Source organism: Salvelinus alpinus, chromosome 5, assembly GCF_045679555.1.
Source record: "Salvelinus alpinus chromosome 5, SLU_Salpinus.1, whole genome shotgun sequence".
Lineage (NCBI taxonomy): Eukaryota > Metazoa > Chordata > Actinopteri > Salmoniformes > Salmonidae > Salvelinus > Salvelinus alpinus.
Genome location: NC_092090.1, coordinates 36281027 through 36353115, shown reverse-complemented (window position 1 = coordinate 36353115; position 72089 = coordinate 36281027). Strand labels below are relative to the sequence as shown.

The following is a 72089-nucleotide window of genomic DNA, read 5'->3' as shown; positions in this document are numbered from 1 at the left end:
TTGTCATGTCACCAGAGCATGGGGAACTACACGCACTGCACAAAGGTCCTCCTGCTAAACAAACTAACTGCATGTGGAAAACCAGGGTCAGAGTCTGTAAAAGTCATCCCACACATGTAAAACCAGTTTACATATGTCACAATATATCACACATGGTAAAAGAAGAAACTGACCCACACCCTTATAACTGATAACGTAACAGCCTGACATTTTTTTTTCTACTTCAAAGTATTGAGGCATTTTATTGCAGAAGCCTTCAAAATATGTTATTTTCTGTTTTATGGAATGACACAATGGAATGATGTTGGTGTTCAGAATGGAATTCTGAATTCCAAAATTCATATTAAGCTGTCATCATGGCTGCTCCTTGGAGAAGTTGCCTTTACTTCAACTCTCTTCTCAGTGCAGTGAAATGGCACTTCTGTTCATTTTCCTCCATGTTGGACCTTTATTCTGACTAGTCTCTTAAGCCATTAAAATGAGCCCTTTCCTGAAGAGGTTCTCCCCATAGATGTATTCCCACGCTTAAAAAAAATACAATGCATCTGCAACCGAGTAACAAAGGGGATAAATCAAGACCTTCTGCCTACCACAGATGGACAGGCCCCTGTTGACAATGGCATGCCAAATAGTATTTACAGACGACAAATCGGACCCCGCTGCTACCTCCTAAAGGGCTCTATTTGAAAGTAGGCTGAAAGCTCTTTAGCAGCCATGAGAAAACATCTGAGCTGAAGTGTGTGTCGCTTGTTAGGGAACCCAGGAGAGCCAGGAGCCCGGGGCCTCTCAGTGGCAGGGGGACACGCTGAGCCCCACACACCGTCTCCATCTCTTGCTCTCCGTCTCTCTCTCTATGGCTGTATTGTTGGAGTCTTTCACAATGCCTGCCTGGTGGATTTAAGACCCAGCTGTTCCTGGGTTTGGATGTGGGGCAGACAGTGCTGTTGGCGTCATAGAGAGGATATGACATGCATGTCATGCTCAGACCACAAATATCTGGTATGGCTGGTTGGCAGTGACTCCATCTTCCTATACATTGAGACTGACCACAGAATATAGTCAAGTTTAATAGGTAGGTGTTAGATTCTCAGGCATCCTAAGACTTCTGGTGCGACGCTACTACAGTAAATACACAGCATAGTTTCCAATAGGCTGAGACAAAGGTAGGCTGCTAGCTAGAGAGTCACATGTAGCTAACCCAAGCCCCCAATCCTTCAGTGGCTCTCATAACAGTCTGAAGTTTCATCTGAACGAGGCTGTTGGGAACAAATAAGGGCTTTGTTCTCCGTAACGGGAACCATGTTGGTGCATTCAAGCACACACACATTCCCAGATACTCACGTTTTCTTACAAACATACGAGTGTCTCATATTTTCCCCAAACTATTTCAGATAGTTTACCTTACAATTATGTTTTGATCACACATCAACTGTCCATGAAAAGTCTCGCTCTGAGATAGAACACAAGTATGTGGAATTGGACATGCTTCAAATAGAAAGTGACTGATAGGAAACTGTTGGATATCTGATGGGCATGCTCTGAAAGAGGGACATCTAGAACTTGTTTCCTGCGGGCTCGAGAAACAGAGAAACCATTGGACTGCACCAAGCCGTCTATGTTGCTGTATCAAAATACATTCTCCCATGACAAAAGCTCATTTGACTTGGTTAAACTGAGGTTTGGACATCCATATAAACACATGATAATAAAGCCCAGTTGCTCACAGCTTTACATAACAGATTTGATAAGACAACACTTTATGAATGTGTAAGAGTCTGGTTGTACTGTTTTGATGGATGGTTCAATGAGGGAATCTGCTCCGTCTGTGAGAGAGGAAGGTCCTGCTGGGTTAATGCCCCAGATATGCCTTCACTACGGCAACCCATTCATCCATCTAGTCTACATTGACACACGATTGGGCGACTGTGGATAACACCCCAGACACATCACAGCAGCCCTTCTGGAAAAGAAGGAACTGGAGAAGAAAGCTTGGCTGGAGCCAGGATGTCAACCACAGTTCGCATTGGTGCCTAATCTATGCCTATTGTCAGTTTAGCTAAATTAATGGTGTGTTCACTCAACTTGTTCAATCTGTAAATTCTTGACGTTAGCCATGTAGATTTTAACACTCTTGTTATGTCAACGGTCACAACGGGTCAACGAACTGGGTCAAAAGGCACCTGTGGAAGGATTTAGTAGCTCTTAATAAATGTGACTGTGGGCTGCCTGAACACAGAACCATAAGCCAGGGCCTAATCGTCCTCCTCTGCTGTCTGTTTACTTTGCGAGGGAGGATAAAGAAAGACATTGATGAAGTTCTAACCTAGAGAGTGTCCACATCTTCCAGACACATACTGGTGTTTTTTGTGTATGATTATACTCTATTCTGAAGTGAATAATGAAACAATACATATACACTTGTGAACTACCTTAAAGGCAAAGTGCAGTTAAAATCGTGATTTTCTTGTGTTTTATATATGTTTCCCCACTATGAGGCTGGAATATGCACACTCACAGGGACCTACACACTCACACAAACTGTCACTCCAACGCATACACAAACACTCGCTCCATCATTTGCTCACACACACATAATATGCAAATACATTTATACTGACTGAGGGACACTCACACACTCACATACAATCTGCTGCTACTCTGTTTATCTTATATCCTGTTGCCTAGTCACCTTACCCCTATACATATCTACCTCTATCACTCTAGTATCCCTGCACATTGTAAATATGGTACTGGAACTGACCCTGTATATAGTATTCTTTCTTACTTACTTTATTGTGTTCTTATTCTTATTTATTGTGGGGTTTTGTTCTACATTATGTGTTTTTTTCTAGTATTACATTGTTATTGATCACTGCATTGTTGGGTTTTGAATTTGCTAGAAAGGCATTTCACTGTACACTGCATGTGACATTAAAACTTGAAACTTGAATAATACAGTGAAATTGTGAAAATTATGATAATGATCTTTTAGTGTAAGAGCTGTTTGAAAAGACCGCCTGAAATGTCTGCCTGTTGAATAGACCAGTAAGAAAGAGAGTTCCAAACCTCTCTGCCAATAACAGCTAGTTTTCAGTTTTCCCCTCCCCACTCAGACCACTTCCAGACAGTCCTAGCAAAATTCTTGCTTGATAAATTGCTCTTTGCTAAGAAGCTATTTCTTTCTTTTTGACCATTTTAATTGAAAAACAATCACAGGAAGGTTCTTAATTGTTACCCAGAAAGGATTTGATTGGGAGATAAAAAGCAAACAGCTGCATTTGACCTTTAAGATATTAACCTGAATGAAGCCAAAATCTGTGAGAAATATTGGGGTCCAATCTTTGGCTAGTTTTGGTATGCAGTGATCTCCTTTACACAAGAAGCATATATTATCTCAAGCTATCCCAGTCACAAAGAGGGTGACTACCGCACCCAGTCATAAGCAAACACATCTGACAAGACAAAGGATATCTTTCGAAAGCACAGGCATGACACCTCCGAATATGAATACACAATATTATTTCATATCTATCTTCCCTTTACCATCTACTTAAAATGGGTTAGAATAGGGGCTGTGTTGGGCTGTTTTATAGATAGCAAACTTGTATACACAGATGTCAATGGCAGTAACTGGCTGTTCAGGAGGCTATTTGTTAACGTATTGTTCATAGACAATAGCTTAATGTCTGTTTGGCATGAGATATTTTAAGCTTAATGTCAAATATGTCTTATGTGGTAAAATGTACAGATGTACAATCTTATTTTGAGCCATTTTGCTACAGCAGGAAAATAATCCTGTTGCAACAGGAAATGTGAATTATTATGTGGATTATAATAATGGACATTTTTGTAGGGATTCAAACATTTTTCGTGAAATCAAGTCTGATATTTTTAAGTGGAAATTACAAACTTCAGAAGTCTTTTTAGACCTCAAATATAACAAATGTAAACCTCAAATACACTACAAGTTAAAAGTGTTCATGCTACAGGGTGATCAAATGATGATCCTACATCTATATGTGGAAATCTTAATAGTAAATTACACCATTAAGCTTTGCTGGTATAACTAATTATGTAAAGGCAACAGATTTATGAAGACTTAAGACGTGTATGACAGATTAAACCTCTGTAAATTCAATATTTGGTTTGTGGCTTATCTATGATATATTTTCATCGAAAGGGAAAACTCAGATGTCCCTTTCCTTGCCTATGATCTCCTTTAACATAACTGACCTAGCATCCTTGCTGAGATGTTTGCCAACGTCAATAGCCCTCTAAGTACAGTATAATACATTGTGGGCTATTATGTTGACATGCAGGGGGACTGTTTGATCAAGAAAGATTTATAAATGCATCACAGTAATACTTCACCCATATATTAAAGGCTGGTATGGTTAACTGACATCCTGTCGAGACATAACAACCAATGACAAGGCCATTAAAACACATTGGGCCATACTTGCGAACATTATAATAAGTTTAAGTTTAAACTTTTTCTCTGTCTCAAAATGCGCATCATCCAATTAAAATCATTGATGTAGTAGCACATGATCAAATGACAGTGTTGGGGAGTAGTGAACTACATGAAGTTCAATTAGTAATTGTAGTTCAGTTTAATTAATAAAATCATTGTAATTTGCAGTAGCTTGGTGGTAGTTGAACTAATTTCAAATCTTGGTAGTGTTTTCAGTAATTAATTGCCATGTAGCAGCAGTGTAGCTAACTACTGAAGCTACACACTACTCTTTTTGCTAAAATAAAATAAAATATGGGTGAAGTAGGAAAGAATTTCAATAATTTTTCGGCATCAATCAAACCTTCCTAATTCTCACTTGAAACATATTTTGGGGGTTTAATCCTTAACAGTCTAAGCTGACATATTGAATTGTTTTAAGATGGTCATAACAAGGATTATTTAGCCTTTAGATTTTTTTTAGGTATAAAAATATAAATAAATAAAATATTTGATAAAACATTGAATTTGGCTTACTGCTATTAGTTCATAGAAACACATTGCATAACAGATTCATAAATGGAAAAACAGATTTTCTAAAAATAAATCAAAAGGAAGTTTGTTTTAAAGTGTCTGTCCTATACCTTTAAACCATTTTTTTTTACCCCTATTTAACCCCCCCAAATTGTCACTAAACTAATTCCATATATACTTTTATTAATGTTTTTGAACTGGTACTGGGCTACCTTCAGACAAGTCTTGTGAGATTTGTGGGCGTCCTACAGCAAAGCATGTACTGACATGTACGTGTTCGTGAGAGTCTTACCTTTCCATAGCGGGATCATATTAGCGTGTAGGCTGTTCGGACGCTACAGACGTTTTCCTGAGAAAAACGATTTTCGGGATGTCTCAGGGTCTGACAACCACCGCTGTAGCTCAGCCACCTTCCACCGCAGATGCGGAAGACTGCCATTGGCGGATGCGGTGGATTGAGACGCAGCCCATGCAAAAATAAAACAGATATCTGTAGCTTAAACAGACAGATTTTTTGTATTTTTGTATTATGCTAATTCAATATCAGCGTGGGCACAGACATCGACTCTAGGGGGTTGTAATAGGCTAAAGTACAAATTATGTTCATATCTGACTCCAGAGTGATCTATTTTTGCAATTTGTAGTCTATGACATTTCAGATTTAAATATGATAATTTTTCATGAAGTAGCTTGGATGTTGTGAACTATTTTTTCAAAGTAGATTTAGTTAAATAAACTATATTTTTTATTAAGTGTAGTTTTAGTGTAGCCTAACTACTTCCAGTGTGAAGTAATTGGCAGTTTGGTAAACTATGATTTCCGAGTAGCTTCCCCAACACTGTCAAATGCTACATGTTAGCTTTTCCCCCATAAGATAACCGGCCAATTAAAAAAACAAAATGTTTGTAATTTAGCAGATGCTCTTATCCAGAGTGACTTACAGGAGCAATTAGGGTTACATGCCTTACTCAAGGGCACAGACAGATTTTTCACCTAGTCAGCTCAGGGATTCAAACCAGCAACCTTTCGGTTACTGGCCCAATGCTCCTAACTGCTAGGTTACCTGCCACATAGCCCTAAACTAACACATTTTGTATCAACCTATCAAAGATCTTAAACTTCATATCCACCAACCAATGGCATTTCTTAAAATAGGACAACTTGGCCACCAGAGGGATATTTGAAACTTTCCTGGTGGCACACACTGCTAAAGTGATTGACTCATAAATGACAGTGCACATTAACCATGGGTTCGAGCCCCCCTTGCATCATGCACTTTTGTTAAGGAAAACACGGTTCACTGCTGGTCCTCGATGCTCGAATCAAATAAAGCATATGTGACAAAGTGGATGATTATAATAATGCATATTAAACGTTCTGCATGTAAGTGTAGCCTACACGTCTATGTAATGTAGCCTATTGTAGCAAAAATGATTTATCTAGCAGTGCCAGTAGCCTGTGTGTCGGTCTGTAAAAGGGACTCCAACAATTTGTAATCTTATGTAAATTACAAGGTTTTGGCTACACTTCTCTTCTCAACACACTAATGCAATAAATGTAATTCTACATTTCAAAGGGGGGGGGGGGGGTCATGTGAGATTCAAACCCTTGCCACAATCTGTGACAATTACATGGAGCTAGGCACTCTCCACAGAGAGTTATTTGACTTTTTTGACCAGTCAGTCAAACACACGTGATCTAGTTGCTTTCATTTTCAGAACCTGCGGTTGGACAAGACGCTTTCATGAACAAGTGTTGGATCACGTCCAACTACGTAGACAATTTTAATTGGCTGGTACGGAATTTGAACCAGATATAATCACGGCTGTGTAGGTTAGCATAGGGCTAAATCTGCCAGGTTATCTGATGGGAACAGCTAACATAGCGTTTGATCACATGCAACTACGTCAACGATTTTAATTAATTGGCTGATGCGCATTTTGAGACAGACAAAAAGTTTAAACTTCAACTTTTTCTAATGCTCACAAGTATGGCCCCCCTATGTTTACATACAGAACATTCCAACCAGTTCTGGAAACTCTGACAACATACTTATCATTCTAATGAAAGCAATAGAAAAACATACAATAACTTGGTCATGCAATCATAAGAATGATTATAGTAGGCCAGTGAAGATAAAAAGCCATCACTCCATTCATTATTACTCATCTGAAGAAGGCAGTGATGGCACTGGATTGATGATACATATTCCATATAGGAGATGGCTCTGGCTGACACTGATGAATGACCCCTGATCCCCAACCAGGGTATCTTCCACCCCCAGCAGCCTCTCCACACTGCATGGCTCTGGGAGACAGACAGCAGCAGCCATAGCCACAACACTGCACAATAGTGGGCTAAAAAGCGAAAGCTCTGGGCTTCTGGAATAATTTAACCGTAATGTGTGGGGCTCTGTCTGTCCTAATCCGTAGTGGCTGGATATGAGGAGCGCTGAGGCTGTTATGTCTGTGTGTGGGAACACTGTGATCTGCTCTGTGTATGCTATGGGTAATTTTCACCATCCTAAATGTCATCTGGGATCTGGGCTGGGGGTGGGACGGAGGGGACTTGGCACATCGACAAAGCTGGATTAATGCCTGGTGGTTTGGCCTAAACCCTGTATTTTCAGAGGAAGAGGGAGTGAGAGGGGGAGAGAGGCAGACAGAAGCAATTTAAAAGATTGAGGGGGAGAGAGAGAAAGAGTGATAGAAATAAATAAATAGGGAGAGAGAGAGAAGAGAGAGAGAGAGAGAGAGAGGTCAAAGTAAGGCTCTTTGGCACTTCTCTATATGACTGTAATTTCACACCTGCTCTTTGATGTGTTTAACACAATCCACCTCTGGCTCAATCTGATGTAGGTCTCTATGTTGAGAAGAAATTAGGTTGTTAAGGTGACAAGTAGCGTTGTGGTTAGAGTGTTTGGCCAGTAACCAAAAGGTCACTGGTTCAAATACTTGAGCCAACAAGGTTAAACATTGGTTGATGTTCCCTTGAGAATGGCATTTAACCCTTATTTGCTCCAGGTGTGCTGTACTACTATGGCTGACCCTGTAAAACAACACATTTCACTGCACCTATCTGGTATACTGTATGTCACAAGGAAAAGTCTTCCCAAAAATGATGTTTTGGTATTTGTTTAATTAGTCCATTGTTGACGTAGTCCCAAAATGTTTAGCTTGTCAGCACTCAAGTTTTCAAGATAAGTTTTCAAGAACTTTCAAAATACAGAAATCGTCCCCATATGATGCATTTTGCATCATTTGATGCTGGGGCGTTACATATCTTGAAAACTTGAGTGCTGACAAACAAAACACTTTGGGACTATGTCAACAATAGACTAATGAAACAAATACCAAAATATAGTTGTTTAATATTTCCCATTAATGTCAAGCTCAATGACTGGAGAAAGGGTGACATTTTGTGATGCATTAATCCTTAGAAACAGGGAATTTTGTATATCTCAGCTGACTGCTGTACTGTACATACATTGAGGTCCCTACCAACAGTATATAAAAAGGAATCTATCACCTGTCATCAGGTTCCACCCACAGTGCAAATACAGCAAACTGCAGCTAGAGTCTCACCCATTCCAGCACAACAGTTTTATTAGGGTCTATTTTCTAGTGTTGCGGTAGAAACAGCGACCAAACAAAGCACAGGTATAGGAATAAATCACAGAACTCTTTCAACAGAGACAACTCCGCATCCATGTTCATCACTCATACGGACGGAATGACTGTTGGTTCTTCTGACGTCAGACCAATCTATCACTTGCTCAGCCTTAATCCTGGTCACACAGAAATGTCCTCAGCCCACGGCAGAAGAGTGTTTGTTTAGGCATGCAGACACGTGCATAGAAGCACTCAGTGGTTCAAGTTGGGATGGGTTTCATTTTGTCAGCTTGATACTGCAGCCCCACCTTTCTTCACATCAAACTATGGACTTAAGTTAGTCTTCAAGGACACTGATAAATACGTCATATCAGATCATCATTGGCAATTCATCTATACCAGTGTAGGCTGCTAGAGGGGAGGACGGCTCATGATAATGGCCGAAATAGAGTAAATGGAGTGGTATCAAATACATTCATGTGTTCCATTCCATTCCATTCAATCCATTCCAGCCATTATACTCCATTCCAGCCATTATACTCCATTCCAGCCATTATTATGAGCCATCCTCCCCTCCGTGCATTGCACGGAGAAGGCCAATGATGATCTGATATGATGAATTTATCAGTCTCCTTGAAGACTATCAAAAGTTGTCCTACTATCTACAGCACATTTGCATCATTGGAACTGATCTTGCAAAACACATCTTCTCCCCTAATTTCTTTGGTCTCAATAGTGCAGGAAAGTGAAAATGATATGGTTAAAGATCTAAAGTACACATGTGGGCTTGACTAAAGAAAAAACAAAACCCTGTTGTGGATAATATTTCAAAGCCTGCATATTCACTTCAAAGTGACTTCAGATTTCAAGAGGTTTGTAGTACCTCCATCCACACTCCCCTCAAAGAGTGGGTGGTGCAGCCCACATCCATATGCTGGACCACTAGTCCCATAAGAAAACTGTATGCAGGACACTATTCAACAATACTCCCTTCATGTTCCAAAAAAAACCTCAGTCTAGATAAGGGTGTCTCCTAAATGCAAAATACTTTCCGATGTTATGGTATTGCATTGTTTTGTTCAAATTTAGTGATGTGCACTCCATAGGTGAACACTAATTAGGGTCCTGAACTCATCCAGTTCAGAGAAGCCTTCTGACAGATAAACACAAGCCCCTCCTTGAAGAGTGCCTGAATGCCCTTGAGGGCATATCTCCAGTTCTCTTTGAAACTCTTTTTTACATTTTTACTAATGACATGCCACTGACTTTGAGTAAAGCCAGAGTTTCTATGTATGCGGATGACTCTACACGAGACACGTCAGCTACTACAGCGACTGAAATGACTGCAACTCTCAACAAAGAGCTGCAGTTAGTTTCAGAGTGGGTGCCATAAGGAATAAGTTAACCCTAAATATTTCTAAAACTTAAAGCATTGTATTTGGAACAAAACACTCACTAAACCCTAAACCTCAACTAAATCTTGTAATAAATAATGTGGACATTTAAACAAATCGAGATGACTAAACTGCTTGGAGTAACACTAGATTGTAAACTATCATGGTCAAAACATATTGATGCAGTAGCAGCTAAAATGGGGAGAAGTCTGTCTATAATAAAGCGATGCTCTGCCTTCTTAACAAGGCAGTTAACCCACTGTTCCTAGGCTGTCATTGTAAATAAGAATTTGTTCTGACTTGCCTAGATAAATAAAGGTTAAATTAAAAAATGTAATTAAAAATAGCAACACTATCAACAAGGCAGGTCCTACAGGCCCTAGTTTTGTCGAGGTTTTGTCGCACCTTGACTACTGTTCAGTCTTGTGGTCAGGTGCCACAAAAAAGGACTTGGCTCAGAACAGGGCAGCACGGCTGGCCCTTGGATGTACACAGAGAGCTAATATTAATAATATGCATGTCAATCTCTCCTGGCTGAAAGTGGAGGAGAGATTGACTTCATCACTACTTAAATTTTATTTATCACTACATGTTGAATGAACCGTGCTGTCTGTCTAAACTACTGGCACACAGCTCAGACACCCATGCATACCCCACAAGACATGCCACAAGAGGTCTCTTCACAGTCCCCGTGTCCAGAACAGACTATGGGAGTCACACAGTACTACATAGAGACATGACTACATGGAACTCTATTCCACACACAAGTAACTGACGCAAGCAGTAAAATTAGATTTAAAAAAACAGATAAAAAACACCTTATGGAACAGTGGGGACTGTGAAGCAACACAAACATTGGCACAGACACATGCATATACACACACTATGACACGCTCACAAACACACTGACCTACCAGGATCAAGTCAACAGAGACGTTCATAGAACACATGGCAGTGGAATTATTCACCCCCAGCAAGAGGGCCTGCTTGACATTTCGCAGAGCGAACCGATCTTGCATTGTGTAAATTAAAATACCAATATGATTTCTGACCTTGACTTGGCAGTCTTACCTGCACACATGGGTATACACACAGTGGTAACCTAGCGCTTGGAGGACAAAATGTTCCCGTGTGCACCCTCTGGGCCAATGGCTACAGGCCATGCCCTGTCAAACACAGTAAATTCTAAGCAAATTCTACAGATGTAGAATCTTAATTTCAGCCAGTTTGCTACAGTAGGATAATAATCCTGCAGCTACAGGAAATGTGAATTATTATGTGGATTATAATTAATGGACATTTTGGAGAGATTGATACATTTTTCGTAAGGTAAAATCAAATTTCAAAGTGGAAATTACAAACTTCAGAAGCCTTTTTAACCATCAAATACACTACAAGTTTTAAGTTATCCTGCAACAGGGTGATCAAATTAAGATCCTACATCTGTACCTTTATTAAACCTGATCCAAAGCCTTCAGACATTCTGCCATCTAACAGAAAAGTGTGCCAAGATATTGATCTAATCTGTGCTCCCTCTCAATCTCCTTCTCTTTCTCCTTCTCTCTCTCCATTTATAAGAGCCGTCAAGAAGACCTGGGAGTTTCAATATCATTCTCACAGTCTTGGTACCACACAGTATTTTATCTCCATTCCTGAGTGCATGTTAATCAGTGGAAGGCAACTGCAAGGTAAGGGGTATCCGGAGCTGGTTTCTCTGATGATGTGAATTAATCATGAAATGAGAGGATACTTCAGCAACAGCTCTGCCCCATCCTGCTCTACTGTTCAACAAAATGCTCAATACTCATCTGATTTATCTCAGTACTTATCAAAAGTCTGACTTATCTGTCTCACAGACACCAATATACTTGATGAAATACACCTCTGTAAAAACAGTGTACTACATTTATGATCGGGCTCCAGTATACTATAGCTGAGAAATACTTTGAAACTTTGACTCACATATGTAGCATTTCTACTAACAATGCAAGTATAGAGTGGGAACTGGGACCTTTTGTCAGATCAATGTGCTTGAGTGCATAGCTCCCTGTTGCCATTAAAAGCCGAGGCCTCCTTTGAGGTAAAAAGGTCAATCGAGTTGTCCTGGCAACCTGTTGTCTGGACATCTGTGAGAACGTATAGAAGAGATTAAATAAAATTGTTACTCAATGTGTGTCCGAAGAAGGCCTACATTTGAAAAAAAGGAAAAGCCTGCACTTACTGAGAAGAAGGTCACCACCCACTTAAATCAGCATTACTATTGCGACCGGAGAAATATCCAGGGTATGCCTTAGTGAGCCTTGGCTTTTCAAATGTCACTTTCTGTATTTCAGGCCTCCCCCAGTATTTATAGAGCATTTTAATACCTGCATTTATATGTTTCGACTGGTAGACAACAGGCCACCCCACGGAGAAGGATTATTAACACCATGGGGGAATAAACAAAAATATAATGGGGTTTGCATGGTATATGAGCAGTAGCAAAGAGTTTCTAAACTAAGAGGCCCAAAATCGTGATACTTCCAAGAACGCTTGGGAAGCAGACTCGGCAGGCCAGAATGGGTTTGAGAAGTCAATTAAGCCACAACCTAGATTGGAGCCAAGTAGCTGAACATGTTATTACTCCAACCTCGTGAAAGTGACAAACTGACACGTTTTCATTTTCGTCAAAACTCCTTTATATCGAAGGAGCACCTTTGATTTAAAGGCTTGCACATGCCCAGTTCGGCGAAAAACAATCGTTAGACCTGATGACGTGTTTCTACGCATGAACCTATCGCTACTATTGTGATCAGGGGTTTGTATTGGAGAATCAGTTTCTACATATCTTCATACTAAACCATCTTTGGTATGAGGTCGAACAGCACCACATAGCTGGGATATTTTCACAATATCTGTATATCAATGTCTCTGACCCGTTATCACTTAATTAATTATACCAAATTCACAAACACTGGTGTGAGAACGAAACTATAAAATTCTCATCTGAAGTAATGACCCAGTGGATACATTTGAAGAGTGAACATCCTAGCCCTGCACTGCTATGGGAGAAAGACTATTTTAAACAGTAGTATTATATCAATAGAGTGCATTCTCTCAGTGTTTTAACATCTGATTATGTCCAAGGGATCAGCACGTCTCCGTCATTCTCATTTGGGAACAATAACATTCACTTAAATCCTTTACTTAAACCCAACAAAAACAATAGCCTTTGCAGGGTCATTGCTAATACTCTCTATCATATCAGTGTTGCGAAACAAATACACACAGATTGCAGTTTGCAGAATGCAGATTTTAAGCCCTTGTTCTGACCTAAGCAATAGTTCAAGCACCCATATGCTGAAGAGAATGGACATGTGTTATAAACAGTGGCAAGGACTGGTTGCGTGTGTACCATGTGTGTCTGTGTGTACCATGTGTGTCTGTGTGTACCATGTGTGTCTGTGTGTAGCTGTGTGTTAAAAAGGAAAACAAAAATATGCAAATAATGGGGCTGACTTAAAATGAATGTCATTTAAATCCTCAGATCATAGTAAAATATACAATCTGGGTTCAATTTTCATTAACTTGTCAAAGACAACATCTCTAGCTGGAGTCAACACTCCCCTTTCAGAGAGCGAGTGAGCTCAGGGATGCAGGCTCAGGGTGAGCCGACATCAAAAGAGACTATGGACCTGTTGCACAGCAGGTGAGGCCTGGCTGTAATCAGCCTGATAAAAGCTGGCTTGTTGGAGAGGGTCTGCTGAGTGATCTCATCAGGAATTCCCATTAGCAGAGAAGGAAAGGGACCTAGGCTGTCCTGTCTCTCTGGCAGCTGGGTTATGTGACGTCTCTCTCAGAGCACTGAGATCAACGACACTACATCTCTTGCCTCATAAGCAACTGCTGAAAACTTCATCACCATACTCCTCGTTGTTCCTTCTGGTTTTAACATACCGATAGTCAAACATATGACGATCAAGTCTACTAAATCTTCCGAAGCCAAGATGCTTAGCTAAATTGGATGAAATTCTTGTTTGCAATCATGTAAGGAAAAACACAAATTGATCATCTGTGAAAAAAATCTATTTGCATCAGAATTGTTTTATGCAAGATGGAAGAAATCAAATTGTTCCAATCCATATGATACGGAAGAAATCAAAGACAAAGCAAATCGCATGGCATGTGTCTGCAAATGCACTTTCATTTAGGAGAGGTTTGTGTTATGACTGAGTCTGACTGACTGACTGACTTATCAGATTGTCTACCACACAATTTATTCTTTCTCATTTATCACAATGAGTTCTCCCAAAGCCAGACAATGCTAGACAATAGCAAAGCTTACTCATCGGGCACAATTTGGGCCCAGGTACCAGAGCTGGCATTTCTCTAGCTCTGTGCGAACAGGATTCCTCTAGCACCACAACCCTTTCAGCTTCTCAATCCCAACATGTGTCACGTTCCTGACCTATTTTCTGTTGTTTTGTATGTGTTAGTCGGTCAGGGCGTGAGTGTGGGTGGGCATTTCTATGTTTTGTGTTTCTATGTTTAGGTCTTGTAATCAGCCTTATATGGTTCTCAATCAGAGACAGGTGTTTGACGTTTTCCTCTGATTGAGAACCATATATAGGTTGGCTGTTCACACTGTTTGTTTGTGGGTAATTGTCTTCCGTGTCAGTGTATGTTCGCACCACACGGGACTGTTTCGTTGTCGTTAGTATATGTAGTCAGTTCCTGTTCGTGCGTTCTTCATGTTTTATGTAAGTTCTCTCGTTCAGGTCTGTCTACGTCGTTTTGTTGTTTTGTAGTTTATGCAAGTGTTTTTCGTGTTCGTCTTCATTAAATAAATCATTTATGTCTACATACCTCGCTGCGTGTTGGTCCGACCCATGCTCCTCCTCGTCTGAGGAGGAGAACGAATATGACGGTCGTTACAACATGCCCTTGGATTCCAAGAGGAGCCTCTGGGACTTTTCTTTTTTGTCTAGACAGTGTGTGAACTGCTGTCCCTGCTAAAGATGAAGACACAATGATATCAGGGGGAATTCAGCGCAGGCTTTTTAATAAATGGAATGAGGGGGATTCATTGAGATAATATGTTGTCTGGGCGGGATGATACATGAGCACTCCTGCATAGAATAGTTTTCTCCGGGATGCTATAGTATGTTTGCCAAAGCTAGAGAATATAAAAGACCATTAAAGGTATCATATATAATCAGAACTGTGTTCAATAATTTCTATATGAGCTAAGCTACTATGGTTAGGTTACAATTAGCCTAGATAATTCTTTAGGCCTATTGTAACACTGTCTTATACAAAATGTACTGGCCTTTCCTTTCTATAAAGATATTTGATGGCCTTTGATGCTTCTATGGAAGGAGATGGAAGTCATACACAGCTTTGTTCAATTTACATGTCTGAAATGTGTTTTTGTGATCATGCACAGACATTTATCCATCTGTAGAGTTGTCATAGTAGCTTTGAATGCCCTTTAGATCTATAAGGAGGATAACTAGTAGTATACAAACTACAGTCAAGCTACATGAGGAGAGAAGAAAAGCAGTATTGTGTCCCTCTACTTCCCCTCAGCAGCTGATGTGCAGACTCAGAGAAACCTGAGCAGTCACCTGAAAACTCCTGGGGACCATCTCTATTGACAGCTTGTCTAAATCCCTCCCAACAAAATGTGTCCTAATTTACAGGGTTAGGGGGCGAGAGGAGGCAAGGTCTCAGTACTGCAGGAGGCTTAGAAAGGATGGACATCAGGGGGGTCTAAAAGGGTTGAGGGCCTCATTGTATTCAAACCTACCTGTCCAGACAGGTCTTCTGTGCTACACAGCTATGACTGGGGAAAACGTCAAATGCAAGGATAAAAAACACCAAAATACTATATCAGAGTTAACATTTCCACATACAACATATGTCATTTCTCATGAATGCACAACATAATTGTTGGCTCTGTAGAAAACCTTATTGAGAGAACAGTTTTTCATCTAATGTTCTATTGAGGCAAAGATTTGCCATTGTGCTGCTGGGTGTTACCAAACAAATGTGCACACAGAGACAGCTTTGTGCCTGCCTCCCTAGAGGTCATGTAAAAAAGGCTTCAACATTTCCCAGGGAGAAAAGAGCCACATAAAGAAAAGATAGAGCCTGCTGAACGCATTGCTTAACTTTGTCAACTCTACCTAAGGCATAGTCACCAAAGACAAAAGTGTGGACAGGAGACCACTTCATGAGAACACTTCTGTCTACCAGCCTTGTATTTGGTTATGCATTGTGAGGTACTGCTCTAAGCCTCATTACCTAGAATACTTTCTATAGTGTACAAACTATATGGTAAGGTAGGGGTGAGTTACCAATGACAAACTTGACGTCTTAAGATGGTCTTGGCTAATAGGACTTTTGGTGGAAGAATGAGAGCATTATCTACATGAGGCCATTCAGATGTGCCATTTCTTTCAGGGCACTCTTACAAGAGATGAGCCTAAGTAAGAATGGAGAGAAAAGAAACTGAAGATGGGAGAAGTGCACTGGATCTCATTTTCTCCTGTGGTCCCCAATGGCAGTACCTGCAGCTAACAATCCCTTTTTTGTGTTCACTGACTGGCTTGTTTTGTAAACCTGTCTCCCAATGCAATGGGTAGGCCTTGTGTATCTATGGCAATACAATGGACTGCAACAAGTTGCATCAAGCAATTCTGAATATTGCTTCTGGTGGGTATGATTGGTGTGTTACAAAATATCTATAAATGAATATAAGCCACTTAGCTCACTGTTACCCTGATGGGTAATATGACACTTTCACTCCGAAAAGAGCAGATGGGTGGAGTAGCTCATAATCAAATAACTGTATAATGTTGCTTGCTCTCATCATGCTGTCTGAAGAAATATTGAATTAGAGGATACAAGAGCCTGTTATTGCCCAGCTGTTGAGAGAGAAAGAGATATAGAGATAGAGATATATAGAGAGATAGAGCGAGAGATCACACAACATGGATGATGTAGGCTTATTCACGGTTTTAGTCAGAAACTCAAAATAAATATTTCAATGGGAATTAAGTTTTGAGATTTTTCATTGTATGATCAAAATTAAGTGGCTATGAACTTAAAATGAAGTGGGGATGGAATGCTCGCTCGCACGCTTTTTAATACATTCCCTTATAAATGGTTTCTCCCAAGTCACGAGTATTTACATGTGTTGAGAAAATGTTTGGTTATTGGCATTTAATTTAATTTCAGTTTCATTATTAAATGCAGTAATTTACCTGTTTGCATCCTCAAAGTGGATGCGATATTTAGGTGCACATGAACACCTTCTGAGTTTACAAAAAATACAGTTTGTTTGTTTCCTTTGTTTGTAATTTGAGTATCTCGGAGCTCCATGTCTGTCAGTGTCTGTCACATGCGTACTAGGAGCGCTCGTGAGTGAGCGACTGCCGAGATCCACTGATCCGTGTTGAACACGATAGGGAGATGAAGCCATTCATTTTCAATGGAGGGAAGTGAAGTGGGCGAGGGGACCATTGGGTGATGCGAGCTTGGGCGAAGGAGCATGAACAGGGGAGGGGATTTCCACATAACACGGTAATTCGGTAACACGGTAGCCACTCTAGCTTCACCCTCATGCTATTGCTAGCAAGCTAGCAAGCAGGCTAGGTACACTCTTAGAAAAAAGGGTTCCATAAGGGTTCTTCGGCTGTTCCCATAGGAGAAGCCTTTTTGGTTCCAGGTAAAACTATTTTGGGTTCCAAGTAGAACCCTCTGGGGAAAGGTGTCACGTTCCTGACCTGTTTTCTGTTAGTTTTGTATGTGTTAGTTGGTCAGGACGTGAGTTTGGGTGGGCAGTCTATGTTTTCTGTTTCTATGTTGGTGAATGGGTGACCTGATATGGTTCTCAATTAGAGGCAGGTGGTTTTCATCTCCTCTGATTGAGAATCATATTAAGGTAGGTAGTTTCACAGTGTTTGTTTGTGGGTGGTTGTCTCCTGTGTCTGTGTCTATGTTGCACCACACGGGACTGTTTTCGGTTTGTTTGTTCGTTCGGTTTTTGTGTAGTCTGTTTTTCCTGTTCGTGCGTTCTTCGTGTTTCATGTAAGTTCTTACGTTCAGGTCAGTCTACGTCGTTTGTTGTTTTGTATCTATTCAAGTGTTCTTCCTGTTTTTTCGGTTTTGTTTAATAAATATAATGTCAAGTTACAACGCTGCGTCTTGGTCGAATCACCACTCCTCCTTTTCGTATGAAGAGGAGGAGGAATTCCGTTACAAAAGGGTTCTACATGGAATCTAATAGGGTTCTACCTGGAAGCAGAAATTGTTCTTCAAAGGGTTCTTCTATGGGGACAGCTGAAGAAATCTTTTAGGTTCTAGATAGCAAAGGGTTCTCCTACAGTATGATATGATAGCACCTTTTTTCCCTAAGAGTGTAGCACTCTCTAGCATGACTGCTAGTATGGACTGGTCAAGAATTTGGATTTTCGGCAGAAGCAAGGAGGGCAAATGACAACAGGCCATCAAGTCCTCAAAAAGAAAATCACTAGATTCTATGAATGTGATGACAACAGTAGAGCAACAACAGGGAAAAAGGACACTAACGAGGAACAAGAAAAAAACAGAAGCGCTTCTTAAATGGCACAATTCAGAACCTGTATCAGAAGTTTAAGAGGGAATATTCAGAGATTCAAATTTCCTACTATGAATTCTGCAAAATATGTCATTTTTGGTTGCCAAGTCAGCAGTCCAAGATTGAAAACCTTATTGAGTCTTTGTGTTGTGAGAACCTGAAGAGGGAGTGCATGTATAGAGAGTGCTCCCTTCGCCAAGCAAAAGAGCTTAAAACATATGACTTTGATGCTGGTGAGCAGACATGGTGGTTTGAGTGGAAAACAAAGCTGAAGAGAGAGAGAAGAAAAACAAAGACGGAAACATGGAGAAGTTCACTGTACATTTGACAGTAAAAGAAAAGGTGTGGAAGACTACTACAAAGGATTGAAAGAGAAGTTGGGGAAAAGACGTGTACAACATTCAACACCAATATTCCAAACTGAGAGAATTAAGATCAGTGTCCCTAAACCGGGACAGTTGTTGCTTAATATGCAATAATGTGACTAGAATAACTTTGTAAACAACAGCCAACTTTCCGGGGAACATAGACATGTCTTATATGGACAGAAAGCTTACATTCTTGTTAATCTAACTGCAGTGTCCAATTTACAGTAGCTATTACAGCAAAAAATATCATGCTATTGTTTGAGGACAGTGCACAACAACAAAACACTTTTATCACGGCAACTGGTTTGATACATTCACCTCTGAAGGTAAATAATGTACTTACATTCAGTAATATGGCTCTGATTTGCCATCCTGAGGGTCCCAGAGAAAAAATGTAGTGTAGTTTTGTTTGAATTTTTTTATTTTTTATATTCAAATGTTGGAACTGGATTGCAAAGTTTGACCCCACTGCTGTCTCTGGCTCCACACCCACCCCGCCCGGCCATCTAGATGTGTGAAGGTTAGTGTCTTTTCTGTACGGAAGCTAATGATCCATCATGTATGACATTCCTGGGAGTGTGTAAACGTACATTTCTTCTTACCATAGCATTTTTGTATATTCTCTATAGTTATGTTCTTGAAAATGTATACATTGACAAATTCGGCCCATTTGAGCAAACTCCTGGCAGACTTGATACAAAATATTGTGTGGTGATGTAATTCTTCACTGGATCGGTCTGAAACTTTGCACACACACTGCTTCAATATTGTGTACAACATCTAAATTATACCTAGAACCCTATCTCAATGTATGTAATCTTTTACCAGATCTAATGTGTTGTATTGGGGTGGCAAGTAGCCTAGTGGTTAGAGTGTTGGACTAGTAACCGAAAGGTTGCAAAATCGAATCCCAGAGCTGACAAGGTAAAAATCTGTCGTTCCGCCTCTGAACAGGGCAGTTAACCCACTGTTCCTAGGCCGTCATTGAAAATAAGAATTTGTTCTTAACTGACTTGCCTAGTAAAATAAAAATAAAAATATTCTCCTACATTCATTTCCACAAACTTCAAAGTGTTTCCTTTCAAATGGTATCAAGAATGCGCATATCCTTGCTACAGGCAGTTAGATTTGGGTATGTCATTTTAGGAAAAAAAGGGTCCGATCCTTAAGTTAAAAGATAATCTGGGGAAAGAGGAGATCATCATGCATATAGACTTTGCAGAAGTAAATACACCAGTGAAATCCAGATAGTTGTGTTTCTCACAAGCAGATTCTCCACACCTGTGTTGGATATACCACAGATGATACAGTTTCACTTTGCTCACTGAGCTCTTCGTTGCGGCATGACACTTCTGCTATCTGGGCCCATCTCTCAAAAACAGTGACCTACCTCCTTGAGCTCTGCCCATCGGCTACTGCTGTACACTTTGTGAGTGATGGGCCTTCAACCCAGTACAGCTCTAAAAAATGTTTATACCATCTCTCCACCCTTCCCTTTGAAATGGGCTTCCAGAGAGTAGGCCGTCATTGTAAATAAGAATTTGTTCTTAACTGACTTGCCTAGTTAAATAAAGGTTAAATGTAAAAAATAAAAAATAAAAAGTGAAAGAGTCACATGGAATTTCCTAGAAGCCGGACATGGAAAAAGCCAAGCTGATGAGGTAGGAGCAGCTGTGAAACGAAGAGCAGATGGAATTGTGGCACAAGGCAAGGACCTCCCAAATGGAAGATCAGTCAGCTATCAAGCAGTTATATATCTCAGAGGAGAAGACAGCGAGCATGGAGGCCCTCCTACCAGATCACCTGGAGACAATCCGTGGGACAATGAAGATATACCAGGTAATAGTTGTGGGTCATTTTATGTCAAATCTCACATTTGCTATACAAACATAGACGATGATAGACGATGCTATCATTACATATTTTTGAATTTCCTGTGTTTCCAGATCATCACCGACAGTCCAGGAGAGATAATTTGGAGGATACTTCTGTTTCTTTCCACATCACTGCAGCTGTTTCAGCCCACAGACTGATTCTGGTTGAAAAAAACAGAGGCAGACCAAGATGGAAAGTCCAACACATCTCACAGCGCCGTCCAGCCCATTGAAGATCTAAGTGAAGCATTGCTCGGAAAGTAATGTGGTGGAGTATGATCAGGACGTTTACCCTGGCATCGTGCAAGACGATCACATAGAGAGTGGTGCTCTTGGCCCCAACCGTTTTTTTTGTTGGCAGATGAGAGACGACATCATATGGTACAGACCCCAGCATAAGCTTGGAATTGTCCCTGAGCCCCATCCAGTGACCAAAAGGCACATGGAGCTGGATGCATTGGTCTGGGAGCAACTTAGCTCTCTTTCTAAGCCGTAGATACCCTTGGAAACTCACTATACAGTACATACAAAGCAGGACATAAAATCATACATTAAATAGAACACGTGTAGCTCTCAATTAACCCGTCCTTCAATATATTTGTGCTAGAATTTCTAGTTGTTGCGTCTGTGTAGCCAAAACATTGTTCTCATGTCGAAAAGGTGCTAGTTCCAGTGTTTTGGAATCTTACTTTGTCTTATATTAATTAAATGTTTAACAATGGTTGTTGTTCAACATGTTTGCAATAAAATATTGTTTTCATAAGTTTTTTTTTTTTTTACATACATGTCATTTCCATCACAACCCATATTTTTGAGGGAAATTAGTATATTATGTATAATTTACATTGAATTATTTGTTTTAGATAGGGAAATCATATGGTTGTATTCATAATGGATGGGTGGAAATGTCTTATTTTTCATGGTAAATACATTTTCAGCTGTCACTAAGGCAAGTTTATACATTCAGGCGTTGTGTTGAATTATTAATATTAGGAAAACCTTAAAAATCACTTAAAAGAATATTCAATACAATTTATGTACAAATGTATAAAAAATGTGTTATAAATAAATTGTATGATATTTCATTTTCAACTAAAATGGATGTTTAATGACATGATGGAACTTACATTTGCCTATGGCTGTCTGGGAAAAATAACAAAAATATATAAATTCCTGAATAGTACGATCGCAGCCATTATCAGATATTGTTTCTAGACAAATTAAAGACAAATATAATACTGGTAAAATGTATCACCCACCAATGCGGCTCGAACACCATCCGCCGGGACGCGCACCTCGCCAAAATTCCCAACAAACGCAGCTCCACATACTGTACACGTCCTCTTTTCATTTGAATGTGTTCACAGTTGGAATAATTGTTTGAGCCGTGCTGAGAATTCGAAAAGTATAAAAGCCAACGGGCCAATATTATAGAACACCGCTGTGCATACGCGTACACGTCATGCCCTCATTGCAATGGCAGCCTGAATAAAGCCCTTCACAATCTCTTCTTTTTGCCCATGTTTTGCTGAATATGTCGCTGGTGCAACTAGTAATAGTCCTACCTTGCTGCCTATTGTCCTGCAGTACTATGACATGTATGTTAATTTATTAAAGTGTTCCCGCTTTGAGTTTACTCCTAGAATGTTACAATATTTCTATTTAAATGTGGATACATTGAAGATCCCTGTTGCGTAATGTAATGAATGTTTTTGGTTAAGAGTATACATGGTTAATGGTTTGGTCCATATGATAGAGGCCATTTGTATAAAGATACCTGTTTTTCAGGCGTACTTTAGTTCTGTTTTAGCTCAGGTATGTGAGTTGTGGGGAAGAAGAGGGGCAATAGGCTGGTATACTCCAATCTGCTATAGTTGGCTTGGGGTAAGCCTGATTCATTCAGTGTTTTGACAGTATTTGAAATCTGTTTATTTTGTAAATATCTTTCTAGACCTACGTAAATATCAATTGGATTTCGTCTTTCAGCTGTACAACATTTTCACTGTGAATAAACTGTATACTATTTTGCACCTGATCCTGCTGCCTCCTGTTACTCACTACCCTTAATATGGCTGCTTCAACATCTTGGCCCTACAACAGACTCCCTCATCACCCCCAGAAACGTGGTGAGTCCATGGCCCATTTACTCAAAATTATTTCTTTATGTAAAATAAAACCCAATCCTCCCTCACCCTACTGTCCAAAGTGGAACAACAAGCACACAGTATATATTTGATAACATTTGTGTTTCTCACATTACAGTCATAGTTCAGGAGTGTGAGTTCAGTGGCACAGAAAGCAGCGCTCAATGTGAGCCGGTTTTCCAACAGACCAGTCATGCATGATGAGCACAAATCACCTGCACGAGCTGTGAAACTCGGACTTAATAACAAACAGCAAACAAAATCTGCAATTTGAATGTTACGTTCACTATAACACCAACATTTAGTTAGTCGATGGTAAACATGACAAGCTCCTAAGTCGTTATACAAATCTTGTATAACAGAGAATCCCAAGATTTGCTAAATACCCTCCCACACTCTTCCTTATGGAGGTCTGGAGGAGAAATGCACAGGCATGCAACTGGAGAGGGAATTCACCACACGAGACCCCTCTATCACAAGAAGGTCAAAGGTTGATTGATAGAAAATGGAAACAGCCTATCAGAAGGTTGCGCTCACTGGCACGTGACAGGTCTGGCAATGGGACCTTTTGTTTTCTTGCAGCAGCCAGAACATTTTGTCAAGCACTTTCCTTTCACAATCACTTCCTATATAAGCTGCTTGTGAGAAACTAAAATAAAAAAGTGCAATCGGGGTGGCCGTTACTAGGGGCAGGTCTTCGCAGTTCAGGTCATGGCCTATGCCATACAACCCCACACAGCTTCACCATTCACATGACCGGAGTGGTCATTGCGGTGGACTACTCATATCTAGCATTATGTTTTCATCTGGGTTTGTTCACATAGAAAAAGCTTTGTGCGTGATACGATATTACTATGGTCTGTGTCTGTCAAGGAACAATAACACACTGAGATGTGAGTCAGGTAAGGGGTGTAGAAATCTGACTACCTCCCCTGAACCTTCTCTGTCTGCATGACCTGGCTGGACGCAGTTGTCTCTCTATGCCCGTCCTGCCGCTCTGCTGCTTCACATCGCCAAGCTAAACTGGGACACACCACACGTAGTTCACACTCTTCCACCTCCCCTTCAACTGCCTTGAGCAGAGAGGGGAAGGGAGACGGGAAAGAGCACCGAAAAGCTGGTTTAAACACAGGATGCATTATGATACCACCACAGCTCTTAATTCTTGAAAAGGTACATTAGTTCATCCACTGCAGTCTGCTTAAGCCTCTTGGGACGAAGAGCGTCTGGACTCAAAGACATGAGAGACATGCTGAAACGTCACGGATGGGACACAAATCCCCTGAGACTGTCAGGCAGCACAAATGACAGGAACAGCAACTGAGGGATCAGCAAGTCCCCTTTACCGCGGGGCAGGGGAACAGGGGCTTTCATGCCCTCATTGCAATGGCAGCCTGAATAAAGCCCTTCACAATCTCCTCTTTTTGCCCATGTTGTGCTGAATATATGGCTGGGTGGCAGCTGCAGGTTGGGCGATAACAGCAAGGCTCTGCTTGCGAAGAGCTTTTGTAGCTGCTCCGCTTATGGGCAGGGGATGACAAGATGCCTGCCCCTTTGTGTGGCAGGGAGAGAGCCGAGGGGTATGCAGGGACAGGGTTCACATGGGGCGAATGAAAATAAATGCTTCAGTGATGCAGCAGGCGTCAAGTCAAGCTGGGACACAAGCACCTTTCCCAAGCAGCTGATACACTTTGAACTGATCTCCAGGTGCAGCTTAACTATGTCATCATATTCCACAGTGCAGAGATCAAAAGGAGAATCTGTGGATGTCAGTGGATATGCCAAACCAAATCTGCCATTTATTAACAATTTCACAAGTACCACTGACCTGCCCATCTCCAATAGTCATGCTAATTCTGGTCCAGTCCGTCTGAAATGGAGACATATTTGGGGATTACCATACAAGAAGTCTACTGTATTACCTGAGATCTGCCTAACACAATCCCCTATTATGTAAATTAAAATAGAGTATGAATGCTTTTCTTTAACAGAAATCTCAGCAAGCCTCAGAAAACGTCATATTGCAATGCATCTGAAACCATCCCAAGGGAACATGACACATCTCTATTGCATTTGAATAGCCTATATATGCAAATAGCATAGTTGTTTAAGGAGACATACTGTAGCCAGCCGTATATGTATGCAAATGTGAAATGACAACTGGCCACCCTCTTCACATCTATACCTTATACTCTGCTGCCCATCTGTGGTGGAAGCACGAAATAGCCCTAAAGTTAAGAACCCCCACTCATCAACATGTTATAAAACCATGCCAGATCTGTGAATATCCATCATTTCTCTGTTTTTGGTAACATTGACTTTCCATATTTCATCAGAAGATATTTGTCTCGTATGTACTTGTATTAGAATGAGATGGGGTAAGAATGTACTGTTTGTGGCTCATATTTCAATTAGGCTGTTGGTATGGCAACATATTTTACTTAGACACAGGCAGTGATGGTTCTTTATTAGATTAGACAGTTTGTTATTTTTGGTTGATATTTGCTTTGTAACTACACATTTTTGTAACTATACATTGTAACAATATTGATTAACAATGCTTTGGTGCATTGTAATTATGTTTTCCAAGAATACACAAACATATATCTGAATAATTACATACTCACAAGATTGTTACAGAGTAGTATATCAAGTTATTCATAAAGTAATAGAACAGTAATGATTAGGTAAATACTGTGACTATTTCTAATAAAATGTCAAAGACATACTGTTTGTGTTAATTGTTTGCTATGCGGTTATCCTACATGCCACACTGAATGATTTATCTTCCTGAGATAAATAGGCTACACGTCTATGCATTGCAACACACATTATTGACTTGGTCCATTACAAGAGTTCCACAGAGGAGTCCAGCACAAATATTGGAGTTTACTGCCCACATGTGTTGTGATACAATATATATTCCTGCTGACCGTATTCTATTTTGCCATTGGCTGAATCGTTGCGTTATTCTGTAGCTTCCTTTGATGCTTCATGTAATTTCATTGGATATAGCCTATATTGTCTTCCCCATGTTCATTGGTCCATAAATACACCGAGTTATTCTATTTGCTAGAAGCTCAATGCCTTGATCTCGAAAGCACCCAATTGGTTCATAAACTGGGTTAGTGGTGCAACGATCATCACAGGAGGAAGAAAGTAGGTCAGTGTATTCCTCCTGCCTATTGTCGTTCCAATCCGCCTCAGTACACATGGGCTGCCTTTCCACACGTAAGTCACATACTTTGTTATATCTTATGCAAAAGGACTATATCATGTTTCCTTTATTCAACATTGTGAATTTGGTATACTGTGTGCATTTCTTTACTCGTATTGTGGTTTCAATTGGCTTTCTAAAGCCATTCCCGAGGAGGTGCAGTCATCGGTTTACAGTGTAACTTTTAAAGGCACACAGTGTCATGTAATGCCGGGAAAAAATGCGATTTGTAAGTGTCTAACCTAATTTAAACATCTGGAATGACCGTATGTAATTTTATTTGATTGGGAGGCTATTTTTGTCTGTTTGTACATTGCGTGATTTGCCTGAACTTCCCTACCACGGCTCGGATTAAACGAGGTCATAGCTGTGTTGCATAAAACAACTAGTGACGGGCGGTTGATTACCTGTTAACAATCATTTGCCTTTTATAGGCCTATATAGTCATCCTTTAATTAACAGCACTCAATGTTTCTCCTCTATATGAGCAATGCAAGGCGGCTGATATTGATACACTGTAATGAAAACATACTGCACTGGATTCTGTTCTGTTTCAGAATATATCAAATCAATGTGACAGTCACTGACAGATTTCTTGCCGTTTGTAACCGATTATGTTTCATTATTTACCGTCGTCATTATTTACCCGCCTTCCATTGCTCGACACATCCTAGTACAGAATAGTCTAATAACAGCCATGTATTTCTTCCAAGCTCCAATGTTAGTGAAAACAGATACTATTTTGTTATAATTTGAGCAAATCCCTCTGCTCATAAAAGTACACCATTAATTGCAGACTGCTGTAAAAAAACGGTCAAAAATCTATATATGTGAAAGTTATACGTTGGGCAAGCTATTTATAAAAAGAGTCTCAATATACTGTCTATTCCTGACTAATAAATGGCTACAGTACACCATGTCCAGGGAATGCACATTCCAATGCTCACTTTTAGAAGGACATTACTCTTCATGCTATTCTTAAAATATGAAACAGCTATTCCTGAAAAAGTGCATCAGTAATGTGACAGTAATAACATAGATGATGCTACATGGTTTTAATTTGACATAATATGCCATGAAGGTAAATAGAGGTCATTGGGGTCAGAGAAAATTAAATTGTGATTGCGTTGTCTTTACTAACTCCTTGATGGACAGTAGTAGGCTATAAGACAGGTCTTGTTTTTGTTTTATGAAATATTTACCTGTCAGTACTGCATATTAACACAGGAAAGTGGATTCTATTGGCTACTTCATCAAATGTTGGTAATCATCCTTTACTTTAGCAAGTTGCAACATGTTGCATTATGTGTGGCACTTGGTTGTTTCCACTGGAGCTGTGCAACTCGCAGTAGCTTTTATGTTGGGTACCCAAAATGACACACTCCTTGATTTTTCACTTCTATTCTGAAGTCTCTCAGTCTTTCTTTCTTCATGTTGCCCTCATCCCAATAGCCAATTTTAGGTTTCAAGGGAGGGATTGAACAGCAAACAAGGCATCATATTTGAACACACTCCTACAGTGTATATGACCATAACCTGACCATATCTGCCTGCCCTGCCAGTATGATGCTCCTCTCAGTGTTTTCACTGAGCTTTCTCTGAGCCTACAGTAGCTCTCAAAGAACATGCAAAGAAATTCAAGCTGCTTTTTGTCAGGCCGGAATATTGTAAAACATGCTTGAAGCCAACAGCAAATTTGCAGAAAGAGCAGGATATGCCGAGGGAGAAGAAAGGAGAAATCTGACCTTCAATTTCTATACAATGGAGTCTAAAGACCTTGTTTGATGTGGATTACTTGAGGTCAAGTTTCCTCAACTGGTGGCCCGCAGGGGTTTTTATTTCCCCCCCCCCCCAAGTTTTCTGAGCATAAAAACATTTCTCCTTTCTTCTCCCTCTGCATATCCTGCACTTTCTGCAAATTTGCTGTTGAGCCACCCTGCCTTGATGACAGCTTTGCACACTCTTGGCATTATCTCAACCGTCTTCATGAGATAGTCACCTGGAATGCATTCAATTAACAGGTGTGCCTTGTTAAAAGTGAATTTGTGGAATTTCTTTCCTTCTTAATGCGTTTGAGCCAATCAGTTGTGTTGTGACAAGGTAGGGTTGGTATACAGAAGATAGCCCTATTTGGTAAAAGACCAAGTCCATATTATGGCAAGAACAGCTCAAATAAGCAAAGAGAAATGACAGTCCATCATTACTTTAAGACATGAAGGTCAGTCAATCCGGAAAATTTCAAGAACATTGAAAGTTTCTTCAAGTGCAGTCGCAAAAACCATCAAGCTCTATGATGAAACTGGCTCTCATGAGGACCGCCACAGGAAAAAGGAAGACCCAGAGTTACCTCTGCTGCAGAGGATAAGTTCATTAGTTAACTGCATCTCAGATTGCAGCCCAAATAAATGCTTCACAGAGTTCAAGTACCAGACACATCTCAACTTCAACTTTTCAGAACAAAATGGCCTTCAAGGTCAAATTGCTACAAAGAAACCACTACTAAAGGACACCAATACTAAAGGACACCAATAATAAGAAGAGACTTGCTCACCATATGTATGAACTCCTTCAAGACTGTTGGAAAAGCATTCCTCATGAAGCTGGTTGAGAGAATGCAAAGAGTGTGCAAAGCCGTAATCAAGGCAAAGGGTGGCTACTTTGAAGAATCTAAATATAAAATATAATTTGATTTGTTTAGCACTTTTTTGGTTACTACAGTTGAAGTCGGAAGTTTACATACACTTAGGTTGGAGTCATTAAATTTGTTTTTTAACCACTCCACAAATTTCTTGTTTAAGTAACTATAGTTTTGGCAAGTCGGTTAGGGCATCTACTTTGTGCATGACACAGGTCATTTTTCCAACAATTGTTTACAGACAGATTCTTTCACTTGTAATTCACTGTATCACAATTCCTGTGGGTCAGAAGTTTACATACACTAAGTTGACTGTGCCTTTAAGCCTTTGAACAGCTTGGAGAATTCCAGAAAATGATGTCATGGCTTTAGAAGCTTCTGATAGGCTAATTGACATCATTTTTTGTCAATTGGAGGTGTACCTGTGGATGTATTTCAAGGCCTATTTTCAAACTCAGTGTCTCTTTGCTTGACATCATGGGAAAATCAAAAGAAATCAACCAAGACCTCAGAAATAAAATTGTAGACCTCCACAAGTCTGGTTCATCCTTGGGAGCAATTTCCAAATACCTGAAGGTACCACGTTCATCTGTACAAACAATAGTACGCAAGTATAAACACCATGGGACCACTCAGCCGCCATACCGCTCAGGAAGGAGGCACGTTCTGTCTCCTAGAGATGAATGTACTTTGGTGCGAAAAGTGCAAATCAATCCCAGAACAACAGCAAAGGACCTTGTGAAGATGCTGGAGGAAACAGGTTCAAAGTATCTATATTCACAGTAAAACGAGACCTATATCGACAACCTGAATAGCCGCTCAGCAAGGAAGAAGCCACTGCTCCAAAACCGCCATAAAAAAGCCAGACTACGGTTTGCAACTGCACATGGGGACAACGATCATACTTTTTGGAGAAATGTCCTCTGGTCTGATGAAACAAAAAGTGAACTATTTGGCCATAATGACCATCGTTATGTTTGGAGGAAAAAGGGGGATCCTTGCAAGCCGAAGAACACCATCCCAACCGTGAAGAACGGGGGTGGCAGCAGCATGTTGTGGGGGTGCTTTGCACCAGGAGGGACTGGTGCATTTCACAAAATAGATGGCATCATGAGGGAGGAAAATTGTGTGGATACAGTGGGGCAAAAAAGTATTTAGTCAGCCACCAATTGTGCAAGTTCTCCCACTTAAAAAGATGAGAGAGGCCTGTAATTTTCATCATAGGTACACTTCAACTATGACAGACAAAATGAGAGAAAAAATCCAGAAAATCACATTGTAGGATTTTTAATGAATTTATTTGCAAATTATGGTGGAAAATAAGTATTTGGTCACCTACAAACAAGCAAGATTTCTGGCTCTCACAGACCTGTAACTTCTTCTTTAAGAGGCTCCTCTGTCCTCCACTCGTTACCTGTATTAATGGCACCTGTTTGAACTTGTTATCAGTATAAAAGACGCCTGTCCACAACCTAAACAGTCACACTCCAAACTCCACTATGGCCAAGACCAAAGAGCTGTCAAAGGACACCAGAAACAAAATTGTAGACCTGCACCAGGCTGGGAAGACTGAATCTGCAATAGGTAAGCAGCTTGGTTTGAAGAAATCAACTGTGGGAGCAATTATTAGGAAATGGAAGACATACAAGACCACTGATAATCTCCCTCGATCTGGAGCTCCACGCAAGATCTCACCCCGTGGGGTCAAAATGATCACAAGAACGGTGAGCAAAAATCCCAGAACCACACGGGGGGACCTAGTGAATGACCTGCAGAGAGCTGGGACCAAAGTAACAAAGCCTACCATCAGTAACACACTACGCCGCCAGGGACTCACATCCTGCAGTGCCAGACGTGTCCCCCTGCTTAAGCCAGTACATGTCCAGGCCCGTCTGAAGTTTGCTAGAGAGCATTTGGATGATCCAGAAGAAGATTGGGAGAATGTCATATGGTCAGATGAAACCAAAATATAACTTTTTGGTAAAAACTCAACTCGTCGTGTTTGGAGGACAAAGAATGCTGAGTTGCATCCAAAGAACACCATACCTACTGTGAAGCATGGGGGTGGAAACATCATGCTTTGGGGCTGTTTTTCTGCAAAGGGACCAGGACGACTGATCCGTATAAAGGAAAGAATGAATGGGGCCATGTATCGTGAGATTTTGAGTGAAAACCTCCTTCCATCAGCAAGGGCATTGAAGATGAAACGTGGCTGGGTCTTTCAGCATGACTATGATCCAAAACACACCGCCCGGGCAACAAAGGAGTGGCTTCGTAAGAAGCATTTCAAGGTCCTGGAGTGGCCTAGCCAGTCTCCAGATCTCAACCCCATAGAAAATCTTTGGAGGGAGTTGAAAGTCTGTGTTGCCCAGCAACAGCCCCAAAACATCACTGCTCTAGAGGAGATCTGCATGGAGGAATGGGCCAAAATACCAGCAACAGTGTGTGAAAACCTTGTGAAGACTTACAGAAAACGTTTGACCTCTGTCATTGCCAACAAAGGGTATATAACAAAGTATTAAGATAAACTTTTGTTATTGACCAAATACTTATTTTCCACCATAATTTGCAAATAAATTCATAAAAAATCCTACAATGTGATTTTCTGGATTTCTTTTTTTCATTTTGTCTGTCATAGTTGAAGTGTACCTATGATGAAAATTACAGGCCTCTCTCATCTTTTTAAGTGGGAGAACTTGCACAATTGGTGGCTGACCAAATACTTTTTTGCCCCACTGTATATTGAAGCAACATATCAAGACATCTGTATGGAAGTTAAAGCTTGGTTGCAAATAGGTCTTCCAAATGGACAATTTTTATTTAACTAGGCAAGTCAGTTAAGAACAAAGTCTTATTATCAATGATGGCCTAGGAACAGTGACACGTTTGACCCAATAACCCGACACGTTTGACCCAAGTTAAACAATTTCCAGGCAATGCTATCAAATACTAATTGAGTGTATGTAAACTTCTTACCCACTGGGAATGTGATGAAAGAAAAAGATGCTGAAATAAATAATTCTCTACTATTATTCTGACATTTCACATTCTTAAAATAAAGTGGTGATCCTAACTGACCTAAGACAGGGAATTTTTACTAGGATTAAATGTCAGGAATTGTGAAAAACTGAGTTTAAATGTATTTGGCTAAGGTGTATGTACATGATTCCATATGTGTTATTTCATAGTTTTGATGTCTTCACTATTATTCTACAATAGAGAAAATAGTACAAATAAAGAAAAACCCTTGAATGAGTAAGTGTGTCCAAACCTTTGACTGGTACTGTATATATATATATATATATATATATATATATATGTGTATGTGTATATGTGTATTTATTTATATATGTGTGTATTTATGAACTCAGCCCAAAAAGAAACGTCCTCTCACTGCCAACTGCGTTTATTTTCAGCAAGCTTAACATGTGTAAATATTTGTATGAACATAACACGGAACCCAAACCGCCATCGTACGCCATCGTGCATAAATTTTGTTCCCCCACACCAAACGCGATCACGACACGCAAGTTAAAATTTCAAAATAAATTATATTATATTCATTTGGGGACAGGCATTAGCTAGTTAGCTTACACTTGCTAGCTAATTTGTCGTATTTAGCTAGCTTGCTGTTGCTAGCTAATTTGTCCTGGGATATAAACATTGAATTGTTATTTTACCTGAAATGCACAAGGTCCTCTACTCTGCAAATTAATCCACACATAAAACGGTCAACCGAATCGTTTCTAGTCATCTCTCTTCCTTCCAGGCTTTTTCTTCTCTTGACTTTATATTCAACTTTCATAAATTAGGTGCATTACCGCCACTGACCTCGTTCGTCTTTCAGTTACCCACGTGGGTATAACCAATGAGGAGATGGCACGTGGGTACCTGCTTCTATAAACCAATGAGGAGATGGGAGAAGCAGGACTTGAAGCACGATCTGCGTCACAAATAGAACTGACTTCTCTTTTAGCCCTTGGTAATGCAGACGCTCGTTGGCGCGCGCGAGCAGTGTGGGTGCAATAATTTAATAATATAGATTTCTACATTTATTTTGCAACGCTCGCGCACGCGACGCGAGCAGTGTAGTCAGCCTGTAACAAGATTCAACAACTGAGACATAAACTGAACAAGTTCCACAGACATGTGACTAACATAAATGAAATAATGTGTCCCTGATCAAAGGGTGGGGGGGTCAAAATCAAACGTAACAGTCAGTATTTGGTGTGGCCACCAGCTGCATTAAGTACTGCAGTGCATCTCCTCATGGACTGCACCAGATTTGCCAGTTATTGCTGTGAGATGTTACCCCACTATTCCACCAAGGTACCTGCAAGTTCCCAGACATTTCTGGGGGAATTGCCCTAGCCCTCAACCTCCGAGGTCCCAGACGTGACATTCCTGTCTTGCAGGAAATCACGCACAGAACGAGCAGTATGGCTGGTGGCATTGTCATGCTGGAGGGTCATGTCAGGATGAGCCTGCAGGAAGGGTACCACATGAGGGAGGAAGATGTCTTCCCTGTAACGCACAGCATTGAGATTGCCTGCAATGACAACAAGCTCAGTCCGATGATGCTGTGACACACCGCCCCAGACCATGACGGACCCTCCACCTCCAAATCGATCCCGCTCTAGAGTACAGGCCTCGGTGTAATGCTCATTCCTTCTGTGATAAACGCAAATCCGACCATCTCCCCCGGTGAGACAAATCCGCGACTCGTCAGTGAAGAACACTTTTTGCCAGTTCTGTCTGGTCCAGCGACGTTGGGTTTGTGCCCATAGGCGACGTTGTTGCCGGTGATGTCTGGTGAGGACCTGCCTTACAACAGGCCTACAAGCCCTCAGTCCAGCCTCTCTCAGGCTATTGCGAACAGTCTGAGCACTGATGGAGGGATTGTGTGTTCCTGGTGTAACTCGGGCTGGTGTTGTTGCCATCCTGTACCTGTCCCGCAGGTGTTCGGATGTACCGATCCTGTGCAGGTGTTGTTACATGTGGTCTGCCACTGCGAGGACGATCAGCTGTCCGTCCTGTCTCCCTGTAGCGCTGTCTTAGGCGTCTCAGAGTACGGACAAAGCAATTTATTGCCGTGGCCACATCTGCAGTCCTCATGCCTCCTTGCAGCATGCCTAAGGCACATTCACGCAGATGAGCAGGGACCCTGGGCATCTTTCTTTCTGTGTTTTTCAGAGTCATTAGAAAGGCCTCTTTAGTGTCCTAAGTTTTCATAACTGTGACCTTAATTGTCTACCGTCTGTAAGCTGTTAGTGTCTTAACGGCCATTCCACAGGTGCATGTTCATTAATTGTTTATGGTTCATTGAACAAGCATGGGAAACAGTGTTTAAACCCTACAATGAAGATCTGTGAAGTTATTTGGATTTTTACAAATTATCTTTGAAAGACAGGGTCCTGAAAAAGGGACGTTTCTTTTTTTGCTGAGTTTATATATATATATATATATTTACAATATTCATTGCATGCTGTAAAACTACAAGGAAACCATCTCCAAGTGATTTGAATTTAGGAAATCTGTTCCCAAGTATTCCCATGCATAATAGAGAGAGACATGTGATCATATACAAATGTAAGCAGTTTGATACGATTATGTTTAAGTCAAATATTATATCTGTTTGGGCTACTTGCAGTGAGATTTGCATTCTACAAATTATTTGTAGCCTAATTATGCCCCCCGACCAGATGCTCAAGAAAAAATCAGCCCGCGCTGAAACTATTTGATGATCCCTGCTTTAGGTGTTAGAGGAAGGTTCATGTCACTTCACCCACCTAACCCAATGATTTGAAGCAATAGATTTTCTCAACCAATAATAGAGTAATAATACAGTAATAATAATTCACAAAGTCAAAGGATGACACAAGTGTAGTAGGCTAGGTAGAGCTATAGCTGCCACCTAAGCCAAGAGCTGACCGGTCAGAAATTTAGTTTTTTGTTACAGTATTGTGAACGGTTGTCCAGCTGTCTCCTTTGCCCTTTCCCTGAGGCACGCACAATGCTCGTTAATCTCTGTTGCTGATTTTTTAGACACAAAATGGTCTCATTCCCTTTGAGTTGTGCACGTGTTTTGTCCATTCTGCTGACATGCTTGATATTTCCCTCTGGAGGTGTTTATGAGAGTAGCTGAGTGCAGCTACAGGTGTAAACATTCCAAATCAAAAGAAGGCATTGCTGTTGTCCATATACTCCAATGATGATATGAGCAGGAAGGTTAAAAGTCGAAACAGAAAGTTGTTCTGTTTATGGTGCGGATAAGTGTGCATGTGTCTCACTGACCTATAAATAAGGGGTGTGTGTGTGGAGCCATAAGAGCACATGCTAAAATGATTGAGAAGTGGTCTCTTTTGTATACATCTCCCCATAGAGCCATGATAGTCTGGGAAACATAAACATATGCCTATCTGTTCTGTTCCTAATTACAGGAATCACATCAGTGACTGGGCTGTCTGTTGTCCATAGTATACTGTGTGGCATTCAAAATGTTGTACTTTGTGGATAACTACTGCAGTATGATTAGTCTTATAGGCATGAGATTTAGCATGGCAGTGATTGCGATCCCATTGCTAATACTATCCTGTTGGGGCTAGGCATAGAGGAGAATCTGTAGCCATCTCCTCTGCTCACACTATCTCCAGATCACCTCCCATCTGTCGCCCATCTGAGCTTTCTAAACAAGCCACTTAATCAGAGCACCACTCGCTGTTACATCATAGGCCTAGATGAGTCGCCACTCCCAGCTGGCCAGTGTGTTTTACGCTGTGACCTGACCTCTTGTCCTATCTGATCCCTCTCCAGGTACTGTGCTGGTCGATGCATCTGTGAGAAAAAGCCCAGCTCTGACATAAGGAGGCCAGTCCACTTCCTGCACCACCCATCCAGGTATGTGGACGCACATGGTTCTGTGTGATTTCATAAGAATTGACAGCCGCTCTGAAATGAGTTCACGACCTTCGTTTGAAGTGAATCACCAATGACATTTGTGACGCACAGCTTCTTGTGGTTTCACTTCAAAATGGCCACATGAGCAGTTGGCAGGGAGAACAGTTAGGGATGAAGTAAGTTATGAGCACAGTCAGTCAGTCATACATAAGCACAGTCATGCGTGAGGGTGGTTTTCTCACAGCTATCTGTGTTTCATCAATATTGTTTACTTGCATCTTATTAACTTGAACTGGAGTCTTATTTCTGCTTTTTTTTGAACATGTCTTCTAACCATCTATTCCACCAAAGCTTTAACATCCCCTGTCTATCTTTCTAGCCTGGCTCTTAGAATGCTCTGTTCTGAGTAAAGGAGCCTACTGAGAAACGGACAGCTTGACTTACATAGCGAACATAGGCCATGTCATTACAGGAGCCAAGCCTGAGCTTTCCAGGACGGCACACAACAGAAGGGAATTACAGACAGCCTTACAGCGCTATGATGATGCTGCTGAGTGCACAGGACACTCTGTTTCATCTGAACGTGACAGAACGATGAGATCACGCCAGGGGAGTGGCGTAAATAGGAACCCAACAGTGACATAGCATTAAGAACATTATGAAAGGGAGAAGTTCTTGCACGGCAGACAGTATCATAGTGCTGTGTAAGCTAACCATGTGTATCCAGCTGTTCACCCTGACCCTGTTACTGCTTCCTGGTTCTGCTTCTTCCCTGCTTCTCCTCATCTGATCAAGGTTTTTGTTTCCGCACAGCTTAAATATAAACCTTTTTGACACTTAGATACCATAGAGGTCATGTGCATTAAAACATTAGAAATGATCAGAATCCACCTTAGTGATCTTCTAGTGTTGTAACATGGATGGTGTTGAGTGTTACTGAATATGTGAATGCCATGGGGATGGTAAAATGATACTAAAGAATTTTCATTAGACTGATGAGCAGTGGAGTGGTGGTGTGAGGAGAGGAGTGACCTGTATGCTATCAGTGGGTTATGTGTAGTGGAAAAGGTTCCCTAATTGGCAAGCATTTAAGAAGTTCCTGCACCACTGTATCCGGGCAACCAGAGATTTGTCACAACTAGCTAAGCTGACCTTAAAGCAGGTTTTCCTTTTTCTACTTTTTTAGTCAGTACGAGTGAGAGATTTTGTGTTTGAGTATACACTGAGCATACCAAACATTATGAACACCTTCCTAATATTGAGTTGCACCCCCCCCCTTTCCCTCAGAACAGCCTCAGTTTGTTAGGGCATGGACTCTACAAGGTGTCGACAGCGTTCCACCGGGATGCTGGCCTGTGTTGACTCCATCTACTGGCAACTACTACCATACCCCACTTACATTTTCTGTCTTGACCATTCACCCTCTGAATGGCACACATACACAATCCATGTCTCAATTGTCTCAAGGCTTAAAAATCATTCTTTAACCTGTCTCCTCCCCTTCATCTACACTGATTTGAAGTGGAATTAACAAGTGACAATCAATCATAGCTTTCACCTGGATTCACCTGGTAAGTTAATGTCATGGAAAGAGCAGGTAATCTTAATGTTTTGTACACTCAGTGTAGGTGTTTTAGCCTTCCTTTGGCTTAGGTGACAAAATGAACATTTACAAAAAGGCTTATTCTCAGGAGTACTGTTTTGTTCAGCTTACAAAAAACATGTAAAAAAAAACATTGATGATGAATGGTATAGCAAGTCCTCTTTGCCCGGTGGATTACATGGTCAGCTCGGATGTCTGTTGTGACATATACCAGAGTGAAGGGTCAGGTTGTAGTGTAGTTGTCTATGGTGACGGTGACAATAACAAAGTTCCTTGCTGCAGGCAAGAAATTATGGGGTGTAATTATGGTTTGGTTCGATGTAATCAAACTCTGAAACTGTCACATCATACGGATAGGGAAAAAGAGCTGTGGAAAAATAGGTCAGTGGAGAATCTAATTACAATGAAAAGACTTTCAGGCACAGTGGAGCAGAGCATTAGTTCTGGTCTGATTACAGGAGCAGGACAAGCCACAGTGACCCGAGGTAGTTGTGCTTTTTAAGGTATTTTTGTGCAACCTGGTCTGAGAGCATTTCGTATTATTCTGTATGTAAATCCGAGACACTCCATTTAGTATGAAATGTTAAGTTTCGTATGGTATGTATTCATTTGTGGATGTCCATCACTCATTCGTAGGATATGTTACGAATTACAATTTTGTATTATATTTTACAAATTTGCAAAACGTACAATATGTTACAAATTTGCAAAACATACAATATGTTACGAATTTGCAAAACGCATGATATGTTACATATTCTAGCAAGGTGGCTAACTTTAGCTAGGCTAGGGGTTAGGGTTAAAGTTAGGGTTACGTTTAGGAGTTAGGTTAGGGTTAGGGGAAGGGTTAGCTAACATACTAACTAGTTGCAAAGTAGCTAAACAGTAGTAAGTAGTTGAAAATGAGCTAATTAGCTAAAATTTACCATGATGACTTTGAACTCGCAGCCATTGGGTTGCTAGATGTTTGCGTTATACTTTTGTTTTCACCTTAAGTAACCATCTGTCTTATGTATCCATACCAAACGTAACATATCATACTAATTTGAGTGTCCCGGATTACATTTACTGTAAACCTGAAAGTGCAAGTAGCATTGTTAATAGGTTATTTACAAAGCCTAGGAAACATACAATCTGTGAGGGTAGGGGTAGGTGATATGACCAAAATATCATATCACAGTATTATTATATATTTTTTTACAGTATGGCGGTATTTGATAGTATTTTATTGTTCTGAATAATAAAGGTTGAAAATAGGTTTTATAAGTAGTGGATGACCCTAGGATGGCAAAAATTTTTTTAAAAATTGGTTTAAATGGACTTTCTCATTTATCGAGGCAAATTGACGAGGATTACAATGTTTTGTAATTTGAGGACGTTGCGTGGGAAACTACCAGGAGCGCTAAGTGATGGGTTAGCAGAGGAGACTCATTTAATCTATCTAAGTGAGGTTAGGAAAAGGCCATATTAAATATTATAAAAGGCCATACTGGTTGGATTATATAAACAGTGATCAATGCAGATATGGGTTCTTTATGAAATGTAACCCCTCCTGACAATCTGTCTTCCTCTGTAACATTGGCATTGTTTTATCTGAATTAGCCTTTATATTAAGGACTAATCTCACTAAATTATGTCTCTGACTGACACCTAGGTTTATGTAACATATGCTGCATTATGTTATGAACACTATTCCAAAGCATCCGTTTTCAGTAATCCAAGGTTTTCGTTGATAACAAAATAAATTATAATTCTATCATTCTTCTTGTTCATTTTAGCTGGAGGTCAAGTGAATGATGCTTCTCAAAGATACTCTTGATTGTTGCCTAAGGGAGAGAGAGAGGCTTGAGCCTCTGCTATAGCTTTCACCTTATGTAAGACCATAGAGATATCAATCGGTCCTCTTACATCCCCTTTACTGAATGGGCCATCTATGGTATACATCAGCACCACGTTCAGGTTATACGGCAGCTGCTCAGGTTCAGAGGGCTTTGTTATATGATGCTGCTGTGGTTTCCTCATGCCTTGTATATAAAGAGGATGTCTGACTCTTCACTGACTTGCCTTTCAGATCTGGGTCACTGCTGGAAAGAAACTGAGTGAGATGTTTTGAGGATAACCGGCCTTATGAATATTTGTGGTGAGTGTCACACCATCTTTAAAACAACCACAGTTTATTTCACTTTTTGATAAATTGTCTTTGTCTAGGAATTGAGATTTGAATATCTTGTGTTCTTTCATAGAAGTCTCTTTCACGTCAACTGACCTTTTTGTTGTGTCTTATGGAGCATAATAAGTGCTGAAATCAGTGTGTTTTCTCTCTATAGATGATCTAATGGCAGACCAAAGAATGGACATTTCCTCCACGATGAACGAGTTCATGTCTCCCGGCTCCACTGATCTAATCAGCTCGATCGGCACACCCGGCATGGACTACACACGCAAGAGAAAAAGCAGCACCACAGACTACCAGTAAGCCTGACTTCAAAACTGCTTATATACTTTGTCCTACTTGCCACCTGAAGATAGTACATGTGCCAATCATCTTTATTATATTAATGTCACGTTAGTTCTGGTTTAGTGAGATCACATTTTTCTGTTTGTCATTTATGCCATTTTCTGACAGATGTGTATGTTTGCATGGCAGCTTTTTGATGAACTATATGGGAATATTTTCTTACTGTGTGTCAAAGGTTTCCACTTAAAGTTGACAAGATAACTACCTACCTAGAAATTAACAACCAATTAGGAACAAATGGTAGCATAACCTTGATTTAGATTAGATCAGAATAATCAGTATACTTAATTTGAATTGTAATATACAAACTTCCTTGCTTTCACAGAATTGATGGATTTTCTTTTGAGTAAGTATCAAATCAAATTATGAATGTTAAAGTACATTGTAGTAAAGGAACCAATCCCGTGTCTGATTAGTTGGCCCTGTGTGATCCTTGTTTGGTCAGGATTGGCCTCTTCTTTGATCAAACTATACAAACTGTTCTAGCGTTTACCCCTAGAAATAGAGGTTAGACACTAATGTATTCCTCATCCCTTAATTTAGGTCAATCAAAATGAATGCGCTATGGTGATCAGTACCCTGAGAGTGACTGGTCATGTACAGTATGGATCGCTGTGAATATGGGAGAGCCAGTCATGCTATAGTGTAGATTTGAATAGCTAGAATTAGGATAAACATCAAAGCACGAAGGGGTGCTGCAGTAACAATCTTGAAGCACCAAGACTGTATTACAGTTGTGTTAAAAAATGTATTTGCTGGTATTTAGTTTGATCAGGCCTTAATTTAATAGAGAGGGCACCCTGATTTGATGTATGATGTATAATGGATGATGGATGATACATTATATTGTTGTCTCTAGCTCATTCACTAAAGGCACATATTTGTTTTTACCTCACTTAGTGAGACTTAAGACAACAACTCTGTGTGAATACCTTTGGGTCAATTTTGTAGAGCCAATCATATTTGAAATAATCTATATTTGAGGCTATTGAATGCTATTATAGTATGGAGTTGACAAGTCTTGAAGTGGCACAGGATATGTGCCACCATTCTAGCGGTGGCAGGTAGCCTAGTGGTCAGAGTGTTGGGCCAGTAACCAAAAGGTTGATAGATCAAATCCCTAAGCTGACACAGTAAAAATATGTTGTTCTGCCCCTGAACAAGGCAATTAACCCACTGTTCTTAGGCAGCCATTGTAAATAAGAATTTGTTCTTAACTGACTTGCCTAGTTCAATAAAAAATGTCATGGCTTAATTTCTTGTTTGTGAAAGGACAGTAAGGCTGAGTGGGATGACAGAGTAGGAGTTCAGCTGTGAACAATATCAGAGGCACAAGGTCTTTCGCCAGAATCCACACTAAGAAAGGTCTCAAAGAAACCAGGTTCCTAATTCTGTAGGAACATTTCTAATAACTATTCATATAGCTTCTACCAAAGATGGTAAGAAAATATTTGAATGGCTTGCATTAGTAATGTTGATGTTTCATGTCAAGTAAAGGCTCTCCATGTTTTTTTAATTATACAAATTTCAAACGACTTCTCACTTTAGTATTTTGCTTTATTCATAATTACATTGCATACTGTAACATCATTATTTAATATTTGTGGTAAAATAATTGTTTTACTATATTTCTTTGTACTAATGTTAATGCTTCTCCTCAAAGGGATAGCATGGACACAGACAATGATAGACTTGGTGATCATCAAGGCCGGATTAAAAATGCCAGGTAACCAAATGTTTCTATCTCCCGTAGGATGACATAAAAATCTATAGAATAAAAATCGTTGTGTTTATATTAGAGATTAGTCATGTTTCTGTAAATACGGGCAGACTATGGATGTGTTGATTTGTTTGTCTGTGTTAAATGCTCTTTGTATTGTTTGGATGGCAGGGAGGCCCACAGTCAGATTGAGAAGAGACGTAGGGACAAGATGAACAGCTTCATAGACGAGCTGGCCGCACTAGTGCCTACATGCAACGCTATGTCCCGTAAACTGGACAAACTAACAGTCCTGCGCATGGCTGTCCAGCACATGAAGACCTTAAGAGGTGAGACGAGAAGGATTTTAATAGGACTGCTGCCAGAACAGTACAGTGATGACAACCACCACCATGCAGCTGATCAATAAAGTACATCAGAGAAATACAAATTACATATTGATTCATTTGTCTTACATATTAGATTTTTCTGACTCACAGGTGCCGCTAACCCCTACACTGAAGCTAACTACAAACCAGCCTTCCTGTCGGACGACGAACTGAAGCACTTAATACTGAGGGTGGGTGTCCTTACTTCCATCACTGTATTGTGTCCTCAGAGTGCGTTTCACGATAAGTATGCATGTGTGACTCAGTATTTCTCTCTCTCGTCTCTCCCTCTCCACAGGCATCTGATGGCTTTCTGTTTGTTGTTGGCTGCGATCGAGGGAAGATACTGTTTGTTTCGGAGTCAGTCTACAAAATCCTAAACTACAGCCAAGTACGTCCTCTCCAATATGTTGCAGTTTTTTCCCCCATTAAATGGTGGTACTGTAGTCATTTTTACCCTCATACGCTACCCTGATGACATGAATATAACATTTATTCATTAGATTTAATGATTGTAGACCCCCTTTAACCTGGTATTACTTTACAGACGTTTACATTTTAGAGACATTTACTTTACAGATGTTTACATTTTAGTCGTTTAGCAGACACTCTAATCCAGAGTGATTTACAGTTAGTGCATTCATCTTAAGATAAGTAGCCAAGACAATTACATCTCAGTCAGTACATTCTTCCACAATAAAGTAGCTATCAGCAAAGTTGGTGCTAGTCGGAAAAAGTCAAGTACAAGTGTTAGTTCACGAAAGGCAAGGGTGTTAGTTATTTTGTATTTTTTATGGGCCTCATTTATGTAACGTGGTCTTATCTTATGGCATTCTCTCCCTCTCTGTGCAGAATGACCTGATTGGCCAGAGCCTGTTTGATTACCTGCATCCTAAAGACATTGCCAAAGTCAAGGAGCAGCTGTCCTCGTCGGACACGGCGCCACGGGAGCGCCTCATCGATTCCAAAAGTAATGCACCCTGGCCTCTAGTTACCAGCCTTTCTCTAAGTGCCCGGGGGGTGGAGAACAAGGAAAGCAGGAACACTGTGTGTCTGAGAGTAGAAGAGCAGACTGTAATCATCAGCCTGCTGTCCCCTACATAGCTAGCACAGTGACACTCAATGTATCCCCCTGTACTGTGTGTTCCTCATTATTTAAATGTACGAAGCTAAATGTAGGGTAGTGCTATTTTTACATCAAGACATGCTGGGTTTAGGGTAAATATAAACAGTCAAACCATTTATGTAAATTCAGCCAATTTAAATGTCAGTAGCAATATGTAGGGTAGTGCTATTTTTACATCAAGACACGCTGGGTTTAGGGTAAATATAAACAGTCAAACAATTTCTGTAAATTCAGCCATTTTTTTGTAATAGCAAAAAATGATGTATTGTAGCTTTATTTGCCAGAGTAGGACTTGATACAGTATATATTTATAAAGGATCATGGGTGATACTGTTCCTGTCGTTGCAGCATAGGTTAAATGCTATTTTGTGTCTTGTCCTCAGCTGGCCTTCCAGTAAAGACAGACATCACCCCCGGGCCATCCAGACTTTGCTCTGGAGCCAGGCGATCCTTCTTCTGCAGGATGAAGTGCAATCGGCCCCTCATTAAAATGGAGGACAAGGACTTTCCTTCCACCTGCTCCAAGAAGAAAGGTACTTTAGCTTCCTGTTTTTTTCTTACATGACTTACTTAAGGGTGTTTTTTAATCTCCTGTGAATCATTTTAGTTAACAGTTCATTTGGTTTCGTACCAATATACTACTTACTCATTGATGTCAGTGATAGCTCCAGAGTAGAGCTAGTTGATGATGATCCAACCACTGTATCCGCAGCTGACCGTAAGAGCTTCTGCACAATACACAGTACTGGCTACCTGAAGAGCTGGCCACCCATCAAGATGGGTCTAGATGATGACAATGAACCAGACAACGAGGGCTGCAACCTCAGTTGCCTGGTGGCCATTGGGCAGCTGCATCCCCACATTGTCCCTCAGCCAATGAACAATGAGATCCGTGTCAAACCCACTGAGTATGTCTCACGCCATGCCATCGACGGGAAGTTTGTCTTTGTTGATCAGAGGTGAGAGATGTTTTATGGCATGCAAGCAGACATACAAACATGTAGCAAAGGATGTGCCAGTTGGCCCCTACACAGTGATGTCCTGACACCTGGCTGGACCTCGCGGGCAGTCCAGAGCCCGATTTACTGTAGAGTGACAGCTTATGTGTGAACGAGGTTTTTGTCAATGTCCAAATATAGCATCAGCAAAATGTTCCAGATGGAGGTGTAATGGAGGCCCAGAGGGCAGACAGGATTCAGTGTAGATATGTTGACAACAAATACTCCACTGCCCCCTGACAAAACAATCCCATAACCTCGCCACGTCACTAATACTGTTTGGTACACTGGGAATTTCTAGATAATGTCACAATGTCACAATGTCACATGTGATTGTCATAGGGCTGGGCAATATGGACAAAATATCATATCAAAATATTATAATTTTTTTAAACCGTATTTGACGGTATTTTATGTTTTTGAATAATAAAAGTTCTAAATATGTTTTCTGAGTAATAACCCTATGGTGGCAACGCATAAATTATAAGTAATTTCAAATGGGCTTTATCCCTTTATACTGTTCAATCCAAACAAAAGTGATTTTCAGCATTTTCATCCATTTCTGCTTTCCTGCACTTATATTATAATTTCCACACTGTGCCACGCAGCATGATATTGGCAAAAAATATCTAAGCCTAGCTAATTGAACTGTTGGAATCATGGAAATATAATGATTATTCTAATTCTATAGTTGGAATATAGTGGGCAGCACCTTGAATACATTGTTGTTTGACACGACAACACATTAATAAGCCAGTGAGGAATTATCGATAGGGTGAGAACCAAAGTTTTCATCACTGTTTCCAGGTGACTCTAATTAGGTGTTACATGACATGTTATCATGCTTCATGTAGCTAGCTAGCTAGCCAACATATTCTTTACCATCCCACTGCTACTGTTCTAGATGACTGTTGGGAATATACTAGTAGACAAGGCAGTGGTTTTGGTTGGGCATTTGGAAAGCTTGCTGATTAGTGGTTTGAGTTGAAGGTTGGCTCTTCTGTGGTGATAGGGGATGTTTCTACATGGTTTCTCCCAGATCCTGTTGTTGATCTAACCTTGGTAGAGAAAAGGAATGATTGGTCAGAAGTCAGAGATATAGGGAAACGGGTTCACAATTACATTGGTAGAAGTTTTTATGCATTTTTACTGCTTTTCACAGGTGGATCCAAGGACCCAGATAGTGGGCACACAGGAGCAGGCATTTACGTTCCTGAAGTTGATGTGCAGATATGTAGAAGACTAAACTGTCAGTATACTCAGTTGAACAGTTGGGGATAGTAGTTACCCTCCAGTGGGTGGAGGACGTACAACCTGTCAGAATTATAGTATGCTCAGACTTCCTGTCTGTATATCATCTGGCAAATGTAATAGGAGTGACCTACTATTGGAGGTATTAATGTTATTATGGAGAATTGAGAGACTGGTTGTAGTAGTTCAATTCCGGTGTGGAAGGGAATGAAATTGTAGACCAGTTAGCCAAAAGAGTTGAAGAGAGGGAAAGATTGAAGTGTAAGGCCATTGAGGTTGGACGGGGTTTGGAAGGGATTTTGGGGATTCTACTATTAGAATTTAGTAGGGCCCTTTTTTATTTTCTCAGAAGTAATGAGTTAGGTAGGAGGATTTAGAAATGTGGAGCTAATGTTGTAAACCGTGATTGACCACACACTCCAGCATAGTAGGTGGCGGCATGCACCTTTAACGTTTGTTTGCGGACCGCTATTATATCATAGAAGCCAATATATTCATACTTTGCCTATTCCTCTCTGATAAGATACCGTTGCACAACATGCTTTTCTTGGCTTACACCGGCACAAGTACCAGGCAGTGTTAGGTAACTAGATACGTTTGCTCTGACTCTTAGTACATTTAGCTAGCTAGCCAGCTAACTAGCGATAAGCTTTAACGGCTAACACACATTATTTTAGCAACACCTTGCTAAGAAAAGACCAACTAGCAGACAGTAAGATACACAAACGAATAGAGTAATTATAGAACGCTTGTGGAAAGTAGCATGTCACCAACATTGTTGCATCCATCTGACCATGCGGCAAGAAAGTGCTTGTGACTCTATGGTCGAGCAACTGCTCTCTTGATTGACGGGGCAGGGCAGGGCAGGGCAGGGCAGGGCAGGGCTTGGTATAGTTAAATCAAATCAAATCAAATCAAATTTTATTAGTCACATACACATGGTTAGCAGATGTTAATGCGAGTGTAGCGAAATGCTTGTGCTTCTAGTTCCGACAATGCAGTAATAACCAACAAGTAATCTAACCTAACAATTCCACAACTACTACCTTATACACACACAAGTGTAAAGGGATAAAGAATATGTACATAAAGATATATGAATGAGTGGTGGTACAGAACGGCATAGGCAAGATGCAGTAGATGGTATAGAGTACGGTATATACATATGAGATGAGTACTGTAGGGTATGTAAACATAAAGTGGCATAGTTTAAAGTGGCTAGTGGTACATGTATTACATAAAGATGGCAAGATGCAGTAGATGATATAGAGTACAGTATATACATATGAGATGGGTAATGTAGGGTATGTAAACATTATATTAAGTGGCATTGTTTAAAGTGGCTAGTGGTACATTTTTACATAATTTCCATCAATTCCCATTTTTAAAGTGGCTGGAGTTGAGTCAGTATGTTGGCAGCGGCCGCTAAATGTTAGTGGTGGCTGTTTAACAGTCTGATGGCCTTGAGATAGAAGCTGTTTTTCAGTCTCTCGGTCCCTGCTTTGATGCACCTGTACTGACCTCGCCTTCTGGATGATAGCGGGGTGAACAGGCAGTGGCTTGGGTGGTTGTTGTCCTTGATGATCTTTATGGCCTTCCTGTGACATCGGGTGGTGTAGGTGTCCTGGAGGGCAGGTAGTTTGCCCCCGGTGATGCGTTCTGCAGACCTCACTACCCTCTGGAGAGCCTTACGGTTGTGGGCGGAGCAGTTGCCGTACCAGGCGGTGATACAGCCCGACAGGATGCTCTCGATTGTGCATCTGTAGAAGTTTGTGAGTGCTTTTGGTGACAAGCCGAATTTCTTCAGCCTCCTGAGGTTGAAGAGGCGCTGCTGCGCCTTCTTCACGACGCTGTCTGTGTGGGTGGACCAATTCAGTTTGTCCGTGATGTGTACACCGAGGAACTTAAAACTTTCCACCTTCTCCACTACTGACCCGTCGATGTGGATAGGGGGGTGCTCCCTCTGCTGTTTCCTGAAGTCCACAATCATCTCCTTTGTTTTGTTGACGTTGAGTGTGAGGTTATTTTCCTGACACCACACTCCGAGGGCCCTCACCTCCTCCCTGTAGGCCGTCTCGTCGTTGTTGGTAATCAAGCCTACCACTGTAGTGTCATCCGCAAACTTGATGATTGAGTTGGAGGCGTGCATGGCCACGCAGTCGTGGGTGAACAGGGAGTACAGGAGAGGGCTCAGAACGCACCCTTGTGGGGCCCCAGTGTTGAGGATCAGCGGGGTGGAGATGTTGTTACCTACCCTCACCACCTGGGGGCGGCCCGTCAGGAAGTCCAGGACCCAGTTGCACAGGGCGGGGTCGAGACCCAGGGTCTCGAGCTTGATGACGAGTTTGGAGGGTACTATGGTGTTAAATGCTGAGCTGTAATCGATGAACAGCATTCTCACATGGGTATTCCTCTTGTCCAGATGGGTTAGGGCAGTGTGCAGTGTGGTTGCGATTGCGTCGTCTGTGGACCTATTGGGTCGGTAAGCAAATTGGAGTGGGTCTAGGGTGTCCGGTAGGGTGGAGGTGATATGGTTTTGCAACATGAGTCAAGAAGCAAACGGAGTAAACTATAAAAACAGACATTAACGTTACACCCGCCAGAGTTGCGTATTACATTTAACAAACCAAACATTGAAGTACCGTTATAGAAGTTAAAGTAAAAACTGAAACCGGTCCGTGCATCAATGCCGGTATATAGTCAAATACGGTATACCGCCCAGCCCTGGATTGTCATGGCATTGATTATGATCAAACATGCAAAGCAGGGGGGAGAATATTATTTTATTTGCATACAATAAAAAAAGATGTGGTCTAGACTTATCTTAAAAATGTTCTAAATACCACTGGCCTGCATTGATAGTCAGGACTTGTGCTTAATAATTCTCTTTTGTAGGGCCACTGCCATTTTGGCTTATCTACCCCAAGAGTTGCTGGGTACATCGTTTTATGAATACTTTCATCAAGATGACATAGGGCACCTTGCGGAATGTCATAGACAAGGTATGTATCAGATTGAACAAGGATACCAATATAACACCAAAGAGCAACGTTTTAGACTCAGTGATACATCCCTGAGTCTCAGGCCTCACATGAATAATTTTGTAATGTCTGGTAATTTTGTCATATAAAATGAATTGCGCTAAGCATGTCACATAGCGAGTAGACTGTGATATGAATTAATATAGAACCTGGCAGGCTACCATTTGGCATGTCACAGAGGCCAAGTGTGCAGATATCATGCCTTATTTAGCTCACCCCCTGGCTGCCACCTCTGTTCTTAGTGCTCCAGATGAGGGAGAAGATCAATACAAACTGCTACAAGTTCAAAATAAAAGACGGCTCCTTTATCACACTGAGGAGTCGCTGGTTCAGTTTTATGAACCCTTGGACCAAAGAGGTGGAGTACATTGTCTCCACCAACACTGTTGTCTGGTAAGTAGCTACACACGTCTGTTTCTGCTAGGACTTTCTTCCATAGTCCTCATTTAACTAGTCAATGCATAATATTACACTGTATTCATTGTATTAGGGTCATATCCTAATAAAGTCGGATAATGAATGTACGATTTCAAACAGCTGATTACATTTACAATGCCTACTGTGTCAAAGTTGTTTTATCACCACCACTATTGTTTCAACATGAAATCAATGTCCAACTCATATAGCTATCTGGCTTGCCTCAGAAAACAAAGCATGTATTATTGGAACTCTTGCATATTTATTACTGTGTCTTTCTAGAGCTGTTGGGCTATCTATGCAATAGATGTTAATAAGCTGCCCAATGAGGTGTGAAGTCACGAGCCTGCTCAGTGATGACGCTCACTCTCTTCTCTCTCCCTTTCTCTGTCTCAGTGTGCCTGAAGGATCTGATGGCATCTATCCTCAGCTCGCCGCCTCCCCCCAGAGCATGGATAGTGTACTCACAGACGGTAAGCCTGCCCTCCTACTGTGCTCTCACACAGCAGTTCACCCGCTTGGATGAAGTGTGACTGTACTTTGATGAGTTGACATAAAAAAAATTGTTCCTGGCATGACTGTGACTAAGTAATTGTTTGGTTTTTCCGAAATGTGACTGAGCTTTTGCGTTTGTTGGTTGCAGGAACCGGCAAGCGGGCCCTTCAGACAGTGCCTGGCATCCCCGGCGGCACAAGGGCAGGGGCGGGAAAGATCGGCCGGATAATCGCAGAAGAGGTGATGGAGATCCAGAGGTGAGAGGAACCATGTGGATTGTGTTATGATTGTCTTGTCAAACATAAATTGGCATGTCTGTATGGTCATAACCATACCATGGTCATCGACCCCCAGTGCATATTGGAAATGTCTGTGTGTGACTGAAACTGTATGGGGCTGTGTCCTGCTGTTTTTACCCTGTGTTTTCTTTACTCTTCCAGGATAAGAGGCTCCTCGCCTTCCAGCTGTGGCTCCAGTCCTCATAACTTCACCAGCACTCCACCCCCAGACATGTCGTCCCCAGGGGGAAAGAAGGTAAGAGCTCCCACCTGTCCTTCCCATTCTCCTCCACTTCAACCCTTCCCAACTGGGAGGAAGTCTGCTATTCACTCCACTGCTCATCCATGTGAAGTCAGTAATGAGCACATCTGGTGGATATTTTTAGTGTCTGTTGGTGGCTCATGCTTCAGGATGCAATGGTGATTCCTGAATGTCAATTCTGTCTTGATTCTCTCACAGATACAGAACAGTGGAACTCCAGAACATCCCTCAGCAGGGTTGATACCGGGACCTGACTCCGTAGGCTATCCATACTCCAACAACTCCAATCTAAGTATGCATTTTTCCCCGCTCTGAAATCTAATCTTGATTACAGTTAATGAAACTATCCACATAAAATCTTAAATATTTAACCCATGTCCTTACCCTGTTTAGGCGATAACTCTCACATTGGCATTGACATCATGGATGAGCCAGGCTCCAGCAGCCCGAGTAATGACGAGGCAGCCATGGCTGTGATCATGAGCCTTCTGGAGGCAGACGCAGGGTTGGGAGGCCCAGTGGACTTCAGTGACCTGCCCTGGCCACTGTGAGGACTGTCAGGCTTAGGCAAGGCCTCCTAAATGGGCTGAACATGGTGAAGTAAGGGCTGGGTGTTACAGTATTCACATTGTGTCAGTTTGTGACCAGAGAGCCATATCAACAGGGATAATGCAACTGTAGCCTCACAGTAAGGCTGAATGCAGGCGGGCCCTGAAAAGGAAGGAATACTAGGCCTGGGATCGGCCATGATGTACAGTCCACCTCAGTGCGGTTTGGGAAAAGTGAAACTGCCTCATTACCCCTGTAGTATTATTGTACCAGTTATCTGGGTTTTTCTATGTCCATTCATCCTCACAGGCATTGATCCCAGCTCTTTTATAATGGCATTGGGTTTTTTGTAGTGTTTTTACACTACAAAAAACATGTCAATATTTCTAAAGAAAATGTATCATGTTTATTCTAATTTTCTCAAAATATGTAAAAGTGTATTGTATCAGTAGTGAATTATTTTTAAAAGAAAACTTCCTCTTGCTTATTTACATTTTCAAAAATACAAAACAGGGCGGTCTGTATCAAGTTACCATCCAGTGGCATACAGTATCACTGCTAAATCAGCTGTAGGGATTTTACATTGTTGCTACAATGCGGAAATCCAAGGTACTTTGCTACAATATGTTGAGTGTGGGAATAGTGAGTAATCCGTTTGCTTGCCAACAATAGATGAAATGTGACAAAAATCAAAGACTAGTTCCTGTGCCAGAGTTGATAGGAGACTGGTTGGTATTGTCCACACTACTTGTGATGTTTGCATATTATGGGGGCACACCATTTCTCATCACCCACTCACCTTCCTGGACCACCTCACTGCCAGAGGCATCCACCCACACACAGGATGTGCTTTACTACTGACCCCCGGGAAATATTGTTGTTCCCTAGCAACAGGCAGACTATCCAAATGACCCATAAAAGGAAAACGTTCCTCCTGATCTGAAATCAGGTCAACTCAAACCACAATTGCAGGCTAGGTATTGCACATGTATTAGGCTACTTTCAGTTTGAAAGTGTAGGTGTTCTATGTAGAGGAATAAGAAGGTGAAAGTAACCTCTTTCAACTCAAGTGCTATTAATGGAAAATAAGCACAATGATAGGAATAAAAACACTATACATTGTAGTGATTTTAATGTCTTTATGTCATGCTGAATATCCAGGGAGCACAGAATCTCATTACCAATCCTATGATGTCAACCAACCCAACCATTACATGATTCAAAGTATATCTGAGGGGAATTCAACAGTAATTTCCATTGAATGGTGATGAAATCAGAGGCTTATCTCCATGGCCAGGCATCACGCTTTGCACCTGTTCCCCAAACAGTTACAGTATTCACTAGTCTTGCCATCCAGGAAGTATGCCCAGAACTGCACGTGAAATAAAACTCAGGGGGAGAACACAGTAACACGTCACAGTGCACAGCCCAATAACCATTATAAATAATATATTAATAATAATAACTACAAAATAATTGGGTTTGCTAAATTTATTTCAAACAATTAACAGAAAAATAAATTCCTTTGGTCAAGTATTTTTTTTTTTTTTTAGAAATAAGAGAAATATGCCCTTTTGCCAGTCTAGTCCCTTATAGGGTTTTTACAGTCGACCAGATCCTTGAGGCTCTAAGGCTGTGGAGGAGGTGCCAAGGCAATATGGTTATGATCCCCCTCTATATTGATCCCCCTCTCGCTCCATGCTGCAGTACGCTGGGGAGGGAGGTGTCAGGGAGGGGGCAGTCCTCAGACTGCGGGAGAGGGGGCGTCTGGGTCACCAGCATCGTTGTTGTAGCTGTACTGGGGTTCGCTGGGGGGCTGGTTGGGGAGGATGTCCAGCTCGTCCACCTGAGGGCCAGGGTGCATGTTGACCAGCTGGTCCTGGGGGATATCTGCAGCAGCTGCAGCCAGGTTAGTGATGGACTTGCTTTTGACACACTGGAAGTCAACATGGCGGCTCTTGCCCTCCTCCTTCTCCCAGGACATGCGGATGAAAGGCCTCTGGACATAGTTGTAGATGACCTCAGGACGGCCACCAGGACGCTTCTTCACCTTCTCTTTATACGTGGGGTAACCTACCAATACATGGTGCAGACAACAGAGCCAGTGAGTTCACAATGCTGAATCAAAATCTAACATTTTTGCTCTGAACCCCAGCAAATACATGATAAAACCATCATCTTACCTTCAATGCCTAATCTTATTTTCTTCAGTCCTCTCTCCTTTAAAACTGATTTGGCAACATCTCGATTTTCTATATATTTGAAGAACCGGTATAGTTTTGTGCTGTATATTACTGCAGAGAGGAAATAAAATGTTATGAAACACAGCAACTCATTATCAACAACTTCTTTTAAGCAGTGTCAATTAAGTTTGTCCCTTTAGGTAAGTGAACAACAGTTTAATCCACAGCAGGGATTACTAATTAAGAAGATCACATTTTTGGTATCTCATTAGGATCCCTATTAGCTCTTGCGAAAGCCGAAACTCTTCCTGAGGTCCACACAGAACATGAAACATGAAATAATACAGAACATTAATAGACAAGAAAAAGCTCAAGGACAGAACTATAAACATTTAAAAACGTCACACATTATGTACACACAAAATATCTAGGTCAGGTCTAAGGCACTGCATCGCAGTGCTAGCTGTGTTACCAGAGACTCTGGGTTCGAGCCCAGGCTCTGTCGCAGCCGGCCGCGACCGGGAGGTCCATGGGGCGACGCACAATTGGCCTAGCGTCGTCCGGGTTAGCCGGTAGGGATATCCTCGTCTCATCGCGCACTAGCGACTCCTGTGGCGGGCCATGCACAGTACACGCTGACCAGGTCGCTAGGTGTACGGTGTTTCCTCCGACACATTGGTGCGGCTGGCTTCCGGGTTGGATGCGCGCTGTGTTAAGAAGCAGTGCGGCTTGGTTGGGTTGTGTTTCGGAGGACGCATGGCTCTTGACCGTCGTTTCTCCCGAGCCAGAACGGGAGTTGTAGCGATGAGACAAGACAGTAACTACTAATAATTGGATACCACGAAATTGGGGAGAAAAAGGGGGTAAAAAATAAATACATAAATTAATAAAAATATCTAGGTCAAATAGGGGTGGGTAGAGAGTGTGTGTGGATTCACTCACTCTGTGAGTACTCTTCTCCCATCTGTGGTGGGTACTCTTCGTCCCAGTCCACTACGTCATCATCAGTGAGCACCACGATGTGACATTCTCTCTCTCCGCTCTGGGCGCTGGCCACCATCAGAGGCACAACCATTTCCTCCAGGTAGAACTCAAACTGACGCCGGGCACCGTCGTTAGACAGCTCATGCATGAGGGCACCTAGGGACAATGGGACATGGTCAGTCAGGAGACAGCGGTTCAGAGACGCAAACCAACACACTAACTTCCCAGAACATTTTCATCAGTCTTATGGAAACCTAATTAATCACTAATAAGGGATATGAAAACCAAGGGCTCATGATTTATGTTCACTGAGCCAACCAGGTCAAGGGTAAAAAGGGGGTATACTCACTGAGGTCTCTGCACTTGATGGTGCTGTAGTCAAATGTGATGCACAGATAGTCACATGCCTCCCTCAGCTCAGGGATGGAGATTCCATCGGGGCAACGGATTATTCCAGACTTGTAGTAATCCTGCCAGTTAGAGAGTGAACAGAGAAAACACAAAAGGCAGCCATTACAGAGACTGCCTCACTCACAGACATCAGCCCCCCTATCAGCTCCCCCTTCCTAAAATGGCCAACGCTGTCTCCCCTACAGTACGTAGAGATATTGGTTTACTGCCAGTTGAGCTGGGCATGGATTAGATTTGCGAATGCAAAAATAAAAAGGTACATCTTTCAAATCAAATGCTATGCCTCTAAGAGTGATCCCTGTTTGTCAACAACAGCCCACATTTGAATCAATCCATTCCTCCATATTCACTTCAGCAGCCTACAGCCACTGGTACTGGTTCTTGTAGTTGTTCTCAGGACACTCATAGCCTCAGTGGACAACTCATGGCATCTACTCCATTCTATAATAACAGTCTGAGGTTGACTCTAGCCTTGAGTAAATGTTTTAGGCTACAAATAAGTTAATCAATTCAGGATTACTATGAGTAGCAGGCTGCCTCTTGTGGCTCAGAAGAGCAAAGGTTAGCAATGGCAACGCTAGATCAAGGAATATTTTTCTTCAAGTAAAAACAGTCAATAATTGACCAAGCTAGTAAAAGGGAGTGTTGTACTTGGTAATACAGTGCTATTGACTGACCAGGATGGCTCGGAACACTGTAGAGCTGATGCCTTCGGCGACTTCATACTCTCCTTTTTCATTGGGCCGTGTGAAATTGTGTTCCCTTCCAGATCCAAACATTCTGCAAGAAACCACAAAACAGGTCACATTTCAGTGTTGTTCAGCGTTCATACAATAAAGAATCTAAAGGAAAAAACCCATGTAGGTGACTTCCTCCTCATATAACCACACTGGTAAAACAAAACTTCATATGGATTGATGATTTTACCATAACAAAGTACAACAATGAGGTCAGCCCTACCTGCCCAGCATGGTGTTGGGCTGTGCTGTGAAGATTGAAGGGTCCACCACGAACCGTGTGTTATCTACTATAAGAGTGACCCTCTCGGAGCCTGAGGTCCGGATGCTGCGGGTACCCAGGCTCGTGCCCAGTCCCTCCTTGCTATTCTCATAGACAAACACCATCTCTCCCACCCCCAGGCTCTTAAAGCAGCCCTCAGTGCTGGATAGGCTCCTGACCAGCCCGCTGCTACTGGAGCCGCTGGGGGAAATCCTCTGAGGACGGGGGCTGCTGGGCCTGGAGCCACCGTCCCTCTCACGGTCTGGAGGTGGAGGGAGAGAGGCACTAACTCACTGGCATGACGACTGACCTTTCTCACAAACTACTCCTATTACATGCCAACATTAACATCCAACATGTTCTCTTAGAAATCTTATTTTAGGAGACTTGTGAAAGTGGTCTCAGTACGTTCTACTCACCGCTGTTGTGCTGGCGGGTAGGCGAGGTGACGTTTCTGATGCAAGGGGTGAGCTGGCCCTCTCCCCTCTCGTGCGACGAGTCTCGGGAGCGGTCGCTGGAGCGGCGGCGGTCGCGTGAGCGGTCACTGCCCCCGCTAGCACCATGCAGGCTCATCTTCACCACGTCTGCCTCCAGTCGAGATGCACACGACTGAGCGCTGGCCAGAGCAGAAAGCACACTAAATACTAATTGCAGTTAAACTGTACACAGATAACACACAACACACACACACTCTCCCTCTGTTGTCCCCTAATGTATTATTACAGATTGCAGGTCACAAATCCTGTGTCTGCTGTAACCGTAGAGACACTCAGAACCGCAGTGAAAGTATGGTTCGGGGCTAGAGCTTTACTAGAACCAGTATTTACCTCTAGAGGTAATTATAACAACACCGCCCTGACCTGATGCACTGCCTGGAGCAAGAGAAACAATGTAGTCACACACTCAAAGCAATAAGTAACAATGCATCTATACTGAGAAAGTCAGATATTTGGAAAGAAAGACAGTATAGAAGCAGCCCTTCGAACCCAAGAAGACTAACGGGACAGAATGGAATAAGACAAATGTACACACAAAAGCAGAATCCCTTTTATTGTAGGCGGACCACTTGTCTAATGGTACATCTTTTAAAAGGGAAAAGGCATTAAAAGCACTATCAAAATGGAACAAGGCCTTTAATCACAAATGGTTGCGTCCCTATATAGGCCTACAATCATCAGTAATGGTGTCCCATTTTGTATTGAAATATTGAACATATTGTCCCAGTCTGTTCTCTTAATATGAGCGCACATCACATCAGTGAGCCATAGAAGTATAAAAAGGCCAACGTTCCTGTTTGGAGAGAAGCCAAAAGACACACTTGCATGGTCATGTTCTGCACCAGTTCTTACAAATGAGGAAAAATAAGGTCTGTTTTTTGCAAGAATTTGCTTTGCAAGTTAGGTAGCTAGTCTCTCTGGGGACTCTTAAATAACAACTACAATGACCCAAGAAATGCCAAAGACTTCCTTTCTGCCAAAACAACAGCCAGTAAAGGGCATAGACCATTAGCAATCACTTTACTTAAACTTGTAGTTATAAAGTGTACATAGTGCTGCCATGCTGTCATGACAGTGGACTTTTAAAAGAATGACTACTGGGAGCGTTATGACAGCCCATCTGACTTTACAGTTATGATAAAAACAGTAGCCTTTTATGATGTTGGGCTCAAGAGTAACCAGCCCTTCATTGGAAATCACAAAGGACAATGTCAACATGAAATCAAAATCTATTTGTTACACGTGCCAAATACAAAAATGTGTCAACCTTACCAACAAGCCCTTAACCAACATGCAGAGCAGAGCTTTTAAAAAAAATGTTGTAAGAAAATATTTTTTATATTTTTGTTATAGATAAAATAAAGTTACAAAATGCACAATGAGTGTGTGACTATGCTGAAAAACATCTGTCTAGCCTATAATATGATGGCCTATACCTATAGCACTATACACATGATCATGGATGTGAAATGCCTCCACAGAAATGACAACTATCTTGGTTAGTGTCAGTTCTTTCTGACCTTACACACTATCAAATGCAAAGTAATTGCCTCACCTCGAGTGCTTGCAGAGTTTGCGAGGTCGGGTGTTTTTCGTTCCCAATTCTCAGTGTCACTTGAGTTGCTATCATATGACTGTGGACGTGCTGCCATCACCAGTTCACAGAGACGTCCAACCCGGATTATTCACCATTCATAATCTGACATGACGAAGGGCGTCGAGTTAGATATTAATTCACTGGGTTGATTCAGGAAAGCAAAACAAGCTGTAAATATTCACATAAATGCAAGTTATACGTCCAGTGAATACGAAACTAAAACTCAGTTCCCCTTCGCATTCCAACTCGACAGCTGCTCGCCAGCTAATGTCACGATGATCTCGAATAATACGAGCTAAACTAATGGTGGCTAACTAGCTAGCTAACAATCATGACACTAGCACCCAAACGAACTAATGTGATCACAACATAGCCAGCAGTAAATTAGTTACCAGTCCCAGCTAGTAAATAGCAGATGGTTTAGAATGCTTGCAATATATATGTTTAGCTAGCCAGGCAGTGGCTACCTATGTGAAGCTGGCCACAGTAAGGATTGGCCACAATAGTGGAATTTGCGGGTAGCCTTCAAGATAAAAGTCCTCCATTGAAAGCGATGCAAACGGATACATATAGCGGAATCAGGCCATATTTGGACAAGCTAATGCTAAACTAGTTCGAAATGTTGTTATATAATCTTAACAAAAGACAATAATTTGTTAATTTGATGAAACAAAGACTTCAGAATTGTGGGGTGACAGGTAGTCTAGCGGTTAGCGCGTTGGGCCAGTTGGCTAGATCGAATCTCCGAGCTGACAAAGTACAAATCTGCCGTCCTGCCCCTGAATAAGGCAGTTAACCTGCTGTTCCTAGGCCGTCATTGTAAATAAGAATGAGTTCTTAACTGACTTGCCTAGTTAAAAATTGTAATTGGGGCATACTTATAAAGTCTACACCCCCCTTGGATTTCTTCACATTTTGTGTTACAAAATCGGATTAAAATGGATGTGTCATTTCTTGGTCAACGATCTACACAAAATACTCTGTCAAAGTGAAGGATAATCTTTTTTAAATATGAATTTATGAAAATGTTAACACTAATATACCTTCATTAGATAAGTATTCACCCCCTTGAGTCAATACACGTTAGAAAGTCATTTGGCACAGATTACAGCTATTAGTCTTCTTGGGTAAGCTTTGCACACCTGTATTGTGCAATATTTGCCCATTATTCTTTTCAAACTTCTTCAAGCTCTGTCAAGGATCTGGGGATCATGGCTAGACAGCAATTTTCAGGTCTTGCCATAGATTTTCAAGCAGATTTAGGTCAAAACTAACTTGGCCACTCAGGAACATACCAAGAAGAAGTGTAAGCAACTCCAGTGTATATATGGCTTATTGTCCTGCTGAAAGGTGAATTCCCCTCCCAGTGTCTGGTGTAAAGCAGACAAACAGGTTTTCCTCTAGGATTTTGCCTGTGGTTCCCTCTGTCCTGTTTCTTTTCATCCTGAAAAACTCATACCCATACCATGCTGGAGCCAGCACCATGCTAGAAAGTAAGGAGGCAGTTAATTCAGTGATGCATTCCTTTGCTGTGTTTTTTTTGCAGTATTACTTTAGTGCCTTGATGCATACATGTTTTGGAATATTTTTATTCTGTATATTTAAATTGTTCTTTTCACTCTGTCATATAAGTCATTATTGTAGAGTCACTACAATGTTGTTGATCCATCTTCAGTTTTCTCCGATCACAGCCTTTGAACTCCGTAGCTGTTTTAAAATCACTGATGACCTCATGGTGACATTCCTAAGCAGTTTCCTTCCTGTCATGCAGCTCAGTTCAGAATGACAACTTAGTCTGATGTGTCTGGATGGTTTAATATATCATCCACAGCATAATTATTAACTTAACCATGCTTAACGTTATATTCAATGTCTGATCTGTTATTGTTACCCATCTACCAATCACTGCCCTTCCTTATGAGGCTTTTAAAAGGCTCCCTGGTCTTTGTAGTTGAATCTGTGAAATTCAATACTTGACTAAGGGACCTTATGGATATACAGTACCAGTCAAAAGTTTGCCAAGAGCGTGCAAAGCTGTCATCAAGGCAAAGGATGGCTTTTTGAAGAATCTAAAATATGAAATATATTTTGACTTGTTAAACACTTTTTTGGTTAATACATGATTCCATATGTGTTACTGCATATTTTTGATGTCTTCACTATTATTCTACAATTTAGAAAATAGTAAAAATAAAGAAAAACCCTGGAATGAGTAGGCGTGTCCAAACTTTTGACTTGTACTGTATGTATGGGGGACAGAGGAAGGGGGGTAGTCATCATTTTTTTAAATGTCAACCCCTATTATTTCACATATAACTTAGTGGGATTTGTTAAGCCACATTTTACTTCTGAACTAATTTAGGCTTGCCTAAACAAAGCGGGTGAATACTTACGCAATGACTATATTTTAGTTAAATATTTTATTAATTTGTAAAAATGTGTAGGATTCTCTTTTCAATTTGACAGAGTATTTCATGTAGATCAATGAGAAAAAATTACATATTTCAATCCCACTTTGTAATACAACAAAATGTGAAAAAAGTTCAAGGGGGTGTACAGTGGGGAGAACAAGTATTTGATACACTGCCGATTTTGCAGGTTTTCCTACTTACAAAGCATGTAGAGGTCTGTAATTTTTATCATAGGTACACTTCAACTGTGAGAGACGGAATCTAAAACAAAAATCCAGAAAATCACATTGTATGATTTTTAAGTAATTAATTTGCATTTTATTGCATGACATAAGTATTTGATACATCAGAAAAGCAGAACTTAATATTTGGTACAGAAACCTTTGTTTGCAATTACAGAGATCATACGTTTCCTGTAGTTCTTGACCAGGTTTGTACACACTGCAGCAGGGATTTTGGCCCACTCCTCCATACAGACCTTCTCCAGATCCTTCAGGTTTCGGGGCTGTCGCTGGGCAATACGGACTTTCAGCTCCCTCCAAAGATTTTCTATTGGGTTCAGGTCTGGAGACTGGCTAGGCCACTCCGGGACCTTGAGATGCTTCTTACGGAGCCACTCCTTAGTTGCCCTGGCTGTGTGTTTTGGGTCGTTGTCATGCTGGAAGACCCAGCCATGACCCATCTTCAATGCTCTTACTTAGGGAAGGAGGTTGTTGGCCAAGATCTCGCGATACATGGCCCCATCCATCCTCCCCTCAATACGGTGCAGTCGTCCTGTCCCCTTTGCAGAAAAGCATCCCCAAAGAATGATGTTTCCACCTCCATGCTTCACGGTTGGGATGGTGTTCTTGGGGTTGTACTCATCCTTCTTCTTCCTCCAAACACGGCGAGTGGAGTTTAGACCAAAAAACTCTATTTTTGTCTCATCAGACCACATGACCTTCTCCCATTCCTCCTCTGGATAATCCAGATGGTCATTGGCAAACTTCAGACGGTCCTGGACATGCGCTGGCTTGAGCAGGGGGACCTTGCGTGCGCTGCAGGATTTTAATCCATGACGGCGTAGTGTGTTACTATTGGTTTTCTTTGAGACTGTGGTCCCAGCTCTCTTCAGGTCATTGACCAGGTCCTGCCGTGTAGTTCTGGGCTGATCCCTCACCTTCCTCATGATCATTGATGCCCCACGAGGTGAGATCTTGCATGGAGCCCCAGACCGAGGGTGATTGACCGTCATCTTGAACTTCTTCCATTTTCTAATAATTGCGCCAACAGTTGTTGCCTTCTCACCAAGCTGCTTGCCTATTGTCCTGTAGCCCATCCCAGCCTTGTGCAGGTCTACAATTTGATCCCTGATGTCCTTACACAGCTCTCTGGTCTTGGCCATTGTGGAGAGGTTGGAGTCTGTTTGATTGAGTGTGTGGACAGGTGTCTTTTATACAGGTAACGAGTTCAAACAGGTGCAGTTAATACAGGTAATGAGTGGAGAACAGGAGGGCTTCTTAAAGAAAAACGAACAGGTCTGTGAGAGCCGGAATTCTTACTGGTTGGTAGGTGATCAAATACTTATGTCATGCAATAAAATGTAAATTAATTACTTAAAAATCATACAATGTGATTTTCTGGATTTTTGTTTTAGATTCCGTCTCTCACAGTTGAAGTGTACCTATGATAAAAATTACAGACCTCTATATGCTTTGTAAGTAGGAAAACCTGCAAAATCGGCAGTGTATCAAATACTTGTTCTCCCCACTGTATGTAGACTTTTTCTACAGGCACTGAGTACAAACCATTAGGAACACCTGCTCTTTCATTTTAATTTATTTATTTCACCTTTATTTAACCTGGCCAAGATAAAGCATAGCAATTCGACACATACAACAACACAGAGTTACACATGGAATAAACAAAACATACAGTCAATAATACAGTAGAAAAATGTGAGCAAATGAGGTGAGATAAGGGAGGTAAAGGCAAAAAAAGGCCATGGTGGCGAGGTAAACACAATATAGCAAGTAAAACACTGGAATGGTAGATTTGCAGTGGAAGAATGTGCAAAGTAGAAATAGAAATAATGGGGTGCAAAGGAGCAAAATAAATACAGTAGGGGAAGAGGTAGTTGTTTGGGCTAAATTATAGATAGGCTATGTACAGGTGCAGTAATCTGTGAGCTGCTCTGACAGCTGGTGCTTAAAGCTAGTGAGGGAGATAAGTGTTTCCAGCTTCAGAGATTTTTGCAGTTCGTTCCAGTCATTGGCAGCAGAGAACTGGAAGGAAAGACGACCAAAGGAGGAATTGGCATTGGGGGTGACCAGTTAGATATACCTGCTGGAGCGCGTGCTACGAGTGGGTGCTGCTGTGGTGACCAGTGAGCTGAGATAAGGCAGGGACTTGCAGAGACTTGTACATGACCTGCAGCCAGTGGGTTTGGCGACGAGTATGAAGCGAGGTCCAACCAATGAGAGCGTACAGGTCGCAATGGTGGGTAGTGTATGGGGCTTTGGTGACAAAACGGATGGCACTGTGATAGACTGCATCCAGTTTGTTGAGTAGAGTGTTGGAGGCTATTTTATAGATGACATCACCGAAGTCGAGGATCGGTAGGATGGTCAGTTTTACGAGGGTGTTTGGCAGCATGAGTGAAGGATGCTTTGTTGCGATATAGGAAGCCGATTCTAGATTTAATTTTGGATTGGAGATGCTTAATGTGAGTCTGGAAGGAGAGTTTACAGTCTAACCAGACACCTAGGTATTTGTAGTTGTCCACGTATTCTAAGTCAGAGCCGTCCAGAGTAGTGATGCTGGATGGGCGAGCAGGTGCGGGCAGTGATCGGTTGAATAGCATGCATTTAGTTTTACTTGCGTTTAAGAGCAGTTGGAGGCCACGGAAGGAGAGTTGTATGGCATTGAAGCTCGTCTGGAGGTTAGTTAACACAGTGTCCAAAGAGGGGCCAGAAGTATACAGAATGGTGTCGTCTGCGTAGAGGTGGATCAGAGAATCACCAGCAGCAAGAGCAACATCATTGATGTATACAGAGAAGAGAGTCGGCCCGAGAATTGAACCCTGTGGCACCCCCATAAAGACTGCCAGAGGTCCGGACAACATGCCCTCCGATTTGACACACTGAACTCTTTCAGAGAAGTAGTTGGTAAACCAGGCGAGGCAATCATTTGAGAAACCAAGGCTGTCGAGTCTGCCAATAAGAATGTGGTGATTGACAGAGTCGAAAGCCTTGGCCAGGTCGATGAATACGGCTGCGCAGTAATGTCTCTTATCGATGGCGGTTATGATGTCGTTTAGGACCTTGAGCGTGGCTGAGGTGCACCCATGACCAGCTCTGAAACCAGATTGCATAGCGGAGAAGGTACGGTGGGGTTCGAAATGGTTGGTAATCTGTTAACTTGGCTTTCGAAGACCTTAGAAAGACAGGGTAGGATAGATATAGGTCTGTAGCAGTTTGGGTCTAGAGTGTCACCCCCTTTGAAGAGGGGGATGACCACGGCAGCTTTCCAATCTTTGGGAATCTCAGACGATACGAAAGAGAGGTTGAACAGGCTAGTAATAGGGGTTGCAACAATTTCGGCAGATCATTTTAGAAAGAGAGGGTCTAGATTGTCTAGCCCGGCTGATTTGTAGGGGTCCAGATTTTGCAGCTCTTTCATAACATCAGCTATCTGGATTTGGGTGAAGGAGAAATGATGGGTGCTTTGGCGGGTTGCTGTGGAGGGTGCCGGGCAGTTGACCGGGGTTGGGGTAGCCAGGTGGAAAGCATGGCCAGCCGTAGAGAAATGCTTATTGAAATTCTCAATTATAGTTGATTTATCGGTGGTGACAGTGTTTCCTAGCCTCAGAGCAGTGGGCAGCTGGGAGGAGGAGCTCTTATTCTCCATGGACTTTACAGTGTCCCAGAACTTTTTTGAGTTAGTACTACAGGATGCAAATTTCTGTTTGAAAAAGCTAGCCTTAGCTTTCCTAACTGCCTGTGTATATTTGTTCCTAACTTCCCTGAAAAGTTGCATATCACGGGGGCTATTCGATGCTAATGCAGAACGCCACAGGATGTTTTTGTGCTGGTCAAGGGCAGATAGGTCTGGAGTGAACCAAGGACTATATCTATTCCTAGTTCTACATTTTTTGAATGGGGCATGCTTATTTAAGATGGTGAGGAAGGCACTTTTAAAGAATAGCCAGGCATCATCTACTGACGGGTTGGGTTGGCGCCCCCCCTTGGGTTGTGCCGTGGCGGAGATCTTTGTGGGCTATACTCGGCCTTGTCTCAGGATGGTAAGTTGGTGGTTGAAGATATCCATCTAGTGGTGTGGGGGCTGTGCTTTGGCAAAGTGGGTGGGGTTATATCCTTCCTGTTTGGCCCTGTCCAGGGGTATCATCGGATGGGGCCACAGTGTCTCCTGACCCCTCCTGTCTCAGCCTCCAGTATTTATGCTGCAGTAGTTTGTGTCGGGGGGCTAGGGTCAGTTTGTTATATCTGGAGTACTTCTCCTGTCTTATCCGGTGTCCTGTGTGAATTTAAGTATGCTCTCTCTAATTCTCTCTTTCTTTCTCTCTCTCGGGGGACCTGAGAGAGAGAAAGTTCTCAAAGTTCTCATCTATGTTATTCGTAGCCATCTATTTACCACCACAGAACGAAGTTGGCACTAAGACCGCTCTCAACCAACTCTATAATATATAAGCAAAGAATATAAGCAAAGAAGAAAATGCCCACCCAGAAGCGGCGCTCTTAGTGGCCGGGGACTTCAATACAGGGAAACTTAAATCCGTTTTACCACATTTCTATCAGCATGTTAAATGTGCAACCAGAGGAGAAAAAAACTAAACACTGGACCAACTTTACGCCACACACTGAGACCCATACAAAGCGCTCCCTCACCCTCAATTTGGCAAATCTGACCATAATTCTATCCTCCTGATTCCTGCTTAAAAGCAAAAATTAAAGCAGGAAGCACCAGTGACTAGATCAATAAAAATAAAAAAGTGGTCAGATGCTTAGCTACAGGACTGTTTTGCTAACACAGACTGGAATATGTTCTGGGATTCCTCCAATGGCATTGAGGAGTACACCACATCAGTCATCGGCTTCATCAATAAGTGCATCGATGACGTCGTCCCCACAGTGACCGTACGTACATACCCCAACCAGATGCCATGGATTACAGGCAACATCCGCACTGAGCTAAAGGCTATATCTGCCGCTTTCAAGGAGCAGGAGACTAATCCGGACGCTTACTGTATAAGAAATCCTGCTATGCCCTTCGACCATCAAGCAGGCAAAGCGTCAATTCAGGACTAAGATTAAATCTTACTACACCGGCTCTGACGCTCGTCGGATGTGGCAGGGCTTGCAAACCATTACATACTACAAAGGATAGCACGGCCAAAAGCTGCCCAGTGACACGAGCCTACCAGACGAGCTAAATAACTTCTATGCTCGCTTCGAGGCAAATAACACTGAAATGCATGAGAGCACCAGCTGTTCCGGAAGGCTGTGTGATCACTCTATCCGCAGCCGATGTGAGTAAGACCTTTAAACAGGTCAACATTCACAAGACCGCAGGGCCAGACGGATTACCAGGATGTGTACTGCGAGCAATGCGCAAGTGTCTTCACTGACATCTTCAACCTCTCCCTCTCCGCGTCTGTAATATCAACATGTTTTAAGCAGACCACCATAGTGCCTGTGCCCAAGAACACTAAGGTAACCTGCCTAAATGACTACCAACCTGTAGCACTCAAGTCTTCAGCCATGAAGTGCTTTGAAAGGATGGTCATGGCTCACAACAACACCATTATCCCAGAAACCCTAGACCCACTCCAATTCGCATACCGCACCAACAGATCCACAGATGCAATTTTATTGCACTCCACACTGCCCTTTCCCACCTGGACAAAGGGAACGCCTATGTGAGAATGCTAATCATCGACTACAGCTCAGTGTTCAACACCTTAGAGCCCTCAAAGCTCATCACTAAGCTAAGGACCCTGGGACTAAACACCTCCCTCTGCAACTGGATCCTGGAATTCCTGACGAGCCGCCCCCAGGTGGTAAGGGTAGGTAACAACATCCGCCATGCTGATCCTCAACACAGAGGCCCCTCAGGGGTGTGTGCTCAGTCCCCTCCTGTACTCCCTGTTCACGACTCCAACACAATCATTAAGTGTGCCGATGACACAACAGTGGTAGGCCTGATCACCGACAACAATGAGACGGCCTGGCCGTGTGGTGCCAAGACAACAACCTCTCCCTCAACGTGATCAAGACAAAGGAGATGATTGTGGACTACAGGTAAAAGACGACCAAGCACACCCCCATTCTCATCGACTGGCCTGCAGTGGAGCAGGTTGAGAGCTTCAAGTTCCTCGGTGTCCACATATCCAAAAAACTAACATGGTCCAAGCACACCAAGACAGTTGTGAAGAGGGCACAACAAAACCGTTTCCCCCTCAGGAGACTGAAAAGATTTGGCCTGGGTTCTCAGATCCTCAAAGGTTCTACAGCTGCATCATCGAGAGCATCCTGACTGGTTGCAACACTGCCTTGTATGGCAACCGCTCGGCCTCCGACCGCAAGACACTACAGAGGGTAGTGCGAACGGCCCAGTACATCACTGGGGCCAAGCTCCAGACACCCTAGTCATAGACTGTTCTCTCTGCTACCGCATGGCAAGCGGTACCGGAGCGCCAAGTCTAGGTCCCAAGAGGCTTCTAAACAGCTTCTACCCCCAAGCCATAAGACTCCTGAACACCTAATCAAATTAGCAACAATTAGCAACCCCCCCCCCTTTTACACCGCTGCTACTCTCCGTTGTTATCATTTATGCATAGTCACTTTAACAACTCTACCTACATGTACATATTACCTCAACTAACCGGTGCCCCTGCACATTGACTCTGTACCGGTACCCCCTTGTAAATAGTCTCGCTATTGTTATTTTACTGCTGCTCTTTAATTACATTTTACATTTTAGTCATTTAGCAGAAGCTCTTATCCAGAGCGACTTACAGTAGAGTGCGTACATTTTTATTACATTTTACATACTGAGACAAGGATATCCCTACCGGCCAAACCCTCCCTAACCCGGACGACGCTATGCCAATTGTGCGTCGCCCCACGGACCTCCCGGTTGCGGCCGGCTGTGACAGAGCCTGGGAGCGAACCCAGAGACTCTGGTGGCGCAGCTAGCACTGCGATGCAGTGCCCTAGACCACTGCGCCACCCGGGAGATACTTGTTACTTTTATTTCTTATTCTCATCTGTGTTTTTTTTAACTACATTGTTGGTTAGGGGCTCGTAAGTAAGCATTTCATGGTAAGATACACCTGTTGTATTCAGAATATTTGACTAATACAATTTGATTTGACCATATGACATTCATATTGCAATGTACAACCTTACCTATGGATCTTGGGTTCACGAAATGGGGTAAGGCTGTACCGTGCATGTTAGTATGCCCCCAATGCAATTCTGAACTCTTAACACATCCACAGTGCGATGAACTTTTTTTTGTTGTCAAAATAACTAATAATTGTATTACCACTATTAGTTTGTTTGCATCACTGTCAATTGGGGACTTTTATTTTGAAGGCATACAGCAAATTCCACTATTGTGGCTGATCCTTATTGTGGCTAGCTTCACATAGGTGCAGTGGCTAACCTGAGCAAACATGATGTGCTAACAGTTGGCTATTGACTCGTCGGCTAACTGGACAAAACCTAGCTAGTTTCAAGTCAAGTTAGCTAGCTGCATTAGTTCAGGGTATTGATCAATCAATAGTTACGTTAGCTACAACAAGCTATATACGCAGAGGAACTACCAGTAAACTAACTTGCTCGCTGTCAAACGTTAGCTAGCAAGCTCAGACATAAGAACACTTACATTCACCAAAATAAGTCTTACCTTTTAAATTATAAGTATTCTCGCATTAATAGCATATAGCCCATACAAAATATATACACGGAATTCAAAGGATCAGTCCAATCCGTTAGTAAAATAATGGATCTTGGTTTGACATTTTCCCCTAAAAGGCAAAAGTGATGCTGTCCCTGCGACTCAGACGCTGTCGCGAGATTTGGCTGTACAAAATTCGTATTTTTTCTTCTTCTTCTTCTTGGCAGTCCGCAAACAAATATCAATAGTGTATGCCGCCACCTACTGTATTTTTTGTAGTATGAATTCATTACACTTTGTGAAAAAAATTAATTGCCCTTCCAACTAACCCTACACCCATTAAAACCTCACCACTATTCCACTACTTTGGCCCCATCTGATCCTACTTCAGGCCAGCAGTCTGGGAGGATGGGACACTATAATTCAAAAACATTAACACTTTGGCAGTAAAATCTCCTACACCCAAGTACTTCTCAGTAGCTGCCACCACATCATCTATCCTCTGTGATTTACATTCCATCCCTGCAGTACAATTGACAACCATGGCCTTGAACGCCAAAAGATAAAATAATTACTGAAGCACGTTATTCCTCCATTGGCCTCGGCCTACTCACAGGGATCCTCTTAGGATCCCTCACCCTGCACCCATCTTCCTCTACTACTCTCTTCACTGCCTTAGCATACAACACCTTCTGCACTACTCTGATCCTGGCAACCTGAACCTGCCTTTCTCTCACCGGACACAGTTCTGATCTCCAGCACCATGGGTACCCCTACAGTTTACACATACACACATTTCCACTGATACTACACATTCCTTTGTCTCATGTCCTCCTGCACACTTATAAAATCTAGGAATCTCCCTCCTACACACGGCTTATCTGAGGTTTGAGGCAGACTACATCCTATAAGATGTATTGCCGCCACATACTGTACCGGGTAGTGAACAATAGAATAAAAAATAAAACATTCCAGAAAAAACCCCGGACATAATAAAAAAAAGTAGACAATTAAAACCCCATTTCACTCCTTCAGTCACAATCCAATTCAAGTCACATCGCTACAGGCTCGGGGGCCTGTGATGGTGGAACATTCTTCAACAGGATTCCCTGCAGGCCTCTGCTGTAAAATCAGAGTCCCAAAAAGTGTTCAGCTGCACTCACAATGATGCCAATTTTCTCAGATTCCTTCCATTTGGTGTGTGCAGTTCATGAACATTGCAATAAATTATACAAAGTCCACCTTTTTCACACGCAATATGACATGATCCCTCAGTTGCCGAGAAACATTAGCCGTGTTCGAGAGGATGAAAAACGGTAATGTGTCATGGTTAAATTGTGACCGACTGATCAACAAATAATAATGAGTAGTTATTTATGATCCAAGGTTGCTCTGTCTAATGTAACACCAAACAAACCCATTCACTGGTGCAGGCTCTACTAAAGCTTACTATGCGGGAGGATTTTAACAGTGAGGAGGCATACGAGGAAGATGTGCTTTTTTTTGCCTATGTGAGACCTAATAAATGAAAACCCAGGCTTCAATCCATGCCGACCTGTTACCTGTCTGTCTTGTCTCACAAACAAAGCCAAGACATGTTTATTGTAGCAACACCCATTACCCAGAATGCATCACAAACCCTACCAATTACCTAATTGTTAATCAACTTCAATAAAAGTTATGCCAATGACATGCAAACACATTCAGGTAATATATTCACATGATACATTTTCCCACATCACTAACAGTCAATAAATGTGCTTTGTCTAATAAACAGGTGTTAATCAATGTCTGGATATACATCATCAGGCAAGACTTTAGATTATGTGACGTATAACATAATGACAATCGTCACGTTTACTCCCCATTCTCCTTGACGCACGAAGTGTGGAGAAAAACCAGTAAACAATTATAGGTTTATAACTTCCCTTGAAAAGAAGGCTGTCAAAAGCATTTAAACACAAAACCAGGGGGTTTACATAACCGAGCTGAATGTACAGAAACAGGAACCATAATCGGAGCTTGCTGGGATTTTACCTGACCAGAGTCCTGACATTGCATTGCAGTAGGCCTACACAGGTAAACACGAATGAGCAACATCACCTGAAACAATGAGAACTTGCACTCTGTATGATTGTTAATCTTGAACATCTTGAACACCAGCTTCACTCCCAGGTCTTCACTGACCTGCTTGGTTGTTGAGGGCGTGTCCACCCTTCTTGGCACAGTCACCTTTTGTAGAGAAGGGGAGTCAGGTGAATCAGGAAAGAAATGTTCAGTTTTGACTGCCAGTAACCCAGCAGAACCAAGGGCAGGGTCAGACCCCTCCCCAGCTTCAGGCCTAGGGCACAACTCAGTATTATCAGTCTCAGCAGATAGCGTGTGAGAGGCTCTCCACTCTTACCAGCAACATGGCCAATACTGAGCAGTATTGGCCATGGGCAGCTGGCTAGCCACCAGCTCATCAACAGCATCAGAAACCTGCAGCTCCACTGGAGTCTCGGGCACCCCAGCCTGCAGCTCGGACTCACCCCCAGCAGGAAGCAGAAGATCAAGGACAGATAGATCAGGGACCTCACCAGCAGACAGGGAAAGCTCATCCTATCCTCCAGGAGCGCACCGCAGAACAGAGTGGACAGTTCCTCGCCGGGAACAGTGCTTGACTGTGGGGCCTCTACAACAGGTGGCGAATCAGCCGACGCCAAGGATCTCCATGGCTGGTGGAACACGCAGGTAGCCAGTACGTGCCCGTGCTTGTTGCAGTGATAACACAAGGCCTTGCCACCAGGGCAGACTTCCCAGTCATGGCCACAGTCACATGCACACCTTCTCTTAGGGGTGCGGGTGTCACAGTCGCACAGCTCCATCCCCGGACACAGGCCTCACCCCATCACCTCCAGTAGAAACCTTTGCACCTTGAAGAGCTGCTCCAACTGTGAGTCGGCCAGGTAAGCTCCGCCCAGTGCTGCCAGGCCTGTGGAAATTCACGGATAGAGGCCCTGATGACCGGATAGAGGACCCTTCAAACAGGTCATCCTCTGTGTTTATCCACCAGAACCAGTCATAAGCAGTGTTCACCAACTCGAGCGTCACGTCACCTTTCTCCATCTTATAGCATGCACGCACTCCTCACAGTGGCTGGGTTTTCCGGAACTTCTGACACCACTTGAGAAATACTGCACCAAACATCATAGGCAAAAACTTAAAAACTAATTACAGATTTCTTGTGTAATTGTGTGTAGTTTTCTTGTTCTTCAAGGCATGGTATTTTAAGGGAGTATGCAAGCAGAGACGTTCACTTCGCCTAGCTGAGTTCTGCTAGGAGCAAACCGAACCTATGTATGCGGATGCCTTTAGCTTGACTGATGCGACTCACGTGACTCACAGCGAGGGAGAGCTGTGATACACTGGTTTGGACAGGAGGCCGTTGTCTGAAGTCTTTGAGTCAGGTGTCAGCCAGACTAGGCTCTACTACCATTACCTCTTCAATGCCACTCGCTCCTTCAACTCTTCTCACTGCCTCCAGGAGACACGCTGGACAGCCCTTATTCTTGGCACCTCTGTCTCCTTCACCCTAACTAGGCAATCCAGGAATTTGAGTTCATGTTGGCCATCACAATTGCATCAGCGTTCAACACCATTGTGCCCTCGAAGCTCATCACTAAGCTCAGGGCCATGGGACTGAATACCTCCACTGAAACTGAATCCTGGACTTCCTGATGGGCCGCCCTCAGGTGGTGAGGGTAGGCAACAACACATCCGCCACGTTGACCCTCAACACGGGGGCCCCTCAGGGGTGCGTGCTTAGTCCCCTCCTGTACTTGCTGCTCACCCACGACTGCGTGGCCGCGCACGACTCCAACACCATCATTACGTTTGCTGACGACACGACGGTAATAGGCCTAATCACCCACGATGATGAGACAGCCTAAAGGGAGGAGGTCAGTAACCTGGCAGTGTGGCGCCAGGACAACAACCTCTCCCTCAGCGTCAGCAAGACAAAGGAGCTGATAGTGGACTACAGGAAACGGAGGCCTAAGCACGCCCCCATTCCCAAGCACGTCCCCATCCACAGGGTTGTAGTGGAGCGGGTCAAGAGCTACCCATACAATGCATTCGGAAAGTATTCAGACGCCTTGACGTTTTCCACATTTTGTTACATTACAGCCTTATTCTAAAATAGATTAGATTGTATTTTTCCCTCATCAATATACACACAATACCCCATAATGACAAAGCAAAAACAGGTTCATATAAATGTTTGCAATCGGTCGGGTTTATCGTTACTCATTGTGTATTTATTCCTGGTGTTATTATCAATCTATTATTTTGCTATTTTGCTCTCTGCAATGTTGGGAAGGGCCCGTAAGTAAGAATTTCACTGTTAGTCTACACACATTTGATTGGATTTGAGCATATACAGTGCCTTGCACAAGTATTCATCCCCCTTGGCGTTTTTCCTATTTTGTTGCATTACAATCTGTAATTTAAATTTATTTTTTATTTGTATTGCATGTAATGTACATACACAAAATAGTCCAAATTGGTGAAGTGAAATGAAAAAAAATACTTTAAAAATAAAATAAAATAATACATGGAAAAGTGGTGTATGCATATGTATTCACCCCCTTTGCTATGAAGCCCCTAAATAAGATCTGGTGCAACCAATTACCTTCAGAAGTCACATAATTAGTTAAATAAAGTCCACCTGTGTGCAATCTAAGTGTCACATGATCTGTCACATGATCTC

At 42.0% G+C, this 72089-nt stretch overlaps 1 protein-coding gene and 1 pseudogene across 2 annotated transcripts; one reads left to right on the top strand and one right to left on the bottom strand.

The window, feature by feature from the left end:
• The first annotated feature begins 26086 nt into the window (after positions 1–26086).
• Positions 26087–51900, top strand: LOC139576127 (basic helix-loop-helix ARNT-like protein 1). 2 transcript variants are annotated; one of them, XM_071401831.1, is made up of 19 exons: positions 26087–26211; positions 35646–35729; positions 39404–39472; positions 39660–39804; positions 40176–40196; positions 41514–41576; positions 41742–41899; positions 42050–42129; positions 42237–42329; positions 42791–42908; positions 43448–43597; positions 43777–44023; positions 48209–48315; positions 48597–48747; positions 49168–49244; positions 49415–49523; positions 49707–49800; positions 50005–50098; positions 50200–51900. In XM_071401831.1, the coding sequence occupies exons 3-19, from the start codon at positions 39460–39462 to the stop codon at positions 50355–50357; spliced, it is 1878 nt and encodes a 625-aa protein (XP_071257932.1). In that variant the 5' UTR covers positions 26087–26211; positions 35646–35729; positions 39404–39459; the 3' UTR covers positions 50358–51900. The 2 variants fall into 2 exon arrangements, with proteins under 2 accessions (XP_071257932.1, XP_071257933.1); XM_071401832.1 differs by lacking the exon at positions 40176–40196.
• LOC139576130 (BTB/POZ domain-containing protein 10-like) lies at positions 51481–57530 on the bottom strand (annotated as a pseudogene).
• Between the last annotated feature and the right edge of the window lie 14559 nt (positions 57531–72089).

Excerpts from the sequence above, each read along its gene's own strand:
- LOC139576127 (XM_071401831.1), top strand. Across the intron at positions 42,130-42,236 it reads TGAAGCACTTAATACTGAGG|GCATCTGATGGCTTTCTGTT; the intron begins GTGGGTGTCCTT and ends CCCTCTCCACAG. Across the intron at positions 49,245-49,414 it reads GGATAGTGTACTCACAGACG|GAACCGGCAAGCGGGCCCTT; the intron begins GTAAGCCTGCCC and ends TGTTGGTTGCAG.